General features: G+C 40.1%; 2 protein-coding genes and 1 long non-coding RNA gene across 5 annotated transcripts; 1 reads left to right on the forward strand and 2 right to left on the reverse strand.

The window, feature by feature from the left end:
- Positions 1 to 26,544: 26,544 nt before the first annotated feature.
- On the reverse strand, positions 26,545 to 36,044 carry LOC117817605. The gene is made up of 3 exons (XR_004632166.1): positions 35,994 to 36,044; positions 27,329 to 27,513; positions 26,545 to 26,946 (listed from the first exon to the last, which is right to left on the reverse strand). It is a non-coding gene; the product is annotated as an uncharacterized LOC117817605 (long non-coding RNA).
- On the forward strand, positions 28,311 to 30,900 carry lbx2 (ladybird homeobox 2). Its single transcript, XM_034690358.1, has 2 exons — positions 28,311 to 29,020; positions 29,793 to 30,900. Exons 1-2 carry the CDS (start codon positions 28,696 to 28,698, stop codon positions 30,257 to 30,259), a joined length of 792 nt encoding a protein of 263 aa, XP_034546249.1. The 5' UTR covers positions 28,311 to 28,695; the 3' UTR covers positions 30,260 to 30,900.
- Positions 36,045 to 38,561: 2,517 nt separating the features above from the next.
- Positions 38,562 to 48,115, reverse strand: pcgf1 (polycomb group ring finger 1). 3 transcript variants are annotated; one of them, XM_034690923.1, is made up of 9 exons: positions 47,989 to 48,115; positions 44,596 to 44,698; positions 44,330 to 44,482; positions 44,062 to 44,133; positions 42,908 to 43,013; positions 42,751 to 42,793; positions 40,372 to 40,458; positions 39,037 to 39,117; positions 38,562 to 38,744 (listed from the first exon to the last, which is right to left on the reverse strand). In XM_034690923.1, the coding sequence occupies exons 1-9, from the start codon at positions 48,073 to 48,075 to the stop codon at positions 38,694 to 38,696; spliced, it is 783 nt and encodes a 260-aa protein (XP_034546814.1). In that variant the 5' UTR covers positions 48,076 to 48,115; the 3' UTR covers positions 38,562 to 38,693. The 3 variants fall into 3 exon arrangements, with proteins under 3 accessions (XP_034546814.1, XP_034546815.1, XP_034546813.1); XM_034690924.1 differs by having other exon boundaries at positions 40,372 to 40,455; positions 44,596 to 44,701; XM_034690922.1 differs by having other exon boundaries at positions 44,596 to 44,701.
- Positions 48,116 to 72,089: the final 23,974 nt, after the last annotated feature.

Here is a 72,089-nt window from a genome sequence, read left to right on the forward strand (position 1 = left end):
ATACACTAAATTACCTGATCTGTTTTACTATTGTCTGAAGTCTCCGAAGCCTTGTTCCCATTAAATCCTGAAGCCAATTTCACAAAAGTAATTTTTTCAATCTGCAAAATATATTGAAATTTGGTGTGCTTTTATCAGCTAGTTTGTAGAAAATGACAGACTCATGCACGGCTGATGTAAATGTTCAAAAGAAGCAGAAGTTGCAGACTCAAGAGAAAAAACTTGCCTTGGTCATCGTTCCCAACAGTCCCAGAAAAATTATGTCCTTGGAACTGTTCCCTTTAGGCAAGTTTTTATTTTCCTACGTTAGCTAATGTTGTTTCATGCTGTCCAGAGATGGAGACAGATGAATGTAATGTGTTTAGGCATGCAGCAAAGGTCTGATGAATAAACTTGTAATCATTAATGTTAGTTAAACCCTGTCTGTCAGAACTTGTTCTGTGTAAAGATGCAGATATCTAAAATCTATTTGACAAAGAAGAAAAGAAACACCTTAAGCGGGTAAAGAAACCTTTTTTGCACAATACTGGAAAATTTGCTGTCTCCTCATACAGAGTGTCTGCCTACTCCAACATTTTCTTATGAGATACTTCAAAATGTGCATACAAACCTTTAACAGTGATGGAGTGAGCTCTTGACATCCAGCTGTAGCCCACTCAGTAACAAAGAAGTCAGGCTCTGTTTTGACTTAACATCCACACAGAGACTTTTAGGTCACTGAAAACTGGGGTCTTGGAAAACGCCTTCCAAGATGGATGTTTTTAAAAACTCTGTTTTGTCTATATTCATATGGACAGTACAAAACAAAAGTTTCAGAAATGTGTTGACATTACTTAAACTTGAGCATGGCAGTTTTTTATTCATAATGTGCATGTGCCAAGACGGTGGGCTGCTGGTTTGTTTACATCTTGTGTGATCACCAAGCAGCAACCTCTGGCCATGCGAATTGAAGAAAATGCGGAAGTGTTAAAAAATGCAGTTCCTTGAGTGTCCACTTGAGGCTGGCTCCAGAAGTACTAGAAACCACATACACACCAATTCAAAAAGATTATTTACACTAGAAATAAACATGTTTACAGCCTGATACAAAAAATTAGTTTATTCAGAATAGCTCATTTCTCAACCAGCACACACTGTACGGGGGTGAATGTTTTCATAACTCGGCAGTTTCAAAGATGTTAAGATTATAAGTTTTTCATAATGAGAGGCACAGCTGACTTGATTGACAGGCGGGAACACTGTAGCTGTTGGGAAGGAGGCTCAAAGCCCGCCTTTTTACCTCACACTAGCTCGACAGACGGTACATTGAGTTCAGCTTTTCCAATATGGTTCCCGCCAACGAAAGACTTCAGAAACAGATGGGTGACGTCACGGATACTACTTCCATTTATTATAGTCTGTAGGGATCACAAGGAAACCTCAATGTTTTTCAACATTGAAGAGTTACCAGATATCTGTGCATACCAAACAGCATTTTCTCCCTCTGTCATTGTGACCCATTTTAACCAATGAGATGCTGCAGTTAGGATCTTTGTGGTTTTTATGTCGTCAAACACATTTTTACTGCTCAAACATGAAAGTCTTGCACAGAAGGATTTGTGTTTTGAAGATCAAAAATGTTCCTGCAAAACAAAAATTGATTGTGTTACTCTAGAGGACTCATGGGTGAGACCTATTCATATCTGTCCCTTTCTCTGCCTATCTGCTGGGGTCTTGCAGCCAGCTTCAGAGAGGGGAAGTGATCCAGAGAGAGGGGGAAACAGCTGCTTAATAATTCAGGATGCTGAGATTAAAAAGAGAATTTGCCCGGCCGGTTATTAAAAGGCGGTGTAATTACTTCAGAACTCCATGTCACTGCTTCAATAAGAGACGACTAATTTGGTTACTGCCACCTCTCGTGTAAGTGGTGAAGATGAACAATGCCTCGCACACACAGAGGTTCAGCTGCAGAGAGTCTGCACTACAACACCAGATTCAATAAGAGGAAACCTCTGAGAATGATAACTGGGATCTGGCATGTTATCTGACACAGTGCTAGAGAAAATATTCCTCTTGTGGGTGTGTGAACACAGCACAGAGTGTTTGCGTGTGTGCATTTATCTATATATGCCTCTGTTGTTTAAAGGAAGCATAAATCACAGAGAGCCTCATGTTGACGTCTTTCTTAAGGAACTCTGGTGATCTCATTCTGGTGATAAATAAGTCTTTTATTTTCAGTTCAAAATAAGCTTAATCGTAAACTGTGTAAACACTGGATGTAGCCACTCTGACGCCTCTCATTGGTTTGATGATTGCTGCTTTGAAACACTGAGTTTGTCATTTTGGCCGTCACTGTGTTGGGTTTCAGGGGCCAGAAGTGACCATATTTAGAAAAGAGGGGACACTGCATCATGAGAAGCTATCAAAACCTTGTATTCATTTTCAGGTGCATTCATTTGTCGGCAAATTAAGCAGTTTGACAGTGTTTACTTTAGAGAACAACATACTAGTTGTGGTGCCAGATCACAACAGTTAAAAAGAGAGCTTTTTGAGCATTAACAACAAAAACACAGTATGAAAAAAATGACACAACAGATTTTCAAATCACAAACCACCCACCCGTGCACTCGAAAAAATATTATGACACACTGTACAGGCTGGGAAACAGTGTCACCAAAAGCAAAACCCTTAGTTAGCTTTGTAAAGGCATGTCCATAGAATATACATTTTAGATGATTAACAAGTTTAAGCTAAAAGTTGACCTAGCTAAAGCAGTTACATTGAGCACAGACTAGAATTTCACTTTCTCCAAAAGCTGATGCAGTTTGCTCAATAAACTACACGACAAGCCGTATGATTTGTCCAATCATATTGCTCCATACGTCAGACAGTCTTTATTTATATAGCACCAGTTCATAACAAATGTTATCTCAAGACACTTTACGAAAATAGCAACACTAGACAGTACTCTTACTTATATTAACTGTGACGTTAACATAACATTCAGCATTTAGCAATAGGGTGCAAAAGTAACAGAGACAAGAAAAAATGTCCCCAGAACCGGACTAATGTTTCATAACCATCTGGTATGGTTGTTCTTCAGCCTGGTGGGACAGTTCAGGGTGTTTTTACCCTTTTTCTGTCCATTGTTGATCTGTGGCAGAAGGAGGAGGAGGGAGGCAGAGGGAGGTTACAGGACACTGTGGACCCAAAATTCAAAAGGCACCAAAATAAATACATAAAGAAATAAGGAAGTAGAGAAATAAAGAGGTAAATAGATAAAGAGAAAGTAAATGAAAAGAAAGGAAAAAGAAAGAGTAAGGAAAATAAAATAACCTAAAGTAGTGAAATAAAAAGAGTGTGTGTGTTTATTAATGTATGTGTGTTTCTGGTGAGACTGTGCTGAACTTCTATATTCTGTATGCTGACGAAATTAGCATAGCTGACAACTAGCAGGCATCTGTTACTTAATGTACCCTCGTCCATAATTGATTCTATAAAACATTTAAACAGACGAGTTGCATAGAAACGTTTGTACATTCATAATGAAGAGATAAATTAACTGCAGATAAAAAGAAGAAAATTTAATGCAAATGGTTTTAAATTTCTATAAATCTGCTGTAAAGTTGGGCAACCTGATATGGGGCCTGATGGGGATGTGATTACTAATGAGCCAACCCCAAGTGGACACTTGAGTTCCTCAAGTAGTTCTGATGCTCCTGCTTGCTGTATCTCCAGAGTTTCTTGTAGGTCTCTACTTCATTCTAGTCCCAAAAAAAATCCTGATATAACATTTAAGAAACTATTCAAGAAAAAACAGAGGTCAAAAGAAATAAATGTAAACAAATTCTTTTTTTGAAGGATAATGCATCAAATGCAACCACACGAGGAAAAAGTATGATTAAAAGGATGCTAAGGGATTTTTAGAGTAAGGAACTTAATGATCATTCTTAACTCAACAATACGATTTTCTTTGAAATGCACTCATCAGAAGAGCATCACTCAGGTCTGTTCCTTTCCTTTAGCTTGACCCTGTCTAATCAACAGTCTATGTGTATGCATGCATCCATATTGGGACTGGACTGCTTCCTTCCACAGGCACTCCATCACAAAACAGAGGGAGTTGCTACCAGATGGTTAAACAAACACATCGCCCAACTGCCCATAACTCAAATCCACTTAGCACCCTCTTGTCAACGTGTCTCTCACTCGTTCCCTGGCTTTCTCATCTTCGGTGCACGCCGAGGAGAGGCGAGAGGAAGGGAGGGAGGAAAAAGAAAGATGCAGAAAAAATGAGAATCAGCAAGAAATTCCTGGGGGGTGTGTTTAATTTTAATCACCAAGACTATCCATCCTCAGTAGCTCTCATCTCTCCCTCCTTTCTCTCGCTCTGTTCCTCCCCTTTGTGCATTGAAATGAAGGGGAAAAGAGAGCACCTGGAGTGACAGCGCGTGTAAGAGGTCACAGAGACAAAGACCAAATGTGATGTTTGACTCAGGCTTTTCTGAGAGCTCTCAGGGAGGCGCCCAGGACTCAGGCCAGGGGTTAAGAGTTTGTAGGTCGCCGGGTCACGCAATTTTCCCTTTTCCCTTGGCCTCATCCCCGCGCTTAAAACCTCAACGGTGTACTTGAGAGGGTAATTTATTATCCTGAGTGCTGTCCAGCTCGGACAAGAAGTTGGGAGCACAGAATTAAGGCTCTTCTTTTTTTTTCAAGACATAAGAAAATAATATTTCATTCAGAGCCCAGATTGTTAAACCTACAGTGACTGCAGATTTATTGTAGTTGTTTTCTTTTATTAAACATTAAATTGTAAATGCATTAACTTCATGTATTCCTTATCATGCAGGGATTCATCTAGATTATTCTTCTTTCTTTGACATGTTTTGTTGGATATCATGCTGGCTTTCTCCCAGAATGCATTGCTTTTCCATACACTGTGTATTTTTAGAAGTTGTATAAGCCTTCAAGACTTTTTATATTTCCTATTCCTGTTTTCATACTTTTTTTGATCTGGAAGACGAGCTTGTTTTTCTTACAGATTTATCTTGTAGCTGCTATTCCAGCAACTTGCATGTCTGAACACTGAGCCATCAGCCATCCTTAACCGTATCTCCACCATGCCGATAGTGCAGCCCTGCAGCATTTCAGCGCAGGTGAAAAGGTGGAGAGATAAGCATTATCTCTGACACATTATTGTCAAAGACATGGATAACTGACATGCATGCCACCGATGTCCAAAAGTAGGCCTGCTGATGACAGCCAAACTGCATTTGGCCCCAGGAATGTGCAGAGGCCGTTTGCAGACATCTGAACATCAAACGGCGCTCAGCTCTGTCAATCTAATAGCTCTGGATAGCGGATTTATTGGCTCTCACAGGCCAAAAGAGAGACGCGGGGCGAAAGCAGAACCAGATTTTCTCTCCGTATCAGTTTCTCCTCTGTCAGTCATGTTCTTATAGGAGTGCTGGAGGAGAGGTGTGTTATGTTTTGCTTTAGATTAACAAGAGTAGATGGAGTTCATATGCATGCTCCTGAGCTTAACTACAGAGATGCCATAAAAAGAAATAAAGCAAGTTATATTTTTATCATTTGATATGAAGTGTTCAGGCCCAAAAAAAACCTGCTTCACAGTTTTGAAGATTTCAGATGTTTAATTTCATTGGAAAAAGTCTTCTTTAGCACCAAACAGCTCAAAGTATCAGAGCCTCTTTTTGCTCTAACATCATATTCCCAGTTCGTCTGGGATACAATCTTGAATGAATGTATATATACTGCATATTTTTGTGTGTGTTAAATTGTTGACTACTTATTACTAAGCGTCTCTGTTTTGGTTGTAATTTCCTAGCTTGTGTTGGCTTTCAATTTCCCCTTCATTTTAAAGAGTTGTTTTTGTTAATCCGTTGCTGCTGACTCTTTGTGTCGCACATCTTGCGTTTCCTCCATTAAGTGGATTCTTTGCAGTTTTATACATAAGCACATAAATAAAATAGAACAAGAAGAACTGTCTAATGTTACCCTCTCTGCATAAATCAAAAGCTTCCAACTGATTTGTGTTCAGCACAAGATTAGAAGTGTGTTTATGATGGGTGACATTTGCAATCTATTTGGAGCAGGGATTTATTGATCATCTTGGTGGGTCTTCGGAGCTCGTGTTGCACATAGCAGAAATCAGCTGCACTCCCACGTCATTAAACTTTATTCAGACTCGTGATACAAACACGAGGGCGAAGGGCAAGTGGAGCCACAAATTTTGCTGCTGATGAAAACGAATGACGGACGGCCGAATAGCTGGGAAGAAAAGCGGACACGAGTCAGGCCCGTCGTCGTCCGGCCTTGATAAAGTCGAGGTTCTCACGGAGAAGGATGGATCCAAGAGGAGCTCTATTTATCTCCGTTAGCCCTCCGTAAAAACTCCCTATCCCTGCTTAGATAGCCCTGCCAATGTGCCATGATGTCATCCCCCTGGCGTGCAGTGATTGATGCGTCCTGGCTGCCAGCTCTGCACTCGCACAAGGCGGGGGAGTGTGGAGAGGAGGTCGAGGCGGGGAAGGGGTGAATTTTCCACAGATAGAGACATCCAAATGTGAACAGAGCCCAGCGTGGGGTCAGATCAGAGCATGGGCCAATACACTTCATACCTGCAGCACTGTGAGTCTGCTGTCTTTAATGTCTCGTCTCCCTACGATCAGTCAGAGTTGATGTTTCAGAGGCGTTCACGAGAAGTGGGTAGTGGCGATGGTCCTGCTGACTTGGGTTTGATGGAGAGACAATGGGGGAGCGTTGAGGCCCGGCTCTGATTATGTACGTCTACTCCATCTTCCCTCTGAGTTCTGTTACATATCAAGACCGAGGGAAGGAAGGAGGGGGTCCGGAGAAGGAAGGGGTTATTGTGAGTGGAAGACTAAGTGTTTCACAGATAGTCGTGGAGACGTGCTGAGATGAACTCAGCAGGGAGCGCCCGTCCTCTTGTCAGCAGGCCAACTTAGTTCTTGTGCTTTAACGGCTCTATCATATGCTGTTTCCTACAGTTTACTTTTTCATATCCGAAGGATGATAAGGCAGAGATACAGAGTTTTATGAGCTTGAAACTGTTGTTTTCTCGTGTTTCCACTCACTCTAAGATACTGGGAAATCATATTTCTGAATTCTCTAATGCACTTTATTCACATTTTACTACAGCATGGAGAATTTTGGGGAGAGGATGTTTGCAGGAAGGGATGCAAATTAATACCAAACCACTGAGAGACATTTGGACTTTATGCACACAGAACCATTTTATAAGAATGACATTTTCTTTAAAACCGAACTGTAAATAAACTGTACACAAACTTCTGGGGCTGAAAAGAAAGGACAATGAAGAGGTGACAAAAGGTGCAGTTCCTTGAGTGGCCACTTGATGCTGGCTCCAAATATGAGTCAATCCCCATAGAGCCCAATGTTAAAATGCCAAACTTCATAGCCGGATTAAAGATGATTACAATCATTGTAGAAAAGTGGTTTTGGTGTCTTTAACTAATTTCTTCATAAGACAAATATTTTTTTCATTTTACTGACCTTTTAAAATTATATTGAGACATTAAGCTCTCTATACTGAGGAGTGCAGCAACTTTGAGTAAGAAGTTAGTGCTGCTAGCTGTCTAGGTGTTACTTTGCGGACTCATAGCTGGTGTTGAAATGGAAAAAATTATAACTTCTGATCTTTGCGGTGAATAATACTTACTTCCTGCATTTGGACTACTACTCACCATCATATTCTTGTCCTTTACCTGAAGGAGGGACAAATAATGTAGGTATTTCCCAGAGAGTAAGCTCACGCCTTGATGATCATTGGCCGTTGTGTGTGTTTACTGCGTGAGATATTCTTCCACCCAGGATGCTACTGTGCTGACTTTGGCGTAACCTCACTACCGAGTCAGTCACTTACTCTTAAGTAGTTGTTGGCTACTTGACATAAAGTAACAACTATCAACTCCCTTTAAGTTTCTGTAGTTGTAACTGCATTACTGAATTTGAAAAATAACACAGATACAATACTACTAGTTACAGCAAATAGTAGTGGAGTTACAGTAATGCATTAATTAGTAACACATTACAACACAGCTCGGCAGGTAAGTATAATAGGATGTTTAAGTCATTCTTATTGATTTGAACATTGTCATATTTTAGGAGTATGTTGACAGCTCATGCCTTAACTCCTCTGCAATGTGAGGTCACGTTTGGCTCCCAGAGGGGGAGATACTTATCTGATTAGCTCCAGATCAATATTCATAGGTTAACACCCACATTGACAAAAAGAGTCAATACCTCTTCACTGAACATGGATGAGTTAACTCAGCCTCATGCTTTTGACTCACTATTGACAGACTCACAGTTCATTAGAGTCAGGTTTTGTTCTCTTCATGGAAAGATTACTCAGGTTTTTTAAACTTAGGGGTGCTTCTAGTTTACTGACAGATTATTGATTTATTTGTTTAGTGTTACCTCTGAGGTAAATTCCCTTTTCTGCCATGCTGTACTTTTTACATGTAGAAATGAAGCTCAGCAGAAGTTCAAGCAGGAAAACTTATCTTAGTCAATCATCGCTCATATCCGTCTGTGTTTCTCTATCACTCTACCTAGTTTCCTGCTTTTCCCGCCACCTGATAATGAGCGCTCACTCTCCAAAGTGTTCACCAACCCAGTTTTGCATGAGCTCTATAAACCGATCAACTTGCTGCTACTGAACTTTATATCTGTTCTCCTCTCTGCTTCATTAGTTTGACGTTTCTGTGTAGATCGTGTAACCCTCCTCCTCTCCTTATAACCATTTTTTGGGTTTAGCACTTCAGAAGTCCACCCTTCATCACATCCTGCATCCTTCCTTAACCACCACCATCAACATCAGTGTCGAAGCTCCCTCGTATACTATTATTCTATCCTGCAATCTTCATCAACCCTTTGAAGATACGAAGATCTCTCGATCCCCAGATATAATGCACCTTTAACTTCCTTTTCTGGAACTTGTACAATTATTTAGTTAACTCATAAGACAGTAGTCTCTCCTGATTTAACTCATCTTATTAGCACAAGTGTGCATCCAACTTAAAGGTCTACATAAACATTCAAGAGGTTTCATCTCATGCAGTTTATCACCTCTCACTGAAAAGACACTTACATGTACATGTCCAGAAAGTTTCTATGAGCTACATTGATCCCAAAGCAATCACTGAAAGTAGTTTTAAAACTTAAAAATTGAAGTTGCAGTGCTATTTTATTACAAGTGAATTGTTATTCTTTATTGAAAAGTGACAATTCTCAATTTTTAAGATACAATCTGACATGTTCAGGCGATCCAGATTTCTTTAAGATAGTGTATACTGTACTAAAGCATCTTCTCATCAAACCAGGGATTTACATTTTCTTGTGTATCTTTACATTTCTGCAAATGTTTCACTAATACTTTCAAATGTGAGTTGATAAAAGCCGTCTTAATTTGTGCCAAAATAATGAAAAGAAACATTTTAGCTTGAAGAACCTTCAGCATCATGATGAGCTTGCATTTCGCTGATGGTAACCATGTGTTTATGCTGTTTGGATGCACAGTGTTTCTGTTTCTGCACCTCTGCAGGTCTTTAATATGTTGAAGTGTGTTTGTTTGTGTGCACGTCTTGAATTAGTCATGTACACCATTGAGTTCTTGTCGGTTTGTTGACATGCAGAGTGCTGCACATGCGTCTGAGGGAAGGTGTCGACTGCTACGCAATCAGTATCGGACTCCTGCTCCTTTTCACTGTGGTCCGGCAAGTGAGACTGAACATGCGGCTCAGGGAATTGAGGTGCATTGATCTGTCCTCGGCAGCGTCTCTCTGGACTGGTGAAATCATTAACCTCGCTGGCGCAGACACAGGAAGCAACAACAGAGTATCTTTGAGAGGTTAATTAAAAATAAAAGCGCAAGGGGGAAGGGCAGGGGGTGTACTCACCAGGGAAAAGTGCACTGACTTCCAAATGAGCTCACTCCAAAGGCTTAGTGGATGTGATTTCTGCATGAAACAAACAAGCCAGGTGAGATCTGGTTGAAGCTACTAATCTTTTCACAGATGGAGATGACACCATAAAATATAAGCCTATTAAAAACATATTTTGAAACCTTAAGCTGCACTTTAATTTTTCATTAAATAAACCTGAACTTCACTGCTTTGAGTGTCTAAACAAAAAAGTGTATACTTGATATAAACTGTGACTGAGCTGAAACCATGCAATCCACAACCACAATCCAAAATGTTTGTTGCAGAGAAGTGTTTTAAAAATGTAATTTAAATGAGAGACTTGCAAAGAAAATTGAAGAAGCATGCACTGCATAAGAAAATACGCTTCAAAGCAAGCAATCATTGATGCATTATTAAGATTGTTCCAAGGTTACCACAACGTTCATTCTGTATCCTCAGATATAAAGTACATTTATACAGTATTTTAACTGATATGAATGAAGGTCAAAGATGTAAATCAATAACGATTGATGTGCAAATATAAACTGTGTAAAACATGGATGTAATCTCAAAGATGTCACCCATTGTTTTATAGAAAGCCCAACGATGGTGGTCACTATATTGGAAATGCAAACTTTCAAACAACCAAGCAGCAGGCAGAGAGGTGGAGCTGAGGCAAGCTTTAAGCCTTCAGGCAAACAGCTGCAACACTCCCACCTGTCAGTCAACTCAGCCTTTACCCTTATAATGCAAATGTGTGCACAACTCCTGGCCTTTCTGTTATCTAAACACACGCATTATAAAAAATGTAACCCTATAAAGCATGTACAGATAAAGAAATGAAACCTTTTTTGTGTACCAGGCTGTAAACATGTTTAAATCTGCTGTCATGGCAGGCTCTTTAACATTGGACCTAATAGGGATTAATGTGCTTTTGGAGCCAGCCTCAAGTGGTCGATCGACGAGCTGCAGTTTTTGGCACCTCTGCATTAGCTTCATTTTTCTACACTGGAGGTTGTGGCTTGAATGAAACCTACAAATCAAAAGAGGACACAAACTCTGGCTGTTTACAACAAAAGGTTGTTACATGATGTAGTTGTTTCTAAGAGGCTAAAAGCTGCGTCTCCTTACCTGAGTGTAGGTTGACCTAAAGTTAGGTTGAGGCATCACAACGCCTCTTCAGAAACCACAGGGTTATGTCACAGAGACTACATCCATGCTTTATGCAGTCCATTATGAAACTGCAAGGAAATCAGGAAGCTAGGTAGGGACTTTTCACTGTTATCAGATGCTGTTCATTGTAGTAAGTAATGATAAATATGAAAATTTTAAACAGAAACACGTCAACCGTCAAGTACTTTAAGGTCCTGTGTGTCAAAAAGTGGTGCGATAATTTCCCAAAGCATTTTATTGGATGCAAATTTGGTGTACGCTACCAAGTGGAAGATAAGTCACCAAACTTTTAGGTTATATTTCAAAAAACATTCATTGAAACAGGATTACTCATATGAACGTGTAATATAATAGCCAGATTTTATCCAATGAAACGCCACTCAGCACAAAGACCCTCAGTGTCAACTCCCAGCAGGTGTGACAGCTTCTGAAGAAACAGCAGCTGATGTGAAATGTCAATAAGACGTCAGATCAACCCGTCGTGGGATGAAGTTTGTGAGTTGCCATCAATAAAACCGAAGCACAGAAATGTTGAACCACTTCAGCGTGACAGGACGGTGACACAAAGTGAACCTTACACTTCTGCAGACCTCGTCGACAGCGATGGCTCCATTTCTGCCTGAATTCATACATTCTTTATGAATGTGTTATTGAAAAGTCGTATTATGTTCATCAAAGCCGTATTAGGACCCGCATTTCTTTACCCAATCCTGCGCACAATACGAGAGACATTATTTAAGAAGGCACTTCATTTGATTACATTCACATACAGCAATGAGTTGTTTTATTAGCTGGCTGCTGTTGTTTACGGCTTAAACAGGTTAGGTGTTTGCAATCATGTGAAAATGTGATGTGGATCATCTTGATAGGCCTGTTCATGGTGTTATTGCGGTCTGCGGTTCCCGGGAACACTCGGGAAATGATGCTCTCCCTGTCAGCTCTGCAGAGCCCCTCTGCTTCTGGATCTATGGGTAATTACTGAGACTCTGCTGACTCAGGACACACATATATGAGCACAAAATAACCACACACACTAGAAGACTGCTGACATGAACACAGACTAACACGCAGACAGGGAAATGCCACATCTCACACACGTGGAGGAGACCTAACAAAGCCAAGGGGACAGATTGTGTTGTTCTGGCAGGGAGTGTAGATACGACTTATTGTTCTGCAAACATCTCTCATTCCTCTGGAGCCACAATTTATCCTGCTGGTTGAATTAAACCTCAGTAGACATGGAAAATATATTCTTCATATGGAGAGAAAGTCATCGGACAAAAGAAAGAATACAAGCAATAAAGCAATAAATCAAATCAAAATGTAAATACTTAATAGTCATGATCGTAAAAAGTCATCAGGCCAGCCAATTATCTGAGCCACGAATATTAAAAGAAGGATGAACAACCTTTAAGACTTTCTTAAAGCTATCCTCTTAAATTTGCATCAGTGTTCTTGGGAAGAGTTGGGTTGATGTTCCCCAGAGAGAGTTAAGCCAAAGTGATGCAATGTTTTCTTAGTCCTTAAGTACATGGTTCCAGAATAGGTGCAAACCCGGGGAGTAAACTTCATACTTCGTGCTACAGGTGCTGTCTAAAAGAACTTGGAGATTGTAAAGGTAAATTTGGAGTCAGAGTTGCAGTTGTTCCTCACAGTTTCAAATCTGTGGTATTGTGAATCTTGGAATTCATCAGTAATCATCTCACGATATCAAAGACTCTTGGAGGGATGGCTGACTTTTCAAGCTTTAGGTGAAGCCAAAATCGCAAACACTGTGAGTGTTTTTAAAAGTAAATTTAAGATTTACCTTTTAAATCTGGCTTTTAACCTGTAGTAATTTCTATTCAGCCCTGTCCTGCATTATTACCATTGTTTTAACTTCATTTTTATTCTTTATTTTACTCTGTCTTATTTTTTGTTGTTTTATTTTAATTTTATTTTATGTTATTTATCTGATTTAATTTGATTGACTGTATTGTAATTAATTTATTTAACTGATATTTATTAGATTTTATGGATTTTATTGTAATCTTATTGTTTTATTTTTCTGATATTCAGATTTTTTTGTAAACTTTCTGATATTCAGATTTTTTCTATTTTTCTGATATTTATCTGATTTTATTTTATTCATTTTAATGTAGTGATTTTATTTTTATTTGTAAGTATTTAATTTTACTTTCCTCTATCTTGTTTTAGCCTGGTATCATTTTACCTCTTGCTTTTGTTTCTATCTCTCTGGGTTTTTAGTGTGTTGTTTTTTGTGAAGCACTTTGGGCTGCATGCTTGGATGTATGAAAGGTGCTATATAAATACAAATAAGTTGAATTGAGTTATATGTTGCCATCGTTGGAAGTCTGACTAGCAGCTTGAGAAGTACCTGAGCAGATTTAAAAATGCACTTTTGCAGATTTTTGCAGATAGAGGTTCACTTAATGTGACTTCGAACACACATGCTCTACTAAGTATATTATGTATAATCTTAGTGGTGGACAAGGATTATATGCTGCATGCTGTTTGATTGTCATTATGTTACGTTGCATCCACTCCTCCATTCATTCATGCTCAGCTCAGTCCTAGACCCTGTGGAGGTGGTGGCTGACAGGAGAATTATGGCCAAGCTGTCGTCTCTGATGGACATTTTTCTTCTATATATATTCTTGTTGAAATTCTTCTACTGTACACCTTCTTGTTTGCTGCTGTAACTCCATGAATGTCCCCGTTCAGGGACGAATAAAGGAGTATCTTATCTTATCTTATGTTATCTTATTTTATCATATTACCCTGTCAACATTAGCTGTTCTTATCTCTTGGTCATATCATTAGAATAGAATGAAACTCATATTATTTAGTGTGTATAAAACCCATTTTTTTGTTCCCTGTCAGTGAACATAAGTACTACAGCTGACAGCCCAGATTAAATGATACCTTAGAAGTCATACCTGTCCTGAAAATAACCTATTGCATGTCAAACCAAACCAAACAAAAGCAGGACAGTTTCAAACCCCGCTAACAAAATGAGGAAAAATTTGGCAGAAGCAGATTGAGAGTCTTAAGATATGTTCAAATCTTCATAGAGGACGTACGTTAAATCAAGTGGCCCAAATTGTTGTAAATTCTTGCATTTGGGTAATTCAAAGTGTTTATGGTGAGTATCATTCTAAATGGATACAAAGATTTATCATCTTCCATGGCAACCACCCACAGGCCCTGATGATGCTTCAGTGAGAGAGAGATGAAATCATTCCCAGGTTTATTAGCCTCTGGAAATTGGCTTCAGTGGGAGGTGGAAAAACAAATCATTTGAATACATACCCGGGTGTCCTAATGCTCATTTCAGTGCTGTCACTTAGAGGGGGGAGTGAGGGGAGGGAGGGGAGAGGGAGTGCATTGTGCCGCTGACAGGATTGGCTTTGTGTGTGATGAATGGGGCTGTCACAGACGCTGACAGGTTTGTGTTCAATACATGTGGATGTACAATACGCTCTGCATCCCGTGACAAGCTGGGAGGCTTTTGGTCCTGATAATCTCCATATCGTTTCATCTGCGGCTGCTTATAGAGGATGTGGTCACTGAGGGGAGTGTCATGGCCGCTGAACACACACGCACGCACATATAAACACACACACACACACACACACACACACACAGACACACTTTCACTATTCCTCTGGAAGCAGAACTGGGACACAAAGATGACTGATGTGTTCACGTTTGTTTTGTTTTCTGAGTGTTTTTAAAGAAAGTGTGTGGAATAAAGATCAGAGTTTCTGAGGCAGGTTTGTACTTTACGCTCTGATGTATCTGAGCTGATCTGATAACAGGTGCACAGCCTCTAAGTAAGGCTTTACATTTCCAGAAAAGATGCAGATAATGCAGGATCCGGACACATAACAAGCCAACCTCTGAACAAAGAGGCAAAGAGACAAATGTGTTGATATGACAATCATGTTTTCTTACATTTTTAAAGCAAAAGGGACCAAATTAAAGAATCTGTAGTAAAACAAGAAAAGTTAAAAAATATATTGGGAAAATTAAATACAACTAGATTAATTAGACTCATAATTTCTCCATTGCATCAAAGGGCGGTTCTAAAATAATGATTCAGACCTTAGTTGAGTTCCTGGTTAAAGATGCTGTGAGGAGTTTTGAACAGATTTTGATGAAATCACATTTAACAGAATGATTATGTCATATAGCTTCATTAAACTGGAATACTCAGAAGACAAGGCTGAAATCACACTGCATTATGATGTAAAAATCCAAACCTTGTTTAACCTCATCTGGACACCTGGACATACTGAGCAAAGGCTGAGACAAGGTCTTAACTTGAGTGTTTTTTTTAAAATAACAAATAAGTTAAGTAGCAGACAATCACTGAAAAGCAGGATGAAATAAAGAGAATAATTCTACAGAGAATAAATTAAATCATTGTTTGAATCATATTCTGTTTAGTGTTTGATTATAAGCATTCAGAAGTCTGTCCCATAGCGGATGCATGGAGGCAACTATGGTTAGTTTAAACCTACAAGGTGAGCTGAGACATGATCTGTGTTTCCACCTTTTAACAAGATGATATTGGTGCAACTTCCTCCTCCGTCCCTCTGTCTCCTTCACTCAGATTCTTTGTATTATAAAACTGAATTTCTTTGACTCTTGTGCTTTGTTCAGCAGCTAGAATGGCCTCTCCTGCAGAAATATCTACATGTATTAAAATAACTAAATGTAGAGACCTTAGTGAAGCAGAAATCTGTGCACCTGTGGTGTTCAATAAATGACTTCCATAGACTTTGAAAAACATTAGAAAGACTTTTGAAACGTCTGAAGGCTGTGTCAGCAAACCCCAGAGATTCCATTCACTGACTAAAGATTTAGCTAAGACTAGGGACCTTGCAGCGTCACTAACTGCAAGACTACAACTAGATTCATGGCCTCAGTCAGGACAGTAGCTGGTTAGCTACAGCACAGGGGATTTTGAGCGCTGCACCATTTTTTCCACATTTTTCCTTTTACTCTCTTTCATGGTAAAAATGGGAGGACGCGTCAAAGAGGCTTTCTTGCTCCCTCCACAAATCCTCTAGTTCCTCCACTTTTCCCAAAGTCCAAGAGACCTGCATGTTTTTTCGCCACTCCGTCATGTTTGTTTTGCTAGTTTGCAGCTTCCTATTTTGTGCTTGCAAGAGTGCACCTCTTGGTTGTTGACAATGTTGACATCATCAAACAACATGATTTGCATAAGACAAGACTTAAGACCTATGATAAAAATAATCATGTGATTGTATTGTAATGCAAAGACTAGGAAAAGGCTTAAAACAGTCAGAATTAGTTTCAGGACAACTTTACACCAAATGACTGAGATCACATGACTTAAGCAAACTCTCATGTCTTTATTCAGACTTTATAATCACCTGATGTGTTGTTTGGTGTAAGGCCAGCATAGGCTAACCTTCCCTTTGGTTGAGGTTCAAATAAATGCTACACTGAAGTTTAAACTGAAACACACTGACACATTTTTGAAGTGGTTATTTCAGCTATGGCAGACTATGGTGAGATATAAGTAGCAGCAAAACCATTATAGTAAACAATTCCTGCACATATATAACCCTGGTAATGAAGCAACTACATGGAAAATATTGTACAAATATAATTTAAAATAGAAAAGAGGGAAGAGGAGGATTTATTAAAATGGCTCTGCTGCAGGAAATAAAATCATAGAGGAAGTAGGTATGAGGAGAGTGCATGCACATCTGTCTCTGTACAGTTTCCTTCATGATGGCAGACAGTGTGTCACATGGAGCAGGGAGGAGACAGAACTTCTGAGTTACTGAGGAACTGAATCTAAAAAAGGTCAGTTCATCATGAAGTAGAACATGTTTTCGAATCTTCAGATTTTTTAGAAAATCAAAGGTCGATTTTGATTTCTCCAGCCGTCAGTGTCGTGTTCGAGCTTTGCAGCAAACTACGGCGCAAAATGTGATTTTCCTCTGAAAATATTTTGGCTGCCAAAGTTTTGGAGTTAAACTTAGTCTTGATGCCTGTACACTCAGAAGAAAAAAAAAGGTTTGATGCAGGACTTTTTCTCTCTGTGGATTCATTGCTCATGGCCGTGACGGAGTGTGAGTCTATTCTTAATATTTATGAACGACCACTTCAGGGTAAGTTATGGACACAGGTTGGGCCAAGACCTTGCTTAGCTTTTTCACTCCCTCAGTATTTATGTTTCCCTGACATTTTTTTCCTCTTGCTATTTTTCTGTCTTCCCGTCCATTAGTAGATCTGGAGCTGTGGAATGAGGGAAGCCAGAAAGAAAGTATAAGGGGACAAGACGAAGAGTTTGGTTGGAATAAAGAACGTTTTTTAAATTATTAAATATCTTTGGTTACGTGTCAAACTCTCTGTTAGCTAGCTTACTTATTTATCAATTTATGAATCAAATATGAGAAAGGACTGTCATATACAGATTATTATTTTGCACCTGTAACTAAACTCTTAGCATCAATTTAACATCCAAACTTTAGGGCTTTTCCAAATCTACTCAGGTCATGAAAATCAAAGAGAAAAAACTCTTTGTCATCTGCCTAACAATGCTTTGACTCTTGGACTTCCCACACTTAACCATTAAAGTGTTTTTTTTTTTTAAATCAAACCTCTTCCCAGAAATGTCAATTTAAATCTTCCCTGAAAAACAGAGGGATCTAATAATGATTTAACAGCTGGCTGAAAGCACGCAGGTCTGTTCCAGTAAGTTTCTGCGCTACTCTTTAGTTTAATGGCTCTTATTTCACCTAACAGACACATTCATTATTCTATGTAGTGCATCAAAGCCGGGCCAAAAAGGCAGCATGTTTGCCATTAATTCTTCCATGTTTGTGTTTTCCTGCTGAGCCGGGAGGTGTCTGCATCAGGACGGTTCATATTTAACACAAGGTGTAATAAATAACAGAAAAGTAGGTTACATGTAGTCTGATAATAACTGAAGACTCTGGCAGTCATGTTGTCCTCTGTGAATATCTGCGTCCATGAAGTCCGCAGAACAGACGACAGGAAACAAATCATTCTTACACCTGTTGCTCTTTGCAGGAAGACTAATCGAACAAGATCATTTTAAGACGGGATCAATAAAGTATTGATTGTAGTACTGTGTCATGGCGTTATACAGTCAGTGAATGGATTCAAACTTCAGGAGTTCAACCGTCAGAATGAATGGTGACTTGCTTTGTGTTTTTTCCTGCAGTAACAGTGCTTCTGTAAAATTGTACAGAGATGTAAGAAGTAGTCAGCTCTGTTTTATTAACCTCTTTTTGGCTTTCACAAATAGTAGGCTATATAAATGCTTAAAAATACACAGCTTTACATGGATGTCTTCTTTCAGGGACTGGCAGATAAACTTAGGGTAAAGTCCTGATGAAAATATCAGTGGTGTGCGTTCACACATGCAGCAGGAACATTTCAAGAGGAGTTTTGTGCACATGTCAATGCAACTTATAATGTAACATTCACATTTCTAACACAGCAATGACCACATTTTCTGATTAAAAGTCTTATTAGATTACATTCATCTCTGATCACTTTGTAGACAATAATCTGTCACTAAAACCTCAGACTTCAGTAAGTAGCTGTAAATACTGTAATGCTTCTTTCAGAATGTTTTTTATAATCTGGTGTTTATTTATGTCTTCTCTTTGTATTTGGTTCAATCACATTTACTGCCGTCAGTTTTTGCTCTTATAACATTGGTGGAGTTTTAATCTTTGATATGTGAAGCACTCTGCAGCACTCAGGCTGGATGTTTGACTAAAGGTTCTGCACAAATAAGAATGAGCCTAGTGAGGTGTTGAAGTCTGTACCAACACTGGGTGATCTGTATTAAAGCTGCCATATTACCAATGGTTGATACCTGCACATTGTATCTTTAAATCTACCCTCCAGCCCTTTCCCACATGCAAATTTTCAGGAGCGCCTGCAACTGAAACTTTCAAAAGGTACCCTTTCACCAATGCCCCCCAAAGCTCAAGGTTTTACCTGATGGGTGGGAGGAGTCTCAGGAGGCGGGACATGACTTCAAACCAACGCTGCGTCATGTTTCAAAGATTTCCAAGATTGCAAACACAGCAACAGAGCACAATATAGCTACTTTGTGCTTCATATAATCTAACATATTCAAGAGTATAAAGCAGCCTCATTTCAGTACGAGAACCATGATAGCTTTGGTTGCACACCAGTCACATGATATGAACAGCATCACTCCTTCCTTCATTCTCACGCGGAATTTTCTTTTAACTTTTACCTGCTGTGTTCACACATCCGCTCATCCAGACTTGTTGCAGAAATTTTACTGGTGGGCTGGCAGGAAAACGTCTGTGTTAAGTCTGGGTGAAACCTTTGGCTGTTTCACACATGCATGTATTTTGGGAAGTTGTGTGCATGTGTAAATAACATTAAACATTTCCTGAAGCACTTCTTCTTGGTAGAGAGGAAGATTCATTGCAGAGCATTTGCACAAAACTTTTCACTTAAATAGCAGAAGTTGACTAAAAGTCAGAATAGTTGTAAAATTAATGGATGCAATAACATTTTAGGGTGTTTTTCCTGCAACAGCGGTCAGGGTGACACCTCCATCATGAACAGAAAAGACCTCAGCGTCTACTAATGACTCGTTTTGATGGATATTTTTATTTTCTGTGAGCATTTTTAAGTTTCTATTAACACACTTTGTTGTGGTTGGAAAACAGAACCTCTGCTCTGAATGACTTCAGAATATTAATGTGGTTTTAAGTGAAAGCACTCCTTGTGTTCTGCGTATGACCCAATTAAGCCTCATAAGTCTTTCTGTGTACGTGTTGTGCGTAGAGTTGCTTAACTTCCATAAACTCAGCCCACAAAAACACGATAACTTACATCCTGAGAAGTTCTGCCTCTCAGGGCTGGATACACACTTACTCTAAAGATTGTTTGACCTTCACGGTGCCCGGCTATTACTCTCCTGTGAGTCCCCCCATCACCTCTCCCACCCTCCTTTTTTTTCCACAGATGGATTTTTTGTTGCATTAATCCCACAGATCAGGTGGGTTTTGTCAACGTGTTAAACTTTAATACTTTGGGTCATTTATCTTTACGGCCGAGCCCGGAGTCTGTCAGCGACCAGACGAGCTATTTCCTCATTTGGTTTGGGAGCAAAGTGGCGCAGGAGAGAGCAAAGGGGGGTGATTGAGTGGAGTGGATTGGGGGAAGTGGGGGGTGAGTTTGCTGCTCACCATTTAATGAAATCCTGATGTGAGGAGGGAGAGGAAGACTTGGCTGAGGAGTACAGGGGTGATATTTGGGGTCACAATCTAGAGAGAAGCGTCACCTCTCTGGAGAGGTGTCTTCCCCTGGATATTTCTGCTGCTCTTGTTTGGAGTAGCTCGTAAAGAGTGCTTGCCCCTCATTACCTTTCACATGCTGCATCAGAGACCCCGGTGGACGAGGATAGAATTGCAGGTGATTAATTTGTGGAGGGCTCCCCTGGAACGTACCCTGCTCTCACAAGCATTTGTCTTCATTTGCCAAGATATGTACAGTGACATGAGGAGATGGGCCTTAGGAGTCCTGGAATCATGTTTTCCTTTTTCTTCTCATTTTAGGAAACAACAGATCAAGCTTCAGTAAAACATCCTGTAAGAAGAGTGTCACTGGTGTTGAAGTGGTGCTACAAAAACAAACAGTTTTCTCGGCTCATTTAGCAGCTAAAACCGTGGAACTAATGGACGAGTAATGAGAGTCATAATGCTGCTGCAAACATTTTGTTTTGTTGTCTGAACAGCGAGTGAAATGTCAGTGTTATATTTCACACGTATAATTGAAACACTGCAGAACAAGACTGTGAGTGGCTCAGACAGAGGAACAGGGGACTGTTGGATGTGAATGTGGACAGCGGCAGATTTAGATTTTACTTATATTAAATGTTTTGTTGCTCATTAACAAACATTACTCACCAGCTTTCAAACTAACATCATGTTGTGTTGCATACTTGATTCTGATTGGTCAAATCCCTTTGATAACAGTTATAATTTTGAATTACAAGAGCAACACCAGAGGCAACCAGATCACACAGGTCATATCAAATCAGACCACCTGGTGCTGGAACTCCTTTCGTTCCAGCACCTTTCACCTCTTCTGGAGGTGTTGGTTCTGTTAGCATGCTAATCCTTAGGCTAAACAGCATGGAGGATATTTAAATGCTAGATCCAGTCCTGCAATCCAAGCAATGGCAGCAGAGCCAGTGTGTAACTTTAAGCTGCTGATCACTACAATATTAAGAAGACTATAAGTGGTAGTGCTAATAGCAACAAACGGTAACGGCTAACGTCACCTTCAATGGAAATGTTAATGGATGGATGGATGGATGGAAGTTGTTTACAATTTTATTTGGTACAGTCAGGTAATGAGCGAGATAGCAAGCAGGTAATTATGTGAATTAGAATCCCTTCAGTGGGGTCCTACTCACCCTGTTGGGATTCTAATTTGCAAAAACACTTGCTCACTATGCATCATTGTTATTGTTATTGTTGTTATTATTGTATTTTTATTTTTAGGCCTTATTCTTATGGCTTTGTACAAAGAGAGCACAGTTTACCAAAGACAAATTCCTTGTGTGTTCAAGCATACCTAGCCAATAAAGCTGATTCTGATTCTGATTCTGATCATTCCTCACTTGTTTTATTTGAAAGAATACACCAACCTTTAGACAAACAAAAATCCAATATTTTGGAATTGCACGATAAGATATGGCACTTAATTTAAAGATGTTGGGGCATCAAAAATCAGTGTTCCTAACAGTAGCATCAGTTTTGAATCATACTGAAAATGTCCCTGATGTGAACTGAAAATGCTGATGTGTTAGGAGGAAGGTGCAGCTGCCTTATGAAGTTTTTATGAAGCTTTTATTGTGTTTTTTTAGTGAAGGTCTTATCACTGTCAGGTTGATGTAAATCATCCTGAGGTAGTATATATGCACAGATCAGAGTATACAAATGTGCACTGTTTTTATTTAATCCAGAGTAAAGATCAAAACTTCAAATCACTTCTGAAATGACTTTTATTTATAATAGTCTGAGTTTTGGTTATTTGTGATCACAGATAAACTCATTATCACCTCTAAAGAGAGAGTGTGTGTATAGGTGTGTGTAGTGCCGTTGTGAAAGAACCACACAGTATGTAAGGCCAGCCAGGGGTGTTGTTTTTCCACACAAGGCGTTGAAATAATTTAGACTAAAGACTGTGTTTGTTGTTAATGAATCATGACTATAAGACACATTTAAATCATTACTGTCTTGGCATTGACTTGTAGTTGTAATAAAAGTCAAGAGATCAGTTCATTCTTATGTGGATGTTTGCACAGAACAGGAAGACACAATTATTTACAAAAACTGACATCTCAGCTCAGGATCCTGGCTCAATCAAAAGGTTCACGTTACTACCAGGAATCAAAGACAATGTGCTTTTTGTTTTATGAAATGTTTTTGTACGTGATTATTTAACTAAACATGCTCGTATTTTAATCACCTGAGGGACGGCAAATGTTGATTTCCCATTTTCAACTCTTGTATGCATGTATAACTCAATTTCATAAGATTATTGGTAATCAATAAAAACTTAATGAGACACAAACAAAGCACAAACCACTCCAGAGAAATATCACACAAAGTAGTTCTGATCCTTCACCCAGAGCCTGTTTGTGAACTCCACTTCTTCCATAACTAGAATAAAGTTAGAGTCATTCTGGTTGCTTGTCTTGGATGAGCTTGTGTTTGGCTAACACACACACTGAACGCACACACACACTAATGCCCACATATACATGCACAGACAGGAGCATTATGAGTCTAATGTGTGGGATCAGATTCCATGGTATGCAGTCTCTGGGCTAATTACACAGTAATGGAGCTAATCAAGAGTCAAACAGGAGAAACATTCATGCTGTAATCCTGCTTAAAGCCTGCACCTATCCTTCACCAGGATCTTTAAAAGGTCCCGGTGGCCCATTAGAGAGCAACGAGGACGACCACAGGCCTCTCCCTGGAGAGAAAGAAAAAAAAGGAGGGGGGTGAAGCCACAGAGGTCTACTGTAGCTGTTCAGAGGTGTTTGAAACAGTTTGTCCTGGATCTCTGCAAACCTTCTTTTAACAATGGCGGATTGTTTAACTCAGAAGAAATGATGGGTTGAACAGTACAGTACAGTATGTGCACTGCAGAACATGCATGCATGATGGCATCAGCTGTGTGGAGGTATCATTGCATGAGTCTGTATGTATGAGGGTAGCAGTTGTACTAAGAGACGACGGACAATCCACCTACCACCTAACATTCTTTATGATCTTCAATTTCTTGCAGTTCTTCTTAAATCTTTCTTTTCAGTGTGTGCTGCATCCCAAGACTGTGCAGTAGAAGAATGCAAGGTATTTCTAAATACTTTTCGGGATCATTTTTTGCGTGATCCAGAGTTACATGTTCAAAAGCCATTACAATTTGAATTCCATGAGTTAACTAGACATGCTGTATGCTCACAGGTGTAATGGTTATCATTCAGGGCGGACCTCAACAGTCAGTAAATCAATAAACAGAATATTATCCAGCAAAAATGTCATATTTATTTAACTGTTTCAGATATTTTTTTCAAGCAGACGGCTAACTAGTCACAGGGTGAGAAGATATGTTTCATGTTTGTATCTTATAGCTGCCTGAACATGCTTTGATTCTGTGCTGTTGGTCTGACTAAGTGAGTGAATCATTAAAATAAAAAATAATACATTTAAATGAAAAACAATGGCGGCGTGAATTAGTGAAACTTAATGAAATTTTGGACACTAATGTACCAAAGCTTTAACATGTTGACATCAAATATATAATAATGTGTGTTATGATTAAGAACAGACTCTGATTACAGTTAATGTCACCATGAGCTCCTGCAACCACACCTTCTCTTAGCTGTCTGTGTGCTGGGTTCTCTGTCTGACACTGATCAAACACTGATGTGTAAGTGTTCTTTAAATTTCAATCATCATCTTTTGACCTATCACACGATGAAGTAGGAAATGCCACTGAAACAACAGCACACAGAGGATGTAGGAGAAATAGCACTACACCTCAGATGGAGGCTGATGGCCAATGGCAGTTGACGCCTTCACTGACGTCACCTTCTTGCACGGGGAAGCTGCTCTGGAGGTGAACACCTGAGCAGCTTGGAGAGAACATGCTATGCTGAGCGATGCCAGTCTCAACGCTGTGACACTGTTCACTGATGTCCCCGACTGTCTGAATGGACGCAGGGATTCAAACAGACACAGACACGATAGGTCGAGTGGGATAAACCGGATTAAAGGAATGTGGTGCCTTTATTATCGAGACTGTATAAATTAACAATACCGATTTTGTTGAATTTATTTTTTATATATTTTTTAATTTGCTTTATCCCAATTAGCTGTTGATGATTTTATTTTTTTAATGAAGGCATGTGCATTTCAATTATTTGTAAAATTATAATTATTTTTGTATGTATATCTGTAGTGCTCCTCAATATCACAGTTTTATACAAATAGCAAGTCTTCATCAGATTTTTTTTATTACTATTAAAAATTATCATAAATGGGAAACCAAGCGTGCCGTGAGGCCTCATCACTCCCTCGTGGCCCGGGCCCCTGCAGGGATCCTCGCGGTGTGCTGCTCTGTGGAAAGAGGCCGCTCGAAGATGGAAACAAACAGCCACAGCGCCCTGCAACCTTGCTCCTGTATCATGTTGGAGTGAGAGGCGTTTACAGCTGTTTTCTTTCATAATATACAGGACGGCACGCTGCGCGGTGAGAGCTGCTCTTTATGCGGCAGCAGCAGCAGAGGGGACAAAGACAGGGAATGAACGGCCTTTACACATTAACTACAAAATCATTAAACCTTTAAAAATGGAATTAATTTAAAGAGAAATAACAGATAGGTTTCTGAAAATTGAACCTTAAAATAATCTTAAAAAGGAGTGGGTTATAAATGCTTATTTAACAGCGGGCCTACAACTTCTTTAAATTTTATTTTTTCGCTGTCACGTGTTTTATTTATTTATATATATATTCTGCTTTACAGATATATTTTGGTGCACTGTGGTGGATATAAAGGCTATTTTATTGCTTTTTATCTGCTGTGTAATTTCCCTGAAAAAGCCTGTTTTATTGATGTTCTTGTAAAATATTCTGTTAAACTTTTCTATTAAATATTCTTGTGACATTTTCCTGCTATTTCATATCTTAGCGTTGAATAAATGTGCAGCTTCAACATGCAAAACTGCACTCTATCATATTTTATTGCCTCTACCATCTGCTAATCCAACATTGAATCAAACAGCGTATCGAAATGTAAAAAATGCATTAAAAGGAATCTTCTCTTAATTTTTTTCATTCCGTGCAAATCACACCAAAGTCTGCAGCGATGAGAGAGCCTAATGCCGGCAGAGCAGCCGGTAACGCGTTACAGCTCACTGTAACCAATTACATTTTCAGGATTATTATTGCAGTTGTTGCATTTGTCATCACCTTCTTCGAGGCTGCGATGGAGGCGGAATTTGATCCTCGAAGCAGTCCCTGATGCTCGCTCCGGAGCGCACTGGATTAATTTGGTGATTAATGAGAGAAAGGCTGACCTTCACCGAGGGGGAGTTTTCCCACTGCTTTGATTTTATCGAGATCATGGCTGATAAGAAGGCTGCTCGTTTAACCTCTGATTATTTATAGGAGAGCAGGGATTTTACAAAACGTGAGAAATGAAAAACGTGTGTGATGAATTGCTCCCCACAAAAAGAGAAAAATAATAACATTTCCTTTTCGTGACTTGCAGCATTACGCACTGTTTTCTTAGAATATAAGACCTCGGCTGTGATAGGACGTAAATGCGGAGCGAATCATCCAATTAAATCCCTCCAGATCTGATGATTGATGATGTCAGCTGCTCTGCTTCTAATTAACGTTTAAATTAAGCCAAAGAAGATGAAAAAAACTTTCTGACCGTCTCTGCGTCTCTTCAGGCCTGAGAGCTGATTGGAGCGCTGTTTGGGGAGGTCTCAGGGCTTTTCACGCTTCAACCAGATTTGATGTTAATAATCTGCAGGAGCCTGTGATGGTCTGCAGTGACCGGTGCACCTCTGTCATAATGGACATGGAATTAAAAGTATAAAAGGTGTACCTCCCTCTTAGGAAAAACAGGAGTCCAGTATGGATTAAACAGGCCTGCAGGTTGAGAGTGTGAAACGAAAATAAAAATAATATTCAAAATAAATCCCCCCCTCTAAGAGAAAAAATAAACACATCTGGTCAAAGGAAAAGAGAGACGATCCACCACTGAACTCAGGTCATTTCAGTATCTGCTATTTAGAAAAATCTAAATTATTTATTTTGCAAATGTTCCAATAAATATTATTTTGAAAATATTGAAACTGCCTTTACATTCTTAAACTGTAACTTCTCATTTTGGTCTTTAAATTGAGGGTAAATCCAAACCCTCGCGACAGTTACTGTACCCGGACCAGCCCAGTTTTTCACCTGCACTTTCATTAAAAACGGTGCGTGCCTCTGTTCAAATTCCCAAACTCAATTTGCCCTCATAAACTCCTGCTTGTTATGCAGAAATATATGTTCAAAGCAGCCACAAAGGCTGGACCTCCAAGGCAGCTAATAGAATTTCCTGCTGTTTTATAACTCTGTCCCTAAACCAATGTCACCATATGCTCCTGTTGGCACAAGACTCTCCGCAGTGGCTTCCTGGGCGGCATGGAGGCTCTCTCCAAATGGCTCCAAATTCTCTGATTAAGCTTAAAGAAAAAAAACAGTCATTCTGCAAGGCTTGTTTTATTCAGCTTATGGCTTGTGACAGCAGCTGGCAGGTTTTATTTCGGCTGCTACAACACATGCTAAATGATGGTATTTTCTGTTCAGTCTGAGGAAGCTTTAATTTGTTCATTGTCTGAAAATATAAATCATGCTTTTTAGTATTTTTATATCAGTTATTATTAACTGGCATTACACATCTTACTTTGAATTATGGATCTAAATATTTCGTTCTACTTGCATGTTAAAAATAATCTTTGATTTGTATTGAAACGAACAAACAGACTTAAGGTCCACAAAAGCTACATTTGTTAAACATTACCAGCCTTAAATGAAACAAGGTGTGTTTCCTCTGAGCAGACGTACCTGCCGATCTGTTTGGTGTCCATTTCGTCCCCGATTTGTCTCTAATCCGTCCCTCTCTGATCATCCTAAAAGCACCCTCAGTAAAAACTGTGATTCTCCGTCCTCAGACTGTGAGCCACAGCACGGCGTCACCTTTATTATCCGCTTGTTTCACGCTCCCGCATTGAGTTACACTGAAGCTTTACCTGCGAGGTCAGAGTGGAGCACGAATGAAAAAGTGAGAGAAGAATAAAAGAACAAAATCAAAGGGTAGAAAAAACGTGAATAGAAAGGAGATTTTAATATGGAATGTTTTGCTTTTCTGTCTTTGCTTTCTTATTGATTTCAAACCTGAAGCATGTGTGGCTTCGTCTTCAGAGACTGAGCCCTTTTTAATATAATGAGTAATTATAATTGTTATATAATGTAAATAAATAAAAGCCTTGCTACCTAATTCATTTAAAAAAAAATTACCTTTGGATTGGTAACAAGCCATTAGTCTGCAGTAACATACAAGAAATAAAATAAAAATAAAATAAAATCCATCAGCTGTATTGTTGCACATGCAGGGGGTGAACCTGCACAGACTTCTGTTTATTTTTATCAAATAATTTTAATAGAATACAAAATCACCTCCGTTAACGTGCTCACTGTGGCTATTTTAAGCCAAATTTCAGTGCAACGTTGTGCCTAATGCGCATATTACGCATAACGCTCAATGCGTAATTACGCACAAAACGACATAATTAATATTACGGCTAGGGCCCACTGTTGGCTAAATGTTCCTGTAAACTTTCTTTAAAGCAAAGATGCTGGTGGCTATATTTTAATGGCCATCAACTCTCCCTTTCTAACAGAACACACCAGCAGAGGGAAACAGATGCATAAACATTTCAGGGCATCTTTCTCCTCGGCAGCAGCAGCAGACTCCTCCTCCTCCCCACGTCCAATTAGTTATTATGGTCCGGCCCTTTAAGACGCAGCAGCGGGTCAGCAAGTAGTGTAGTGTTTCTCTAATTGAACTTCGCCCAATCAACAATAACTCGTTAGCAGTCGCTTTCTTCTTCTTGCTGCTTGGGACAGCTTTTTTCTCCTTGCAGGGATTCTCCCTCTCCAGTCTGTTACTGCTTAAAGATCTACATGGAGCTTGGCAGAGGAACTGCGACTCTCTGAGGGGAATACAGTCCGGCTGCCTTTACAACTACGCCCGGAGCATGGTTATTTTGGAGGAAAGCTCTGCGGAGAGCTAAGTTGCGGCATTCGGCTCTGAGAGTCAAAATATAGAGAGGGGGTCTTCGATCAGCAGAGTAAACACTTGTGGACGCGTGAAACTGCCTCTTGAATGAAATAACCAACTTTTGTGGAAGCAGCGATTCTTCGGGACTGCGATGACCTCCAGTAAAGACATGAAGGCAGGTTCTGTGTTACAGTCCAGCGGCGAGGAGAGGAGACGGGCTCCCTTAGACCAGCTCCCGCCGCCGGCCAACTCCAACAAGCCTCTGACGCCGTTCAGCATTGAGGATATCCTAAACAAACCGTCCGTAAAGAAGTCAGTGGCCAGTATCTGTCCGCCCAGAGTTCTGGAGAAAGTGACGGGCTCCAACTCGGCGAGGAACGGGATCACCACTCCCTCGTCGCCGCTGTGTGCGCTGGAGGAACTGGCCAGCAAAACGTTTAAGGGACTGGAAGTCAGCGTGATCCAGGCAGCAGAAGGTAAAACAAAAACTTTGTTTTCATGCCATAATCAAAACATTAGAAAGTTGGAACACGTTTTGAAGTGAGGTTGGGAGTAAACAATCCCAATAACAGTAAACTCAGTGCTGAGAGGAGTACTAGCTGGGTTTGTTTTGACTTTAAACGTGGAAACGTGAGGACAGCTGTAAAGGAATGTGTAAAATATAAGGCAAGGAATGCAAAAGTCCCACAATACCGCATTGCAATTTTGATTTAAACGAGATTAAGGACGTGCTAAAACTTGCTAATACAGACTACTTTTACGCGCTGTCAAAAAATCTATCGGCCATGATGGCCTACTCATGCAGGGCTATGCTGGGTTAATATGGAAGGGCTGACAGATGAACTTAAATGGCATATAATCAACTTTGTTTTAGTGTGAAAACAAAGATCTTAACTATTCTAATATTAAATTCATGTTAGGGATCAAATATGGTGACACTTTGCAACAGGGATGTATCATATTCTTGTTTTAGAGTATTTGTATGTTATATGAAAAGACTGATTGCACTTTAAAATGTTGCCTGGATTCATCCAGACATAATTTTGCATTTGATTAAGTATGTGTCGTGTATTTAAGTCATGTCAGATTTAAAAATTCAATTTTAGATAAAAAGTCTAAACGTAGCCTGTTAAAATAGATCAGGCCTGTTACGCAGTGCCATGTGTCTGTGCTGTGGTTTGGAGAGAAAGTAACCCTTGTGGTTGATTTCATGCGTCTTAGAATGTTTTCTTCTTCCACCTCTCCAAGGTCGTGAGCACGTGAACTCGTTCGGGCAGAGACAGACGTCAAAGAAGAGGAGAAAGTCGCGGACGGCCTTCACGAATCACCAGATTTACGAGCTGGAGAAGAGGTTTCTGTACCAAAAATATCTTTCCCCGGCCGACAGAGACCAGATTGCGCAGCAGCTGGGGCTCTCTAACGCGCAGGTCATCACCTGGTTCCAGAACCGCAGGGCTAAACTCAAGCGGGACCTGGAGGAGATGAAAGCAGACGTGGAGTCTCTAAAGAAAATCACCCCGCAGACCCTGCAGAAGCTCGTCACCATGGAGAACATTGAGGATCCTCAGCAGGTCGGGGGATCCGAGGCGAGATCGCCAAGTATCTCCCCGACCTCCCAAGGACACCGGGCCTTCCCACAGTCCCCCTCGTCCTCCAGAGACCAAACCACAGATGAGTTCTCGGAGGACGATGAGGAAATCGAGGTGGACGATTGACAGTCATTTGGCCTGTGGTTTTAATAAACAGCAACAAGGAGAAGATTATTCAGAAGGGGGCATTTTTCTTCCCAAACTTTTGCACGGATATTGACAGAGGCAAGGAGAATTCATCCATAAAAGACATCTCAAGAATTTCTTCTCCTCCTTTTCTCCATTTTAATTTATTACCCGGACTTGTAAAGCTTTCCAAGTCTGTCGTTTAAGTTTCACCACAGTATTTGAGGAATATCCGGTTTCCTTGCAGACAGACCTGACTCTGATGGTACTGTGAGACTGAAAACTGTGTAAACATTTGAATTTTTCACGCTCGTTTTTTGAAGGAGGGAGGGGGGCATGGAAAGTTGTGCAATTATTTGAGTTTGTCAGTTGTTCGCATTCTTCGGAGCAGCCAAATATTTAAATGAGCCCCCTTCTTCAGGGGGTCGAGGTGTCTGTCCCACTCTCCCTCCATGCAGTGTAAAATGATTTCTTTGTTTTGTTTTGAGAGAGAAGTGTCTCTGCGAGCATGCAGGCCTGTTCTCTGCGCAAAGAAAGCATCCTATCAAACTTTTACACGCCCTGACTTCTGTACATAAATACACCAAACATCCTATGCGATAATTTTATTGTAACATTCTATTTAATCAGCATCTATGTAAATAAAGGTTATATGATATTTCAAGAAGCTTTCGACGCGGATGAGTGTGTGATTGTGCAGAAAATACAAAAGAGTACAGTGACTTTAACCCTCCTGTTATGTTCGTTTCTCTGGAACAGTAATAATGTTCCTGGGTCAACTTGACCCGGTGCATATTCAATTATCCAAAAGTGTCAGAACCCCAAAAAATCCAAATCAGATTTTTTTTAATCTAATTTTTAACTCCATTACTGACTATCTAAATCAAGATTTGGTCCATTGGTGTTCTTTAATTCTCACAGATCATGCTTCAATGAGGATAACTCACTCATTTTTCATTAAAATTCATGTTAAAACTTTTTTAAATGTACATTAGAAAGACCTAAATATAAATACAATAGTTTTACATGACAAAGATTTTTGTTTATTTTATTTAAAAATGTTTAATCTTTTCATTTTTATGAAGTGATGTTGATAAATTAACACGACTCCTCCTCTGTCACATGCTGCCCAGATTTGTATGCTGCTTTTAGCTGGTATTGGAAGGCATATATTGCCTAACATAGACTTTAAAAAGGGTCAATTTGACCCACAGCATAACAGGAGGGTTAAACAAAAACATGAGAGGTAAGATATTGGAGTCCTTGGTGTCCTAAGAGCAATATTATTATTACATCAGAATAATTACGATTTAAAGGGAAAGATACTATTTTAAAATGATGAAAGAAGAAGACATGAACCATTCAACTCTCACAAAGTAAAGTAATGTAGCAGGCTGTAAAGTGACAGTGAGCACAGCAGGCACTCTATAAGTCTTCAGATGAAAGAGCTACTCTAATAAGAGCTTTATAAGAGTATAATACGTTTCTTTCTGAGAGATTAAGGAAATACATAAAATATCCATCCTTCTCTGCTTGGTTAAATGTTGCCCCCTTTGAATAATTGACCCCTGCTTTCAGCCCTGAAGTGCCACGACTTCAATTAGCAGCCGTGCGCCGCCTTTCTTCCCATTCTTTCCCCCAGCTTTGAATGCATCTTGTCACAAGAAGGTCCCGGTCTGGCCGCGGTGTTAAGAAAAGCTTGCACCCTCCCCTGCGCCATATGTTTTTTTTTTTCCTCCTTCCATGAATCGTCTTTAACACAACTAGTCGACATGATTGATTAGGTTAACCCGCCTTCGCCCACAGAAACAGCTTCGAGCAAGCCGTGCGTAATAATGGCACGCATCTGCCACTCTTAAACCCGGGTTTGTTTGGGAAGAGAAAAAGTCTCCCCATGAATAGCAAATGTGTTAGTGTGAGGAAACTAATGAATAAACCTCAATGGGAGGTTGTGGAAATGTGACGTGCTGCTGCTGCTGCTGGCTGACCATTTGCAACTGTTTTGAAACGGGAGTGTGTGAGCGTGTGTTAAGTGTGTGTGTTAAATGTTGAGGGAGAAGGGGTTCGTTATCTTAGTTAATAAGGCCAACATGTTTTTTTTTCAATCTACAACATGCAAGAATGTTGCATTATCGTCCACTATAAAATAGATTACACGAAGTTCTACTTTAATTTCATCATATTTTTGCGCACAGAAACGCGTAAAACATGTCCAATTAAATTAAAATGTAACTTTACTCTCCATTATCATATCCAACACAAATTATTTATTTATCTTTTTTACAACTAATATTTAAGCACGAGTGATTAAGTAATTTTTATTTTATTTTTAACTTCCAAACATTTCAAACGACATTTTTTTAGTTTGTTTTTATTTCCAAGTTCGCCTTCTAAATTATTAATGCCTCAAATCTTGACACACCTTAATGTAAAATAATCGATTGATTTTTCTTAAGCTTAAAAATGTTGATTTATATTCCATATCGATTCGATTGATGTTTTGATAAGTGTAATTTTGCAATTGTTTCTCGACTATTACTAATACGCGGTGAAACAGATTAAATTAAGACCTTTCAGAGGGACTTTCACTCGCAGAAATAAAAGAAAAAGTAAGAAGGAGAGGATTCAAGACGGAAACGAAAGGGCTTATTAGGACAGTGTCTCTTTCTCTTTTTTTATGGTGGCTATAGAAACCGAGCAGACTCGCGCGCACAATAGGAGTAATCGTGTGGAATCGTGGAGGTTGAAAAGTCAAGTAGGCCTTTTATTGAGGAGCTACTCTGCACTGGCAGCAGGGACAACACACAGGATGGAGCTTTAAATAAAAGTCAGAAGGGGGAAATTCAGCCTAACTCTTATTAAATACAAAATAATACGTAACAGAGAATCATATGGGAGTTATAAGTTAAAGAAAAACAATTAAGAGAAATGTGTAATCCTGTATCCAAACAACAAGCTTACATTTAAAATCCTCCTGAGAAGCTTGTGTGTGAGATTTAAATTTAAAACTAAGGCAAAACTTTAGGATTTACTGTGTAATGTTAAAATGCAGTCCCACTGTTATTTTTAATTTTCCATCATGAGTCATTGCATTAATATTAGATTAATTTTCAACACAACAGCTACAGTATATTTCTGTTTTGGATAGTTGTACTCAAATTTCCATTAGTTCTTTGATAGTCTAATTTTAGGTTCCCTAAAATCAGCTGTTTCCTTTATCACTGTACCACATAATGATGCTCATGTTCCCCTGTGTTCTCATCAGACACACTCAAAGCAGAGGTGAAAGCTGTTCCACTGTAATGCTCTGTTTTAGCCTAAAGGTCACATCTTCAGGGGGTTATTGTTTTTTCATCATTTGAGGGCCCTGCGGGGACTTACATGGGACTTCTAAAGGTGGCTGGGGAAACATGCATAATGCATGAGTGTGTGTGTGTGTGTGTGTGTGTGTGTGTGTGTGTGAGTGAGTGTGTGTTAGAATGCTGCTGGCTTGTGTGCAGGTTTTCAGGTGGTTTGTTATTATAACTCTTAATTTAAAAACATGACCACAGAGGCTCAATTTTGAACGTCGAATGATTTAAAATTAAATTCAGGATGGTATTGGGGTCACTGGAGACATGTTTTAAAAATACCTAATCTCAAAACAAAGCAGAAATTAATTCTAAGAGTACATTTTAAGCCCTAAAGTGTCCTTTAAGGTAACGTTCCCTTACATATGGACAATCTGCAAAGTCCACAGTACTCCACAGTTGCTTAATTCAAGGTTATTGACCTCTGCAATAAAATGTAGAGCAGCTCTGCCCTCGATGAACACATGCTCCTCTATCATATGAAACCCAAACTTCATTTCTAGCATTTGACCTTTAAGGCACGTTAACTCCACGCATTGATATAAGTCTTTCTATTCCAGTAAAATAAAAACACAGACCGGCATTAGACCTCAAAATAATCAAGTAATCTGAAAATCTATGATCTAAAAAATGTGAAAGGCTAATTTACTCCCTTTTATGTGTTAAAGCAATTTATCAAAACTGTATTAAAAGCTGCTAAATTGTTAAAATGTTAGGAGTGGGAACACAGAGAATGGAGACAGTTTAAGATTCAAGGCTTGTACACACCAGCCTTTCAGCCTGAGCAGGTTATCAGAGTCTGAGCTTTCACTCTGGAAAAGATCACACACATCAAAGCCTCAGGCCTCCTGCTCCTGATGCTGAAAAGAGCACCAAGTGCGCCACCTAGTGCTCATCTGGGAGGACTAAATCCACCATGAAACACAGTTCTAAACAGTGAGATAGTGTGTACAGTGTATTTGTGCAAAGATAGAGGTTTGAGGTTTGGGCCTTCGTCAAATCCTCCACAGCCTAGACTGCAGAAAACCACCGCAGCACGCTTTAATACAGTTTTCTCTGCAAGCCTCTAAAAAGAGCAATAAAATATCACCCCAGTCAGTGTGTCACATAAACATTTAGAAGACAGGGAGGAATGCCAGTTGGCTTAAGCTGCTTTTATATTTTGTGATGCTTAAAGGGGCATTCACTCGCTGGTTTAACACCAGGCTGAGTTTATTTAGTGTACAGCAGACTACAGCTACACCTGTGAAAACAGTGATAGAATATCTGCTGTGGCTGAGGGCGGGTTTCAGAAGTCTGACAATATTCAGTGAGAGCAGGCTTTCTATAGTTGGGCATCTCAACCAGGAAGTCAAACGGAAAACAGCTTTAGAAACTGAGTGTGTGACATCTGAAAGATATGGGAGTTATTTGGGGTGCCTGGCTCTATTCAGAGATGAGATTGATTGCATTATTTGTTTATAAAAACAGTTCCAGTCTATACTTTTTATAACTTTTGCCAATCAAAAAGGTAACACACCAGGATCTCTCTGGTCTGCAATTCCACTTTTACAAGTATGTTCTTCTTACCTTATAGAAAAGCACTGATAAGAGGCTAAATGTGCACAAAAAGGAAGCTCTGTAATTGCAAGGTGCATGTTACCTCCTAGGCATTTACTACCAAGTGTTCACAGACTGAGATCAAATTTGGATCACTACTTGACAAACAATCCCAACAAAGGGAGCCAGAATAGCTTTTTACAGAGCTGAAGGTGAAAATGTTTCGTCAGATATATCTGGTGTATTTGGATGTTAAATTAAAGTGGACTGGATGGTGCACTTCATCTTTGTGGGACAGAATAGCCTTTAACCCTTCGTCTTCTAAAAAACAGAACACTGATTTCAATGAGTACAAGCAGTTACCCAGCTTACTTTTCGATAGAGCATTATCGTTTCTATCACTAGTGCAGTTTTTAGACTCTACACTGTTAAAACAAAAGCTGTGAAAACTCAAAATTTCAAGGCAACTGTCTGCACTAGATTTTTGAGTTTTGAGGCTAACTAGAAATCTTACATTTGAGCCAACTGATTATTTTTGTTGAGATAACTTATCATTCATATGTAGTGTAACTTAAAGTTTAGAGTTCTACATACTAAGAAGTGAAAGTTGTGCCAACTTATTATTGTTTGTTCAGAAAATGTCCCTTTGTTTCTGCACGGTACTGCACCGTTTTCCCACTTGCAAGGTAGCTAGCTAATGTTCAAGATGGCTAACTATTGGTAATGACCATGCCTTATTAAACTAACTAAACAAGTTAAAGTTACATTAACTGGTAATCAACTCACAATCAATTGACCAACTGTAAAGCTAGAGTTTCAATACAATACTCAAACAAAATACTCACCTTTAGGTCGATAAAGTCCACACAGGACAGGAGAGATGGCGCAACATGTGGGGAATTGAAAGTGTGGAAGGCCCCTGGAGATTTGAGTTGGAGACCCCGTTCTTTGCCTGAAGCATACTCAAATAATTTAGCTGAGCCTCAAACTCATAATTTCAAGATTTACCAACCTAACTGATGAAATGAGACCAACTTAACACAACAAACTTAATACAGGGAGTTGAGATAACTACTTTGATGTAGTTTGCAACAAAATGGAACATTTTCTGTTTACTTAACTGAAAAATCATTTTCAGGCCAACAATTTTAAGTTTTCATTTTTACAGTGTACTAACTCGCTGGATTTTTGACACATTCACAATAACTTGAGAGGAACAGGACAACTTCCAGGCCCCCGAGTATCGCTTGGATTACTGTAAGGTGAATGATAAAAATGGACAGAGCATGACAAAGCTGTAAATCTGCCTCGAGCTGTGAAGAAGGCTGCCAAGAGATCTGTGAGGACGCAGAATGAGATTCATGTTACATGGTCGAGAAAAGAGAGTCTTAAAAATACTGCTGCAGTCACAGCTCCACTCTCTGAGGCTATAGTTGACCACATGGCATCAAAAAATGTAAGAAGGCACGATAACTGAATGAAAAGTGACCCTTCTGATTTTATGTTTGGTGCAATCAAACACTGCAGCACCATAAGAAACATTAAATCTACAGAAAGAAGTGAGGATGGGAGCATCCTGCTGAGGAAATACTTCTCTGCAACAGGCCCCAGAAGAGCAGAATCTGTGCGAAAAACAAGATGAAATTCCTTCAATGCATCCCGCTGCAGTCTGAGAGAAGAGTGCAACTGGGGAGATGATTTATTTTTCAGTAAGACAATAACCCCAAAGATAAGCCAAAGCTGACAGGTATGGCCTCAAAACAAGAGCAGCTGGCCAAGTCGGAGTCCAGAATTTGTCAGGATTTTTAAATTATCGTTCTCTCACAATCCCTGTGAACCTCCACAGAGCGAGCAGATTTCACAAAGAATGGGGAAACGTGAAGCATCCAGAGACGTAAAGCTTCTCACAGAGTCAAGACTTTAACTCCTGCTGCAAGTGCCTCCCCTACAGACAGCCTTTGAGTTTGAGATTTACTGACCATGTAGTGTGATCTCATGTCTGTGTTTGCAGGAAGTCAAAGTTGTGACAAAAAAATGACAGTAAAACAATGATAGAGAGCAACAAGAGTCAGATTAAACTAGTACACTTTATAATAACGTGTGCTCCAGGGGGAGAGGTTGGATGAAATCGAATAAAAGGCTGGATCTGAGATTGTGACATCCTGCTGTGCACAGCCTGAGTGCTGCAGGTTTGCACTTATCATATGTCTAACCGCACGATGAGTACCGTGACACCCACTGGCGATATTTCCAAACTGTGACATGCTTGAGTTCATACCATAGACCAGGGATTCCCAAACTTTTCAGGCCGCAACCCCCAAAATATAGCTGACTTGTGACCCCCACTGTCCCTCAAAGTGATTAAATGTGTCTTCATTTAGCTGGTCTGCAGAAAATTAGCCTACCTATATGAGCATGTGGCTGTGTTTCCTGTGCCTTTATAAATTAACCTACAGCTACGGATGCTATCCATAATTAAGTGTTCAGTAACCCTAAATATTGGAGTCATCTGACAGTAAAGGCAGAAGACTCATTATATTTTATATTTTCCACATTTTATTTGAGGTTGAACTAGTATTTTTGTTGATATTCTTTACTATAATGGGTAAAACTTACTATTTCTAGATAACTTAAAAAAAAAAAAAACATTCTGGAAGACATCACATGACCCCCCATTTGTGTCTCATGACCCCCACTGGGGTCCCAGCCCACATATTGGGAACCCCTAGACTGTACAAAAAATGGATGTAGTATCCGTCATGTCATCCATCTGTTTCTGAAGCGGTTTGAAGCCGATCGTCGGCGGGTGCCATATTGGAAATGCTGAACACAACCTGACTTCGTCCGAGCGAGTGCGAGGTAAAGAGGCGGGCCGTTAGACTTTTTGCTAACTGCTACAGGGTGCCCACCTGTCAATCAAGTCAGCCATGCCCTTATTTGGGCAAAACTCATAAGTTTAAAATCTTCAAAAATAACCAGTTATAAAAAAATGCACCCCAGTACAGTGTGCTTATAGCGAAAGTAGCTATTCAGACCTAATCCACTTTTTTAGAAGCAGGCTGTAAACATGTTTATTTCTACTGCAAAGATCATCTTTTTTGAATGGGTGTGTATGTGGTTTCCTTTGTTTCTGCAGCCAGCCTCAAGTGGACGATCAATGAACTGCAGTTTTTAGCACTTCCCCATAGGCCTCATGTTTTAAGACCTGCGGTTGCTGCTTGTTTCTTACATCTTTATCCTCAAAATGTACTATTATTGACTGCGTGCGCCAAGTTATTAACTTCATAATTAATATGACTTTGTAGATGACATCAAAAAATGTAATTATCCTTTAATTTGTTTTTGTAAAGTATAAAAAGTCGTTCAAGCTACAAAGTGAAGAGGTGTTCTGCACATTAATTCAATACAAACTGTGATTTTTCAAATTTCAAATTTATTTTCAAAAATACAAAACAAGGAAAATAAGTATATGTACACAAACACTATCAAAATAGAATATGTATAGTACAAAATATGTACAGCTGTCCCCCGAGTAAAAACAGACCCTATCTGCTTCTTTTGTCCTTGATGGTGTAGTGAAGAACTAACGGCTGGGCCTGAGGGAGGAAAGAGTTTATTATCATCTGACACTGGAAATGCTCGAAGGCATGCGCAGAGAAATATTAAAATGTATAAATTATAAAAGTCATATTTCAGAATATATCAAATCAAACATTTGCTCACACTAGAGTGAAATATTTCATTTGAAAGCATGCAAACTGAATGTCTCTACATTTACAGAACACTACTTCAGCGATTTAATAAATAAACTGCAGCAGACAGAAGTTGTAGTAGTGTGGAGGAATGTGTGACATTTGCTGGCACTAGCTAACAGTGGCTGTACTGTACCTTGCCAAACCAGTGTGAGAGCCATAATCGTTTCATGGTCATGTGATCGGGAAGTGACTCGTTATTGAACAACATCTGGACCTATAGGGAGACCACACAAACAGACATGAGGGGGAGTCTGAAAGGAACATCTGTGATTATATCTGGATAATAAACATGTGCGCTGATAATAAGTACGGTATGCTAAGTGTGGATAATTCACAGTTATGATAACACTTGTGTTATTTTGTAAAAGACTGAGACCAAGCTGGCTCGACAGAGACTACAAACTGAGAGTGAGCTAAAGGAACGACATCAAGTTAACTTCTGATCACTTTTATGGCCTCGGAGGACAAGAGCTAATTAAATCCATGAAAAGGCATCACATTTATTGATTTGCTGTTTGGATTTATTGGGGTTGTAATAAATTATTTGTAGCCTCCTCTTTGCAAGCAATAACTCACAACAATACTTTCTCTGAGCTTAGAGCCAAGCGGCGCTAACAAAAGATGGAGTGGCATCAATTTTGTTGTGTTAATGTTTTCAATAAAAACCCAGCATCTCTCTTATTACACTGCAAATTAGGATAGAGTATATTGGAGCATGTGCTGATATGAGTTTATCAAAGATCAGATCTCATATTAAAATGTATTTTCTACACTTTGATACAGTCTCAAATTCTTAAAGAGGCGGCTTCACTCAAACAACACACAAGTTAAAGAAACTGCAAAAATGACTGCGAATGTGACGAGTCTCTTAGCTGGATGTTGCAGCTGGCACTGTTTATCAGTCTTTCAATGTCTGAAAACATTTTGAAACAACAGAAAATAAAACTTGCACCATATTCATAGAAGTACCAGAGTGTGCAGGTATACTGTACAGAAGTGTGTTGTAGAATTGCTTGCTTTGCATATATATTCTAGTTAGTTCATGTTCGGTCACTTCGTCTTATGTCCATGCACAGATAGTTGCAACAGGAGAACACTGTTACAGTCCACAAATGGCGAGGAGGCTTGAAGTCATGATATAATGTGCAGAGGCTGCACTGAGCGGTGGATCTGAAGAGCCATGTGTTTCGGCTCAATCTCACAAATGTGCCGTTTGTTAGATGACTGTACTTATTGTGGATGAAGGGTGCATTATTTGCAGTTTTGAATGCATCATTTGTTTAGATATATATTTATATTTTACACTAATTCAAATTTTTGTTTTTACAGCTTTCTCTAAAAGTAGAGGTAGCTTTTCTCTCTGAAGAGAGAAGATAAGGCAGTTTAATCTCCATTCCCAAAAATATATCAAATAGAGTTAAATTTTAAATGTCTCCGTGAAGCGGATCAATCATAACTACAGACATACCTGGTGTTTTTCCACGTTTAACCGATGACAGAGAACTTTCCGTAGGTGTCTGACCTCCGCTCGGACCGAACACCGGACAAACTTCTGCTGTAGAGGAGAGGACATAAAAATATACTGTAACACTTCAGATAAGCAAACAACACACAACACAACAAATTCATAAGAGACAAACTAGTCTAGGGATCCAACTCTTCAGACCAGTCAGAGATCATTGATTCTCTTGATTTCTTGTTTGCAGGTTAAACTGCCTGATGTACCAGTATTTCACATTAGAATAGAATAGAATGTCTTTATTGTCATTGCGTGACTTGCATACAATGAAATTAGGAATTAGGTTACTGTACCAAGAAAGCAATTTTAAAAACATCTCTTGAGTTCTGCTCGAAACAAAAAATTCTGGCCTTTTATATATATAAATTACCCAAAGTTCAAAGCGATAGTGGACAGGGTGCTTCTGTTACAGTTTGATTCACAGAGAAGAATCCAGCTTAGAGCTCCATGTGTTCTGGTCCTCACTGACTTATTACACACTTCTTACAGAATTGAACTTCCTTTTCTCCCTGAATAAAGCGAGACAGTAAGTCTTAAAAGTGAACACAGAAATGTACGCTGCTGCACTTTTCCCCTCTGTAAAAACTGTGGATTATGAAGAACATGCATGAGACGGAGAACAGCACGCAGCAAAGGTTATGGGTCTAATTCAGACCCCCGAACACTGCGCAGATGGGGCATGCTTGGCAAACTGATCGCACATAGCCTCTCGTTTAACAGGATCACACAGAGGTTAGCGAGACAGAGACGCTTATCAGGAGTGGTCCGGATCTGAACCGATAAAACCGCATGTCCCCATTACGTCAGGTAACTTTAGACACAACAATAAACAACATTTTAGTTTTATAAAAAGGGCAGAAGAGGACGTGTGTGCAAGCTTATGATGATGCCCTTTCGCGTACAGCTGTCATCTGAGCACTGAGCTCTAAATTTAAAAGTCTAGTTTGACTTTTTACATATTTTTAATGCTTTTTTCATAATTTAAAATCAAATTAAAAAGCCCAGACAACAAAGACTCTTGTAGGTTTGTATCCAACACATTAAACAGTGGGAACATGTTATAAAATTGTCTTACTAGCATTTAAACTTCTACTTTTAATACACGGTAAAGTGTCAGATGATCAGCCTCTCACAAATCTTTAAAACTCTTTTTCAAAATTGAATTCTAAAACTTCACTGAAGCCCAGAAATGGACAAGACGCTCACAGTACAACACACATCTGTTTAACAACACTGCCCTCTGCTGGCCGACTGCAGCCTCTGCAGCATGTAGAGCAATATTGGTGTTGCAGTGTGAATTGAAGGTACAGTGAAACTTTGTGTATTGACGCTGCTTTCTGACTGATCTTTGTTCAAGTCTCCACTTAGTCAAGGTTTGGTGCTCTTGTTACTCACACATGCAACCTGACAAATGAGCCTGTCAGGAGGATTCAGCCACAGAGGGAAACCCCCATAATAGCTGACACGGTGGGCAGTTTTTGCAGTTTGGTGGGTCTGAAATTAGCCTGCAAGCAAATTTCTAAACCCCCATATTTAACGTGCAGGGATGTAAATGACGAACCAGCTCGTGGAAACACCATGAGATTAAATGTACAGAGAAAGAGAAGTGCTGATCAAAATGAGTCCCTTATTTGCACTCAAATCAAACTCGACTGTGTGCCATGTATTCAACGACTCCAGACTTGGTTTAGATTTATTTTTAGTCTCATTTGGTGACAGTTTGTCTCATAACCTTTTAACCGTCTGTTTTAAAAAAAGAGGCCATAAACGTGATGTATTTATTGGACATAGTGACACTGCTTTGACATGTTTTGGTTGATACATTATGTCAGTCTTTTCCCAAAGAGTCAGCACTAATCATCAAACACTGAGTCATCATCTTGGCAACCCAGCCTCAACGCTTTGCCTCAAAGTTGAAGAAACACCACAGCTCACTTCAGAAATAATTATGAAATCCACAACGTTTGAGAAATGACAAGTTTGGTTGGGGAAGTTAAAAATGATTTTATGTCTTAGTGGTGAACCTCTCCTACTTAGCCCTGTCTCTGTGTTACTGTGAGGCAGCCAGAGTAACCAGCCCTGGGTGCTGCTTTTCTGCTGGTGCTGCAGATGTCGGTGTGCCATGTTTTTGCTTTGCAGTCTGGTCAGAAACTGAGTTGTCAAGGCTTCAAAAATGTGCTCCTGGAGACATGTTTCTCATGGTTGTGCAGACCCGTGAGCTGAGTGGCTAAGACGGCATTAGTAAACAACTCTAACTGCATTAAGACCTTAGACCTTGAGATGCAGTACTTAACATATTAAGATAGAACATCAGTATTTAGAACTTACCTGGAGCGCTACCTTCGTCTTGTCTTTTCCAGCGAGTGATGAACTGTAAATACAAACAGATGTTACTCAGGTTTAACTTCTCACTCAATGACCAGCTTTCCCCTCCTTCAATGACAGGAAACATACAGACAGAATACTGTCCACTGTGATGGCTCACCTTAGTCTTTCTAAACAGAGTGAAACCTGCTCATCGTATCTGTAGAAATGGGCCTTTGAATGGTCGAAGCTTGTGTACGGTAAACCTGTCGCATCAGGGACAGCGTCTGTGGTAAAGGAAAAGAAGTACACAATCAGTTTTAGACACACAGGTCAGACAGCAACTACAAACTGAGGTCTGAACACAGACACTGAGTAAGTCTGGTTAGCTGCTCTTATAATCAGCTACTCTCCATGACTCTTAAATCAATCAATGCAAACATTTGAGTATCTGCATGGTTTAACAGTGAAATAGGTTCTATAATGTTCTCCATATGTTCCTGTGCACATCTGTTTCATGCATAAGACAACATCAAAATGTACACTTTTGTGTCATTAGCAAATACACACATATATATCATTTATAAATGTGAGTTTACAATTTCACACTGTTAGGACTGAAGAAGGGATTTAATTAACAGCTACATCACAACACATTTATTCTTCTCTACTACAGGTGTCTTTCTGGTGATTTAGTGAGAAAAGGGTGTGATCCATTCTCCCTTTCCCTTATTATTTGGAACGACTGAAAGCCAAAAACTGTGAAATGTATTCAACTGAAGTCTATCAAAATAAAAGTATGCATCTGTTTGCAACTTTGTGTAAGAGCAGCATGTAACCAAACAGATTACAAAGTGTACACAACATAATAATGTAGCTTCAAAAATGTCCAAACAAAATTTCAAATATAGGAGTCAAACATAGAGACCTGCTCTGACATCAATGAGTCATTAGAAGTCAACAGAGAGCTTCACATGGAACACTATGCTTCACCTGTGTCAACGATTCACTAGTGCACCAACCAACTCCCTTTCATATGGGATTTTCTCCATAACTCTTTTACAGGATGGATTACACAAAGCATTCAGATTACTGTCATGTCAAGATGATCACCTTTTTTTGGGTGCAGATTTAGCATAATGATTCAATTGCACGCCCTACCAATAAAAGGTGTAAAACCCCCCAAAATATAACTTAAAAAAAAGAAAAATGAACACTTTTTTATGGAATTTAAAAATATGTCACTTTGTGCACTAACAGCATATTAAGTATCCTCTCTGAATGGATAGATTTGAACCACAGATGGACTGAGAGGATGATCAAATGATGACTTACCATCTCCAGAGGGCTGGATGACTCTCTCTAAACCCCGAGATTGATAAAACTCCTTAATTCTTTTATCTTCACCTGTATACACACAATCATCATGGAAATTAGATTATATACATTTGAATATTCTAAGAACAGGTATTCAAAACAGTCTCTTTTCATTTCAGTAACTTTGAAAGATCTTACATCACCATAGCTTAAAAGAATAAACAGTCATGTTGAGAGCTTATATCACATATCACAGCTATCATAATAAAAAGTTCTCTTAACGTACTTTCTTGAAGTCCAGGCACCAGTTTGTAGACGATATCCTGCATCACTCGATCGAGCTTCAGGTTGAGTAATGGCTGTGTTTCGTGTATTTTGATGTTGCACATTGGGCAATATTTGCTTGTTTGTAGATACTTCACTATACAGCTTTTACAGACTGTGGAGAGGAGAGAGAAAAACATGCATCAGGATCTTCATCTTGGGACAGAAAACACTTCCATTTAATAAAAATGAGGCACATTTTGAGTGTTAAATTCTGGTTCCACTTACACGTGTGCAAACATTCTGTGATGGTCGTGGCGTCTATGAAGTACCCCGCACACAGGTAGCAGACGATGTGTTCATTCAGGTCCTTGATCTTCAACTTCACCTCCTCCTTTGAAAAATGCAAGAAAAGCTATTATATCTCTTAAATTTTGGGTGTTACCCCACTGAGAAAGGTTTTATGACACATTCCTCTATAAAGATACACACATCTTTAATTATTAAACAGTGTGGGCAGGATAAATGCAGTTATGGTATGGGTACAGAGTACAAATGTTTAGGTTTAGAAAACTTGAATGTCCTAAAAGAGGCAATTTGTGGTACAGCACAGCTTAAAAACATTAAAAGTGCATCAGACACACACAACAAGAATGATCCAAATAACCAACAGTAGCTGAAACAACCATAATACAATACAAATAAATAAAATAACCCTGGGTGTAGACAACCTTTTTTTTTTTTATCGCTAATGCAGCTTATTTAATTGAGTTATTGCCATGGGGATGAATGAGTTGTTTTGCATGGTTGATTCTTATCTTGGGGTATCTATAGGGGGCAGCTGAAACTCCACTGAAAGTGGGTGTGAGGTAGGGATGCACTGATCCGATCCTGGTATCGGATATCGGCCAGATCGGACTCAAAAAGCTAGATCGGATATCGGTGACAAAGGGCCGATGTATAGTGCCGATCCATATGACAGATTCATCTCAGTTCTATGCTTTTCTGTGTTTACAACAGCCATGTGCATCTCCTACGTCATCAGCACCGGCTGGTTTGTGCATTGTTTGCCCGGCGGAGCATGATGGAGGATAACTACAGAGGCTCTGCAGTTTAGGTGCATGTCACACTTCTTTTGCTAACAACTCAGCCAGAAACTTGCAACATGTGCAGCGGTAATGTTTCAACGGATGGCAGTCGTGCTGAAAAATATAATGGAAGCCCAAAGGAGGAAGTTCACGTCAGCTGTAGCCGACTGCAAAGAAGCAAGGAACCTTCTATTAATGGATTCAAAGTGTGAAAAACCTGACAGGTTATTGGATTTAATTGTTCCGGATCCTTGAAATTAAGGGGTTCCACCCTCTGGTTTAGCACCAGGTACAGTTCACCATCATGTAAATAATGTTTCTGACACCTCTGACAACCCCAGCTTCCCTGAACATGTCAGCTCGTTTGCATTATTTTGTGTCATGATTCTAATTTTCATGTGTTTCCCGCACACAAATGATACCGGGGCGGGGTGCCAAAGTTATATTTCCGATCGCAGGGATTGGATCGGATCAGCTGTTATCGGTTGATACCAAAGTCCAGGTATTGACATCGGTATCAGGACCTAAAAAGTAGGATAGGTGCATCCCTAGTGTGAGGTATCCATGCAGACTTTGACTGCCTTCACAGCCAGCCTGCTCATGTACACCTGCTGCAGGTCCGCTTGCTGCTCCCACACTATCTTCCCATAGATCTTAACAATTTGTTCTTTTGTGTAATTTTATCATGACCATACCAGCATACAATACAATAAAAAAGTATGCTTTCAATAAAATATGTATAAAATGAAATTTAAACTGTGTTTTCATCATATGAAAATACACACGTTGTTGGCCCTTTTTAAAAATAGTATCAACACAGGGTCCCAGGAGAGTTTGTGATCTAAAATGAGTCAGTGACCGGGTACAAGTACATGCAACCCTTTCCTTGAAAGTGACAGAGCTGGCTTCCCTCTCTTTGAAACACAAAACAGTGATGAAGATGGTGCACCACTAAAGGAACATGTCATGTGTTCATCCTTCCCCTAAGGCGCAACTCCATTCAATCTGCAGAGTCCCTCTCTACTTTTAAAAGACAGCTAAAGACCCAGCTCTTTAGGAAGCACTATGCACTTAGCTAGACTGTTCTCCACTGTTGTCCCCAGTGGCAAATCATGTCTTCCAGCTACCGTTGACTCGCACTGTCCTGCTCTACTCTGGGAATCTGTGTTCAGCTCTTGAGTGACCCAGTACTTGGTACTTTGGTCATTATTGTGGTGATGTTAATTGTTGATGATGATAATGGAAGGCCTTAAATGGTTTGGTTGCTTCATTGTGGATGTTCCTTCACCCTCCTGTTATGTTCATTTCTCTGGAACAGCAATAATGTTCCTGGGTCAATTTGACCCAGGGCAAATGTAATGATCCAGAACCCCAAAAAATCCCAATACACATTTTTTTTTCTTCTAATTTTTAATGCCATTACTAACCATTTAAATCAAGATTTGGTCCATTGGTGTTCTTTAGTTCTCAAAGATCATGGTTTAATGAGGATAACTCACTCGTTTTTCATTAAAATAAATGTTAAAACTTTTTGTAATGTACATTGGAATGCCCTAAATATAAATACAATAGTTTTACATGACATAGATTTTTGTTTGTTTTATTTTAAATGTTTTATTTTTTATTTCTATGAAGTAATGTTGATAAATGAACACGACTCTTCTTCTGTCACATGCTGTCCAGATTTTTATGCTGCAATTAGCTGGTTTGGAAGGCATATATCGCCTATAATAGATTTTAAAAAGGGTCAATTTGACCCACAACATAACAGGAGGGTTAAACAAAAATTTAAAAAATCCTTATTTACTTTAGTGCATTGCCTTTACTATGCTTGGCAGTACCTGCACCCAAATTGACTTGAAGCACTTTGTTACTCGTACTGATCTTGTTTCCTCTTGTCTAGATCTTTGCTTGTGTTGTTCTTGTTCTCGTGTGTACGTCGCTTTGGATAAAAGCGTCTGCTAAATGACATTGTAACATTGTAACAATTGGCCAGACTCGCGGGTTCCGGGTCTCTCGTGCCAGTTTATTTAAGTTTCACGTGGTTTTGTTTCCAGTTTGGTTCGTGACTTTGTGAAGGAGTCTCAGGTCAAAGTCTGAGGAGTGAACTTTATTGAGCAGACTCCTCTTACTGCGGTAACAACATGGTGCGTCTCCGCTGAACAGAAATGGGCGGCAGTTCGAAACGCACCGTTTTACGCACGGTGCCTCCTGCTCCCTCACGAGACGAACCCCCCCCCCCTTTACTGAGCCAGTTCACTCAAATATCACTTAAACTACAACACGTGTCTCAGACAAGCTGATAAATGCAGCTTAACATGTGACCAAGAGTGGTCAAATGGCAGTATTTTGACACGTTTTCGACACGCTGCTGCTTTAGGAAGAACAACACAGGTCCCCTTCCCGTCCGCGCATGCGCACACGCTGCCCTCCTCGCAGCGCTCCAGCATTGCTCTCCCTCTCTCTCAATAAGCGACACGGAGACGACAACCATCTCCCTGCAATGCGCGCGTGTTACTCCTCTCTGCTGCAGTCTAAGTCCCCGTCCGCTCCCACCCTCGTGCCGGGGAAGTCCAAGAACGTGCCCGCTCACCTCGTTCCGCAGTGGGTCCAGTTTGTACACGGACTGTAGCTGATTTCGTAGCCGCATCGCTATGGCCATCGGACCTTGTTCCGCCATCTTTGGGAATTATGCTTACTTCCGGGTAAACCGGAAGTTATATCTGTGAAAGTTAAAGGAGGCGGGTAACTACGAAATATAAAATTAAATAAGAAAATAGATTTAAAAAAGATGTTAGGAAGTATCCCAAGCCGTTTCACTATAACACAAATAAATTTAAAAAATCAAAACATTTTTTTTAATTTGTTTATTTCTTCAAGATTCAAGATTCAAGAAAGCTTTATTGCCAAGTGAGATATAAACATAAACACAAATCCAAAAGTTCTAAATAAAAATAAAAATACTATCTGTACAAAGAAAGGTAAATAAGTACTTTTAAAGACATGAAATAAGTTAACTTAGTAAGCCAGAGTGCACATTTAGTAGATGACTATAATAATAAAATATGTAATGGGATAAATTACAATATTGCACATGGTTATGAGGTATTGCACCGGAAATCAAAGTATTGCACATGTATGTGATCAGTCACAGGAGTCTTTAGTGTTTTACAGTTTGATTGCTCATGAGGGACACAGCCTGGGGGAAGAAGCTGCTCTGGTGCCGGGATGTTCTTGCGCTCAGAGCTCTGAAGTGCCGGCCGGAGGGCAGCAGGTCAAAGAGGTGGTGACCTGGGTGAGAGGGGTCTGTGAGGATTTTGCCTGCCCTTTTCCTCATCCTGGAGGAGTACAGTTTCTTGGAGGGAGGGCAGGGGGGGCACCGATGATCCTCTCTGCAGTCCTGACTGTCCGTTACAGTCTCCTCATGTCTGATTTGGTAGCAGAACCAAAAAGACAGTGAGGGATGAGCACAGGACAGACTCAAGGACTGCAGTGTTGAAATGTTTGAGCAGCTCCTGTGGCAGGTTGAACTTCTTTAGCTGGAGGAGGAAGTACAGTTTCTATTGGGCCTTCGATTATATGCCAACATATAACCAGGGAACTTTGGAACCAGACCACTTTGAGGGTCACATGACAAATTAGATCTTAAGTTTTACAGGGGACACTCTGTTGTTGTTGAGACCTTTGACTTGTTAAAAGCACTTTTTAATTCCTTCTTCAGGCATAAATCAGTTCATGCGTTAAAGAAGCAGAGCAGCTTCAAGAGTGTGTCCACACTTTTGTTTTTCTTTTCTCTTGACAATAGAGGGCGCTGCAGGAACACTCTTCATCCAAATGCTTGCCACCTTTGGCACCCCACTTACATTAATATACCATCATGTTAAGCAATAACACACATTCATGCGCTTAATAATATTATGAAAAAAGTATAACAACCTGTGTCTCATTGACTGGTCCTTTAACTTCACACTATATGCACACATGTAGCCCTACACTTTTAATCTAGTATCCACTTTGGCATTCTTCTTCTGTGTTCATTGTTTTATTCATTTTAGGATAATCATGCATGCATCCTAACCCACCTATGAAAAAAATAATGTAGTCTGAAAAGGTGCGCTACTGCATTGGTTTGACCCATGTCTTTGATAAGATGCACTCCTGAGATTTGAACCATGCCAGTAAAAGTGGGTAAAACAGTGCAAAGACAGTACCACACCTTAAGGTGTTTCAGGCTTAAAGCAGAAGTGTGAGAAAAACACTGTTTTTAACCGCAGTCCTCAGCAGCAGACAGACCACGGTGGATCTTGTAACCTGAACCCTCTGACATCCTGACACCTGCAGTGCTCGGGCATCAGTGAGGGCGGGCTGCTCCTGCCGCCGCACGCAATCCCATGAGCTCTGGTAATTATGTTGGACACCTTGATGTGAATCTCCTTCAAGCTTATCAGCAGTTAAGTATTAAAATATACTCTGAAAACTATTCATACTGGTATAATCTTGCACAAAACTACACAACATGACTTATCAAGCTTACAGCGTGTAAGAAAAATGCAAGTATACTTATTTATGAGAGATTCTATTCATTTTGCTGTTATGAAATGCAAAGTTACACAGCCCTGCACAAGCAAAAGAGATGAAAACAATGGAAATAATTCAACAAATGAGGCAAACAGAGAAAAGCAAAGAAGTAAAAATAAATCAAGATAAGGCAAAAGCATGCCAGAACACTTAATTAGACTTTCCTAAAATGTTTTAAGTGTGCTGCTTAAACATAAAGCACAACAAGGACTTACAAAAGCAGCATGCATTTGTTTCATTTATCCAAAACAGCTAAACTGCCTTTAATTGGCTTGATGTATCTAATCTTTGCAGCAGTAAGTCTTTCACTTGGAGGAGCTCTTATGACTGAAGTGTCTGAACCCCCCACACTGTTTGGGTTTGAATGAGTACTTCTCTCCCCTCCACGAACAACAACCATCGAGGGGCTCTTGAGAAAAAGAACTGAACCAGTGGCTCAGTGGCCACCAGTAAAGAAGCTGTGGTTTCTCCTGGATAGCTCCCAGACCAACGTTTAAATATGTGTGTGAATATGAAGTATGGTGTTGAAATGAAAGAAATAGTGTGTGGGCTCTGCAAATATTTCCCTTGATAATCATGTGGCTTTTGTATTTGGGAGCATAATATTTAAATCAACAGTTTGTATTGTGTTGTGCCGTATTTAAGGTATTTATTCAGGTTTTAGTGGCGGTGAGATGTCTTATGCTTTGAGGTTTCTACTCAGACATAGGGTAGAACCAGTTTATTTTTCCAGAAATTACTTACAGTTATTTAATCATGGGAAGAATAAAAAGTAATAGTTTTGTGGAAAAAATAATCTTCAAGTGGAGAAGAAAAGAAAATGTATTCTTGGTTGTGGCTGAGCTGCATCTGAATTAGCGTCTGCCCTGTTTCAACAGGTCGTCGAATGTGGTGTTGCATGTGGAGGTCCCACTGATCCCTCCCAGAGGGCTTCCAACCTGTGGACCACCCAAAAGCTGCCGTCCTAAACAAAGACTCGCCCTTCATTCATCCTTTTGTAATTTCCCAGTGTAACGGAATGGCTGGCAAGTTTGTCTTATTCCTACCACGTCAGTGAGTTTGGAGCGGCTGAAACTGCTACGTGCAAACCGTTTATGGAGTCTGTTAAATCCAGAATGAATGCTTCATATATGGGTGTCTATCAGTGATAATTAAGACTCATTATCCACATCATTTTCTGGATTTTGATGAATATTACTCAAAAAATGAATCCTTCAGTGAGAGAAAACGTGACACCTCACACAGAGATTAATTTTCTTCTGATTAGAAGACAAGCTCTTGCCAAGAGGTCCACATCTGATTCAGTTAATGTAAATTGAAAAAAAAAAAGCTACAAGTAATATCTTTTCACTCTTGGCAGCTTTTCTGAGTTTGAAGAGCCGTTGTGATCAGTCTCGCTTCACCGAGCCTTCATAGTCAGGCCTTGTGTCCCCTGCTGTCTGCTGTTTCCTCTTGCCATGTAACGTCTTATCTGCTGGGTCTGCGAGGTCACTGCTTATCTGATTGACAGGGCTTTGACTCCACGCAATATCCAAATAACCTAAGGGCCTGGAGGCGCAGGAGGATCACAGCATGGCAAAATCCACCGGTCGGGAGGGTGAGAGAAAGAGAGTGAGGGAGAGGCAAAAGAGCCGACAAGAAGGGAGAGGATCAAGACGAATCAAAGCCTTTTATTTGTTGTCATTACTTCATGTCAAAATCACAGACAATAGAACCCCTATTTTCTTGGAGTGTCTGCAAGTCTGCCGGTTATTTCTCCTGTCCTTCATTTTTATTGGAAATAATTAGTTTGTCTGATGGATCAAACACCTGCCAGCACTACAAAGACACTGCTATTATTAAGAATTTGGGGATTATCTTTTATTAAGTAAAAATGACAGATATCAAAAAGTGAGAACAGATGACAAACTTCTTCTACGTGTGTTTCCTTTGGATTGGATGTTTTCTCTCACTCGGTGTAATTAGATGATGCATGAGGAAACTCCTTTAAACCACGCGGGTCTAAATCAACTGAAAACTCACTGAGCTGATAGAGACCCCATTTACCTTTGTACTGGACGTTCTGTGCCAAAACCAAACACACAACCACCCTGCTACTAGAATCTACGTTCAGCCATGCCAAAAGGAGGCCCCTGTCCCTCTGCTCTCTCTCTCTATCTCTCCCCCCTCTCTCTCTCTCTCTCTCTCTACCACTCTCTCTCTCTCTCTCAGAGCAATCAGAGCATGCAGGGGTGGACTGCAGCTTTTGTCTCTCTTGCTCCAGCAATTGGCCGCCAAGTGGCAAGCTAATGACGAGACCCCTCTTGGAATGACTCCAGAGCGGTACAGCTTGCTGTGGATGATGGGCGAGGGCATAATGAATGATGTAGGGCAAGCCCTTAGGCCTCCCCCTGGCACAAAACCCAAACCTCCAATATCACAATCCGAAGCACTTCAAATGTTAGATTAAAAAAAAAGCACATGCATGGGAATTTCAGTGAGAAGATGATGTCAGGATCTGTAAGAGAGTCACACAATCACACTGACCTACACAGAAAGATAATGTTGGTATTTGTTGGAGTCAAATACGGTGTGAAGGGGAAAATTCACAAGACACAAATCTGAAGATGTAACAGTGCATGTAAATCCAACACACACTGCTGTATGATAACGTGCATTTGGACTTTTCCCCACTATTAGGGGGCAGCCATGACTCAGGATGGAGTGGGTCGCTGCAGGTTCAACCCCAGCCCCCTCAGCCCGCATGTTTAAGTATCCTTAGGTAAGAAACTGAACCTCAAATTGAGCACAACCGGTGAACAGAATTGGTTAATAGTGATCAGTACTTTACATCCTCTGCTATGAATGTGTGTGTGTGAGAATGTGCGAGTGCAACATGTAATGTAAAAATAGCTTTGCATGTTACATATACAGTCCATTTACCATTTAATCACTCCATGTTTAAGATCTGTCAAACAAACTGAATTTATTTCGTTCTTTTTATTCATGAATCAGATTATTTGACAGTAAAAATGTCCACACGCTACATACTGAAATGAGAATCAGCAGAACAGCAGATTGAATGCTGCAGCAGGAAACAAGATGGATACACACTCACACACACATCCAGATGCCATTCCTTGTTTTTCATATCTTGTGTTCTTGTATTCCTTGTGTATCTATTTTCACTAGTGTTTCTCAGTTTAGTCTCTAGTGTCTCCTGTTTGCAGTACGTACTACATACTGCATACTGCATACTGTGTTTGAATTTAGTATGTAGTATGACTGTTCTGTTTGATCTGTTTTGCAGTATGTTGGGTCAGGCATTGTTGGATTTTCGGTTTGCTTCTTTAGCATCCAGTTATGATTTAAAAAGTGAAGAAGTGGTTTATATGTAATTTAATAATTTTAACAGCACCTAAAAACTGAGTGCCCCCTTAAAAAACAGAAGAAAAAATAAAAAGTGTAACTAGCGCTGTGAATTGTTTGAACAGTACGCAAGAGAGACTGGTCCGATGCATACTGAGACATTTTCCCGAATCAGTACGACATCTGGGTAGTTTTGGCATACTGCAGATTTTGCTCATATTCAAATACTACATACTGAATTTTGGCCAAATCAGTACGTACTGCTAGTATAGCAGGTGGTTTTGAAAACAGCCCCTGTGTCTGGTTTAGTTTTACTTCCTGCCCTCGTGTGTGCCCCTCCTGCTTGATTACTCCAATTAGTTTCACCTGCATCTCTTATCACACCTGTGTTGATTCCTCTGTGTGGATTAGTTTCCCTTTGTTCTCCTCTCTTTGTCAGTTCATTGAGTCTTGTTGGCGTCTTCCAGTGTTCCATGCTCTCTCTAGCTTTTCCAGAGAATTTAAAATATTAGTACATTTTTGTTCCTCTCCTGTTTTTTTCTTTAAGTTTGCATTTTGGGTCCCCTTTTTTTGGGACACAAAGCAACACAAAACATCAACAGCAGGAAATGCACCAGCTTCATTAAACCACACTGAATTTGAGCGGTCTTTGTGTAACAACTGATAAGTTTTTTCTTTCTGTTGGTTTGTGTGTGTTTATCCTCCTTTATGAAATTTGAAGATATAATAGACAGTTACCAGGTCGTCTTGACTCTTAAGCTCTGGAGTGAATATGTAAATAATGGGAACAGTTCATGCACACAGAGATCTGGCACTTGCTTTGACCATAATGCTTTTCCGTGTTGTTGTAATAAAGCCTTTTGTATATGATATGCATTCAACTCTTACAAGGAAACTGTAACTTCTACATTTCCCTGCCTGTCAGAGTCAGGATGCCTTGAAGACTGTGCCCCTCAGTTTAGATAAGCTAGAGGCCAAATAATGACTGACATGGCTGGAAGATGCTGAGATAAGACGAGTTTGCCAACAAGAACAAGTTGGTCTGCCAGTGTCGGAGGAAAAGAAAGCTCCGTATTAAATCTTATTAATGTGGCACAATAGCGCTTTGTCTGTCATCGACTTGAATTTTCATTAGTCACGTGTGTGTGCGCGTGTGCAGCTTTGAAGAGAGCGTATCTGTGTGCTCAGACCTGTGGTGTGTGCGTGTGTGTGGGTGTCAAGTGCACACAGATGCATACACAAAATGCAGTGATCCGTGAAAACTTTCGAGCGTCTCGGTTATCTTTGGATTATTCAAAGACTTTTCTCTCCAAGTTGCACGAAACATGGACCTTATATTACAAAATAATGGAAGAGCAATGCAGTCATAGTGACATAACAGAAAACAGTAAAGAATGCTGCAGGGCTGTGTAACTGTTCAGTAAACCAGAGGCCAAACTGTGAAATCTTCAGTGGTAAAGGTAGCACTTAAAAGTAGCACACTCCCCTCTGAGCTCTGCTGAGGACACTTAAAGGGGGATTATTGGTGTTTTTTAACCTACTGAAAATTGCTTCAGCCTGCAGCAGTGAAACAAGCTTTAATGTCACAAACTTAATCTCTGCAGCAAATGCTTACAATTGAATTACATTCACCAAAAGTTGTTGTTTTGTGACTTTACAGGCTCAGAGTAAGTGTCTGAAAACTCTAATAACTGGATCCTTGAAGAGTCAGAACTTTTTCTGTAAAAGTAAGATGCTTTTACCTCAACAATAAAATACATTAAATTACTGTCTTCAGAGCTACCAGACACTATGAACCTGCCTCAAACATTTTTTTCTGTGTGTGTTTAACTTTAAAGCTTTAAATGGACAAAACACAAGTGCAGGTACCCCAGTTTATTCACTTGTTGGCGTGAGTATCATGCAGCCAGTATCAGTAAATCAGTAGCATTATGTTCTGAATTTCTACAGGCAATAAAAGATACCAGAAGAAAAGGCTGATTTTTTACAAAATACATCTATTGAAAATCTACTTCAGAGTGTTGCAAAAACAAAGAACCTCTCCATCAACGTGCTCCATCAGGATACATTGAATACAGTTCCTGTGTCATCACTCAGCTCAGCTACAGCTCATGTCATCGTTTTGCCCTTTTGGAACCAGGCCAACATTGATGTAATCTTCAATTAACTCAGATTTCCATTGTTTATCCAACTCTGTACAGACTTACGAGTTTGAATTAATATGACACTAAAACAGAAAACTGAGCGTCCTGTGTGGCCCTTGAAAGGACACGAGCATCATGGGTAATGCATTTTATTAATCGCTAAGAGAAAATGGAATATAAGAGAACAGGAAAGGGTACGATGAAAAAGTCCCAGTACACCAAAGGGTGATGTTTGGTAGTGGTGGTACTGTGCACTGGTTGTATGTGATCAGTTTAGACCCAACATAATAACTCTTCATCAAAAACTCTGATGGTACTTTTTCAGATTCTTTTGGGTGGTTTTGTACTGTAGTCTCAGTGATATTGTAAAGCAGGCCAAAGGACACATACATCCTACTCCCAGTCTCCCTATCCAATGGTGTAGGTAAAGAAATACCATGCACACTGGTCACACTGTGGGCTAACATTGGTTAACCTATGAGTCTGTGTGTTGACCTGGAGCAGTGAGGAGGTTACACATTTGGGCAGATGAGCATATTTGTGATACTGAAAGCAATAATCTGAGCCAATCAGCCCATGTCATGGCTGCTGGCTGGAGGAGTAAACGGGAGCATTTCCAAAACAATTCATACTCATTAGTCATCTTCACCCTCAATGTATGTCAAAATCGTGCCAGGTTTTAGAATGACCTGGATTCCCCTTTAAGTGCCCCCGAGTAAGGCAGAGGGCCCTGTTTCAGTATCACATCTCTGAGATGAGTAATTCCCTCCATCCTGGTGGTAGGAGGCGTCCTGTCTCTCTCTCTCAAACACACACACCCACACACACACACGACCACAGGCATGCACATGAACAGTCATGCTACGATAAGGTGATTTGTTGCATGTATTCATTATCTAACAATCATAACAAGAAGGAAATCTCATTATTTATGGATAAGGGTATTTGCACAGAGACCTTTTGTGGGTTTTGTTCAGAGACAAAGTGAATAAACTGTTCGATTGTGATTATTCTTCTCTCTGTAAAATGATTGTTTCCTTTTAATCTATTCATTCAAGTTTCCCTGCTCGTCCTTCCCACACTCATATCTCTTTGAAATGTAAGACCAACAAAAAGGATGGGCACACTTGCTCCTCTTGTCATCCACTGTATCTGCTTTGTGCCGGGGAGGTGCACGCTCACTTATCACGCAGCCATCTTATCTTCATGGGCATTTAAGAGAATAAGGGTGAAGGGAAAACAAACTCAGCTGAAAGGAAGCCTCGTCTAAGGATGCAGGCTAGACGAGTGCTGCTGTTACAGGCCGTCCAGGCAGATCTAGACTCAGTTATTGTCTAAATTTAATAAATCTGACAAACAGAATTCATGCCTGTTTTAAGTAACATGAATATCCCCTCACTGTTAGAATATAGAGTCGGGAATTTTCTTCAACACTGAATCATGTCTTATTCACTTTTCAAGAGCATGTGTTGAACATTTTTTTGATTGGAAACATCCCAAAATTAAAGGTATCTGGTTGAATTTGAAACCACAAGAGGCACTATGGGGTAATGTTTGCTTGAATAGATGATATGTTGTTGGTGCCTCATGTTGTACAAGCATATGCATAATGCACACAAACATATGTGTGCATGTAGGTGACATTTTCCCCAAGTATAAACTTTATTTGGTGGTGGAAAATATCTCTGCATTGGCAAAAGTCAGTAAAAAAGTGTCTGGAATCAAGGGTAAAATCTACTTGAACTGTGATGAAGGTCAGTAATGTGTTGTACAAACCCCAGGTTGGGAGATGGACATGGACGTAGATCTTCTAACCTTTAATTACAAACTTCTAACTCAGCAAACTTCTCAACAAGTTTCAAAAGCTTTGGTTCTAATGGACAGATTAAAGTCCGGACACAGTTTTACTAACTTACACTCCAAAAATACTCAAAATTGAGTACATTTTATCTAACATGGCCAAACTAGAGATCACAGAGTCTGCAGGCAAATTATGTCAAATTCGTTAGCCGAGCACCACCAGCCTTCAGTCCTTCTTGCAGGTTACCGTCCACTTGTCTGTGTTGGTTTGACTTTGCTCTGGTCTGGTGGGTATATGCCAGTTAAACCAGACACAGCCTACATAAAACTTTATCTTAATTTTCTAGATCCAGACACCAAACTGCATATAGATGCTACCCATCCGCTGTGCTGGTTCACATCCAGGTAGAGCATTATGGCAGTACTGCAGTAGCCATTAAGTGGAGCTACAGCCCCCACTAGTGGCAGGTGGCTGTACTACAGCTTCGGCACAACATATAGCCAGCATTGTGGTCTTACATTATTAAAAATATTAATTAACAGTTAAACCGGCTAGTAATTTTGGTGCTGAATAGCAAGAGTGGCAATATTTGATTGCATAATCAACTAAACAAGCACATCCCTAGCTGAGATTTATAATTACTGCTAGCAACAGGGTTCCACTGTCATGAGACAGAGCTGAGCACAAAGCTGTCCTTACATATCGGTATCAGTCATCTTCAACCAACTGCAACTCCATCCTGCTTAAAACAGTCTCCCTGTAACGCCAGCTTGCAACATCCAGATAAATGCACATCAAAGCATTACAGTGCTCCATGATGCCTCTGAGAATGTCGTGAGCTTATGTGTGTGTTTGTGTTTGCATGTGTGTGTGTGTGTGTGTTTGTGTGTATTTGTGAGAGATAATGGTGATCCTTTGATGCCTGAGAGTGATTTGGTTCAAGCTTTCTGGCGCATTATTTCCCTTTTGGCCTCCTGTAAAGAACTTTGATGAGGACCCAGAAGAGAGGACCCTTATTGCCTGCACTTACTGTGTCAATAATGAAATTGTTTTGGAGATTTCACCCCCGTCTCATCTTCTTCTGTTCCAGCCATACATGCAGGCAGTCTTTCATCTATCTTCCCCATCTTCTTCCGTAGCATGCAACTGCTGAGACGGCAAAGTTGGGCCACAGTCTCTCAGAGGAAGCAGAACTATCTGTCCGAGTCGTCTCGATGAGGCTCATTGCTCACTCTCACTGATACACAGGACGAGTTAATGACTGTCGTGTTTATACAACACACTTCTGATGATTTCAATATACCTACAAAAAATTATTTAGCAAGTTTGAAAACTTTTAGAAACATGGATTACTGCTGTGCACATACACTTTAGTTTTCATCTAAGATTTCTACCAACAAGTATACGCCACATCTATATCTCCCATGCCTCGGTCGAGGCAGATGGCTGTTTAACATGAGTCTGGTTCTGCTTGAGGTTTTTGCCTGTTGAAAGGAAGTTTTTCCTCTCCGCTGTAAGACTGAGTCTCATCCGGTCTTGGTGTTGGGTCTCTGTTCATAATTTGACATAGAGCAGTCTAGACCTCCTATGTTTGTAAAAGCGTCTTGAGATCATTTTTGTTATGATTTTGGGCTATACAAATAAAGATTGATTGATATAAGAAATCCCACTGTGACAGTTTTCTAAGTTTTACATGCAGTTAGAGAGTTACAATGCAACTTTCTAATCAATAACTGATAGATACTTAATCAAGACAAAGAATGTTTCAAGTAGCTAGTAGCTGTGAGGACTAATTTCAATACCAACACTAAAACACTGCTAGCATGCTGATGGTTTGCAGGTAAAGGGTCAAGTTTGTTTGTGCCAAAACCATTATGGTGTGAGCATGCTAACCTGTTCTAACCAAGCGGCAACCTCCGGTCTTAAAACATGAAGCCCATGCGGAAGTGCTAAAAACTGCAGTTCCTCTGTCGTCCACTTGAGGCTGGCTGCAGAATCACAGGAAACCACATACACATCCATTCAAAAAAGACAATCGTTGCAGCAATGATAAACATGTTTACAGCCTGGTTCAAAAGACGGTTAATTTCTCTTTCTGCACACACTGTACGGGGTTGAATTTTTTTTATAACTCTGTATTTTCAAAGATAATAAACTTACAAGTTTTGCCCGAATAAGGACATGGCTAACTTGATTGACAGGCGGGCACCCTGTAGCTGTTAGCAAAAAGGCCAAAGGCCCTCCTCTTTACCTCACACTAGCTCGGACGAAGCCTGGTTGAGTTCAGCATTTCCAATATGACACCCACCGATGATTGGCTTCAAAACAGTGCTCAGGAACACATAGGTTACTTCATGGATACTACTACGTCCATTTTTTATACAGTCTATGGTGCTAACCACACCAATAATAGAAAGGGGCTGAGGTTGACCAACAGTATTGTTGTTTGTGGACAGACTGGAAATTTGGCATTAAGGGAAGAAAGAAAGTCAAGGTTCTTGTACTTGTTGGCACCAAGACAAAGAATCCAGAAAGTCATCTGAATTCATCCTCTGGGTACCACGAAAATATCTAAAATAAAATGTATGACTACCCAGGCTATACTCACTGGGTTTTTTTCTCAGTGAAAATAAATGTCTGAAAATATTTTATCAAACAAACTTGTAACATCTTTTAGTCTGCCTCAAACCAACTGCAACAGCATGTTTAAAAAATGTATGATGATAACTTTTCAAAGCTTGTGAAAGGGACAAATTGAAGACAACTGTTTTTCTAACACACTCAATATACAGTTTTATTTTAATACTCAAGATGTATGGTATATATTTCTATGATTGCATGCTTCATATGCCGTGGATGCTTCTGTTTTACATCAAATGTCACTTTCATTCTTAGCCACCATCACACACACAGACCAAGGCCCAGTCACTTGTTCCTCCAAAATGTAAGAAATCGCTGAAGGCCATTCATCATTTTTTCGACCCTGCTTAAGAAAGCGGCTGCTTCGAGTAATTACAGGGAATCAAAGACTAAGTGGTGTAAGATCAAAGCAAGGAATTTTTCTGTAATCCTTGCGTGTTGCAAATCTTTTGTGATCTGGTCGCTGCGTTCCTCCTCAGTTTGACATCTATTTACTGTATCAAACGGAACGGGGACATCACTTAAGGGTCTGTTAGTGCCATTGTTTACTTTTGCCAAGCCCTGAGTGCCGGGGTCGCTGTGTGAAATATAGATCGCCCCTCTCCCCATGTTTGCTCTCCACAGTCTAAGGTGTGCTCTCTTGCTTGCCCTTGGCTTTGGGTAGAGGGTCGTCTGGCTGCTTCCTGCTCCGTGATGTACACTGAGAGATTAGGGGGTTGAAGGTTTGGCAGCTCTCAGGTTTCGTGTGTTTGTTGAGTGCTGAGAAGAGGACACTGACAAGTTACTCACGATCAAACGGCTGCTGTAGCTGCACAACCAACTGCACTGTTTCCACTGGTGCAAAACTGCAAATGGTGCATCTTATGGTTGGGATGTTGGTTAATAAATGTAAGAATTGTTTTAAGAATAATTCACAATAACATCCAAGTTTCTCAGTTTCCAATTTTATCATGTGGCAGCCTAACCTGGTAGTTTGACTGTTCTTCAGAGCATGGGGAGATGTTGATCTTTGTCACATGATTCCCTTCTCCTCACAGTCTCTAAGTGCATAAAACACATAAAAAAATCTTGAAAATAACACATTTGGCTCTGTTCGCTGTACAATCACAACATCCTATCCTCTGATCATTGCTGCATGTCATCTGTGTCTCATTGCATGATCAAAAAAAACTCTTTTATAAACTCTAAAAGTAAAAAATAGATCAAAGTTCCCAGATTTGAGCCCAGCCTCTGATCTGGAGTCAGTCTGAGTGTACCTTTTGTCTGCTCGTTTTAGCCTCGGCCACAGCTGGTAATGGTGGAAGTTTGGCGTGGATAACCAGTTCAGTGCACACATTTCCCTACTAATGGATAATTTGTGAGAGAGAGCCTTTAATTTTCTGATAGGTGGGTGGATCAAAGATATGATATGATTAAAGGAGAACCAAAGCATGTGAAGTAAGTGGACAAGAGATTCTTTTTAAAGCTTCCATTACTTTTGTTGTTGTATTACTCATCCTCTGTAAGGACGACTTAGCATCAAACTGGCAATTTCACTCAAAGTTCATTGCTCGCTGTACAGTCATTTAATGATTATTTATTTTTATGCTTTATCTTCTTGAAAATAAAAACCCTTAAAACTAATGTATGAACATCATAATTACAGATGTTAGAGTTATCTGCATTGAAGGAATCCCTCAAAGCCTTAAAATGTCTAATGCAGTGAGATGAGCTGAACTGCTTGGCTATGTCATGTAATGGCTTACAAACTGTTGCTAATTTTAGATGTCATCAGTCCCTATCGCTAGTTCTGACAAGCTGAAAGTGAAACTAGTCTTGCAGAATAGTTACACACAAAAACACCTGACTTCTCTGCTACCTCTTTTTAAAAACACAACTCTGCAAGCTAGCAGGACTGGTGCCTTAGATATATGATATATGAAACTATGCCTGTCCAACCTGTGGAGTTAAGACTTTTAGAAGTTGAATTTTAGACCGATGCCACCTTACTTTGTTAGCTTGTGACCCATAGTAATATCTTATTATGATAAAATAACCTTGTGGATAAAGCTTGGTTTATACTTCTCTGTTGACTCTACGCAGCAATGGTCGAGGGGTACGTGAGCACCACATATGTACTTGTGTGTTGATGTGTCCATGTTGTGCAGCATTACTCTGCCAAAACGCTTGAGGAGAGTGCGCTCTCTGATAGTCTGATCGCCTGTTTCCAGTCACATTGCTTTTTCCGTTTACTTTTTCACAGCGATTCTGAACGTGTTATGTTAATTTAAAGCATATCATACAGTCAATAATACAGGAATGAATACAGGGGAGAATAGAGAGGACACGCCCAAGGAGATTAAATACACCGCTGATGTGCGGCGATCCTGGAAGTGCTGTAAATGCAGGAAATACAATGCCACCGAGTGTACCAATCACAGGGCTTGCGGGCCATGTTGATTCAATGCATAGGCTAGGCTGTCGATTCAACAAAGAAGTATAAAAGCAGGCTTTAGTGTGCACATGATCTGTGAACGGTTCAACCAGATTTTATTTTTCTTTCGCACATTTATTCATTTTATTTTTAGATCTCTAGAGACGTGACAATGTTTCATACTTGACAGAGAAAATCAGAAGTAAAGGAAAGGCAACCTAGCTTTATCCATCCATCCATTTTCTTCCGCTTATCCGGGGTCGGGTCGCGGGGGTAGCAGTCCAAGCAAATTGATCCAGACATCCCTCTCCCCGGCGACACTTTCCAGCTCCTCCTGGGGAATCCCGAGGCGTTCCCAGACCAGGCGGGAGATATAATCCCTCCACCGCGTTCTGGGTCTACCCCGGGGCCTTCTCCCAGTTGGACGTGCCCGGAACACCTCTAAAGGGAGGCGTCCGGGAGGCATCCTCATCAGATGCCCGAACCACCTGAGCTGACTCCTTTCGACGCGGAGGAGCAGCGGCTCTACTCCGAGCTCCCTCCGGATGTCTGAGCTCCTGACCCTATCTCTAAGGCCGAGCCCGGACACCCTTCGCAGAAAACTAATTTCAGCCGCTTGTATCCGCGATCTTATCCTTTCGGTCATGACCCACAGCTCATGACCATAGGTGAGGGTTAAAACATAGACCGACTGGTAAATCGAAAGCTTTACCTTCCGGCTCAGCTCCCTCTTCACCACAATGGTCCGATACAACGTCCGCATCACTGTGGATCTCACGCTCCATTGTACCCCCACTCGCGAACAAGACCCCGAGGTACTTAAACTCCCCCACTTGGAGCAAAGTCTCACTCCCCACCGAGAGAGAGCAATCCACCGTTTTCCGGCAGAGAACCATGGCCTCAGACTTGGAGGTGCTAACTCTCATCCCGGCCGCTTCGCACTCAGCTGCAAACCGCCCCAATGCCCGCTGGAGGTCCCCGCTCGAGGAAGCCAAAAGAACCACATCGTCTGCAAAAAGCAGAGATGAGATTCCAAGCTCCCCGAACTGGAGACCCTCCTCCACCCGGCTGCGCCTTGAGATCCTGTCCATAAACCTAGCTTTATGCCAAGAAAAATAACAAGGAATCATTTTACCTCCATGTTCCTTTAATTACCTCAGACTATCTCAGAAGTTGCAAACCTCTGTGTTATAGGTTAACAGTAAACCCAGTGAGTAATCACACACAAATACAATAAACAGTTACCCACTTTTTTCCTACACGGTTAGGGTCTTGCCATGGTGGGACCCCCTACAGTGTGACACCATATCATGTGAATTTAAAGTTGATGATTCATGTGTCCTGTTGCTCGTCTGCTGAATCTGCTCTCTTGCATGGCTCGGTGCATCTTGTGATCAAACAAAGTGCTAATTTCAGAGCATTCACGCTATACCATGCAGTCACTTGACTGGAACAGAGAATTTCCTCAGGTACATTTTGATGACATCACAGGTATAAGTCAAACTTCTCTGGTTTCAGGTCTTGTGATCAAGCATCGTTTATCCCTGATTTCTAGCTCGGGGAAGGAGTTGGTCATAATCCAACTTACCGCTCGCTGCAGACAAAAGGAATGATACTTAACTCATCCTTTATCAATTAAACATGATTCAAGCAGCATTCCTGTTTAATCAAAGATTCCTAATCAGCACTCCCGCTTTGAGAACTTTGATAAGACAGAGGAGCCAGTTTGCTGAAAATCCAGTAAATCTCCTTGAATTGGCGTTGAATCATTTGTAGGTGGTCTAATCAGCTCAGCTCCTCACCCAGTCTCATCCTCACTGGCCTTTTTCCCCTAGGCTGACATCACTTTAGCCTGTGATGAACACGCGCACACACACACACACTCACACACAGACACACACACACACACACAGACACACACACACACACACACACACACACACACACAAACACTCATTCCACATATGTGGTTCTGTTGACCCAAGAAGACAAATCAGAAAAGCCCCAGGGCTCGGCCTGCCCGACCAAAGGGATGAGGTCATCCGACAGAACCTCATTTTCCCTCAAATTGCACCTCTGATCAGCGCAGTGTTTCCTGCAACAATTACACTGACCCTCATTAGCAAATAGTGTGGAGGGAAAAAAAAGGACACTAGGTTTGTGAAGAGCAGGATGTTTAGTTCAGAGTCAGTTGCAGCGTTTTTCTGTCGCTAGTTGCATTTAGTGTCATGTCTTGAGGGCCTCTTCTCAGAATCCTCCTCTGATTAGCAGGTTGTTGGTTCTGCTTCGTGTGGTGGAAGTCTGATGATGACAACACTTACAGGCATGCTGGGGGTCATGATACCATGTCTATTACAAGAAGCCAGAGTAAGTTTTGGAAAATGGGCGCACTGATTATGATTATATTTGGATTTGTTGTGAATGTGTTGGTTATTCAGCTATTTAGAGGTCTTTGCCTGCAAGAGTCAAATTCACTGCAGCATATTTCTTCATGGTTCCTTTATAATTGAAGGACTTGATTAAATTTAAATGTCAACACAGTGTACAAAGTGATTTATAAAACACAGGCAGACTTTTTTTAAAGGACAATTTGCACTTGGTGTCTTAGAGGTCAGATACAACACAAACACTGTGCTTTTTAGCAGCATGGCTTTTCCATTAGGATGCTGTTTAATGCACCACCTTGTCCAAGTTTTGAAAAGTTGGTTTTTAGGGTGCATTTTGGCCTTTGTTAGGCAGGACAGGCAAAAAGAGACATGCAGCAGAAGGTCAAGGCTGGGGGTTGGACCAGGCTTTAAACACCAAGTGAAACAGGCCCCCCACTCTGTCTTTATCTTAATATCTACTGTAATATCTTCTTGCTTGATGCCATCAAATCTACATAATGTACACTTTAAGTTTCCTCCTTTAAAATGTTGTAACTATCACTGGATGGATTCTTCCATATGGTTCTTTTTTAAATTTATATTGTGCAAGTTATTACAAGTTATCTCAAAAAGCTTCAATCCTAACTCTTTGTAATACTACTTAGAGAGACCGGACATGAATCCAGCACGATCAAAGTATCTGCAACATTTGAAAGAAAGGACAAAACTTCATCTTAAAAGGCAGAATTCTGGAGAAGGTCCACCCTCATGCTGGTCAGTTATCTGCTGGAAGGACTGAGAAAGTGGGACACAACTACTGAGCTACAATACAACTGAGAACTACAATAATGATAATACAAGTCAGACTGACTTTAACAACCATAGAAGTTGGAGTCAATCAGATCCAGGGCAGCAGGCAGTTTGTAACCTTGTACAACAAATGCAGGCACAACATCCTAATGGTTTGGTCCCAGCCACTCCACTGACTGTTGGCATGCTGACAGATGCTCTTAATATCTTAAAATCAGGCAGAGTAGTTTTCAAATAACATGCATTTGGAGTAGTTTTTCAGTGCACTTTTCATAACAACTAGCCTAAAACACAGTTATTAACATAGAGGTACAACGGGTGTAGTGAACAGGTGGATAAAAAGAGGTAGTTTCTCATTATGTAGATATTGAAGCAGATATTTTTCAGTTGCAGTGACACCAAGGGGGAAGTTAGGCAGAAGATGGAGTTGCTTTACAACATTACATAAACCTACAAATCTGCACTAATACTGCATTGGAACAGATGGCTCCATGGTAGGTTTACAGCCTATATGTTACAGTATAATTTGTCAAGCTGACTTATTAACAGAGTGCACACGTACATGTGCAAACCATAAGTGTAGATATATGTTTACAAACTGTGTGTGGGCCCCACAGCATATATCAGAATATGTTAGATTTTAAAAAGTATGTTTTCATGTCATCCTGTTCCCTTATACCTGCTGACTGTATATGTGTCCGTATAAACTCTGCTGGTACACTGGGAATGATTTTTGTAAACCAGCTGCTGCTTAAATATTACAGAAATATCTGTCATGGAGAAACGTAACTTTAACCACAGAGCGTATTCATCAGTCACCATAAAATAATCATGATCACTACATTTTTATGACACTCAAACTAAATTAATGAGTAAGTGTTAAAGTGCCCACTTTTTGTTTGCAGGAATATATGATTTTAGCTGAGTGCAGAGTGATTTGTTGGGATGGACACTTTGGCGATGTAAGAACTTGATTCATCCCCAAAACACGGGGGCCCTCCAAGTTCGAGCTGGAAAGTGTCATAATTCATTCATGCAGCTCCAGGCCAAACAGCTCCCACTTGAGTCAGTATGATCTACGAGTGTCCATGAGCCCCAGACACATGTAAATGTACACCCAGCTAATTGGTGCTGCAACAGTCAGGGGTTTTAAATCATATTATATCACCTGTTGTTTCGAACACGAGGGGGGAGAGAAAAGAAACACCTACTGAGATTATTTTATGATTTGTTTCCATCTGTCTCTTTCATATCTCATTGACTGGGTGCCAAGTTTCTTCTTAGTTTTCCTGGTATTACTAGTTTTTATACATTTGGAGATAAACTGTCATGCCATTTTTCTCTTAAAATGTTGGGTATTTACAAGGTTCCTGTCATGCAGATAAAAAAAAAGATCATATTTTGCCTGATAAAAAAAAAAAAGAACATGACTACAAGCAATGTGCAGCTCCAGCTCAAAGTATTTTTCTGCACATTAAAACTGTGTTGCAGTGGAGTGCATTGCAACACAATTATAATTGCAAAGCAGTGCATGGTAATGTTAAATGTTCCTTCAATGACCTGATTTTCTAAGAGAATTCCAAGTTAGTCATTTACACAAGTGGACAAGAAGGTGTGAGCACAAAGTCTGGAAACAAACTGCATGAAAATAAAAAACTCCTTTTCACATTACGTCATCTTTTAGTCAGAAGCACATGAAATATGAATACAAAATATTACATAACTTTGTTCAGGGGATAGAAGTTTGGTCCAAGGACTTTATAATCGCTCACACAGGATTATTCGAATTTGTTGAAACTTCAAAATAAACTTCCAGGAACAGCAACATGGTGTCAGTCAAGTTCAGCATGGTTGGAGAAAATTGGAATTGGAATTCCTTTTAAAAGAGATAGTTTTTTAGGTGGGGTTGTATGAGTCACCTGACAGTGGTAAGGGTATTACCAACTAGGGATGTCAGTCAACTCGACCTCTTTGTTGTGAGACCACAGTAAAGCCAGCACAGAAGCTAGGCTATCAACCCCTGCAGACGGGGTCAACTTTACAACATGACTTATCTTATGAAAGTCTGACCCAAAGTCTACCAATGTTTGTGTAAGTGCACTCTGTGAATATATATATTTTTTTAGCGCTTTACTTTGCCATCTTTGTTTTAGTACCATTATCTGAAAGCACAGCCGGTGGGTGTTGACGGACGAGGGCACACGGAGCTAAACTGCCGTGGAGCGGAGACCAAGTGGATTCAGATGTGGTGGAAGTTCTGTGTTAGAACGACGTTATTGTTGTGGTCTGACTTTCTTAAAATTAGCAAGTTACGTGGTAGAGCTGACCCCATCTGCAGTGGTTGATGGCATAGCTTCTGTGCCGGTTCTCAGATTTGTGCTGACAGGCATCCCAGTGTGTGGCTAATACGCTTACTATTGACAAGTTCCTCTTACAACCCCACTCCAAAAAAGCTGAACCACTTTAATACGGCCACCGATCCAGTTACCACAGCTGACTGTATTTCCCAATTGGGAAGCAGTTGAGGGATCACCACCATGTTGGATTTCTACCATTTCCTACCAAAGGAAAGTGACTTTTCCAGGATTTAAGCCTGAAGGGGGAAAGTGTCTCACTGTCTACCCATTCAACTTATGCTTTGTCTTTCTTACGCCTTCAGCTGGTTTCTTTTATTCTTCAGTACAACACATGTATTTCCCCTTCTTCTATTAATCTAGAATCCCCCATTTCTGAAAACCACTGTCATCATAAAACAGTTTAAGATTCAAAATATTCTGTGGTTTTCATTACTGCCTCATGTTTTGATCCAACACAGTCATTGTATCAAGACTTTCCTCTGACAGAATCCGACCCAGAAAGGTAAGAGCCTGTCAAACACAATATGCTTTCATTTATCTTTACTGTGTGAACCCGACACCATACCTCATCTTTCACATCAAAAATGGGTGGGGATAGATTCAATATTTTACCTTAGCTAAAGAAAATATTAACATATTTGTGAAGTGATCCTGTGCTGCCTTCTACGCTCATCTGGGACAAAAAGAAACAATCAGTTAGTTTAGACGACGCTGGATCTGATGTCTGTTCGGTGCTCTTTGATGTTCAGAGTTTGTGTTAACGTGAAGAGACAACTAATACATCCCATACCTGAATTCTACCTGCATGACAAAGCATGCTCAAGAGGCTGTCCAAGAGGCTGAAGATTTTGATACCACAGCTGAGATGGTGCATTTAGGGGTTTTAGACTGTATGAGCTCTTCTGTTCAGCTCAGCTTTTTATACGTTATGTCTGTTAAATTCCTTATCTCAATTATTCCTCCAATGAGTGTTTGTTAGACTCCAAATGTGAGAATAAGTTGAACCAGACCAAACTTTACCCTGCCAAGTCCTCAAGGAAAGATCAGTGACATATCAAACTGAGGCATTATCACCAGGATACTGTCCCGCAAATCCCCCGTAAGTAAAAGAGCATTATGATAAAGTTTCAAATGAGATCTCATATGCTTTATTGATGGGTATACTCTCAAATGCATGACGTACTGATGTTAAAACAGTAAAGTAAATGTTACAGATGAATTAAATCAAATGAAGACAGAAAAAGCAGAGAAACAAAAGTGAAAGTGAACTGATGGATGATGCTGCTTGGCTGTTATACTAGTGATAAATTAACTGTTTAATGTCTGTTATGATCAAATCACGAGGATGAGGAATTAGTCAAGATGGATGCAAACACAACGGGTTAATTAAAGCACTGGGCAATAATCTATTTATTGACAAAAGTATGTCCACTTCTGCTATGGTAAGCAGAGATATTCCCCTTTTCAGCTTACTCCTATTAGGCCTTCTTCCATTTCGTATGTCACATAGCAAGAGGTTTTGTTTAATAAAGAGAACCTTGAGCAAGAAGTCACCATGCCCGGTTTGTTAATCTGGAGCAACTAACAAACACAACAGTTTACTGGTTGTTGAATGTTGAAAACATGGACAATTTCAAAGATCTGTACCTTTCTTACATACTCTGCTTTACTTAGGTTAAAATGAGATGCTATCTCCAGACTTATGGTGATATCCAAAGGCAGACAGCAATGTTGGCTTCCTTCCACACATGTATGCTTTTTGACTTCCAGGTCAAAGCCCATGGATCTGACTGTGGTGTGAACATGCAAGAGAAAATCAATCCCGACAGTGTTATCTGGGTATATTAGTCTGACTTCAAGACATTGAACTCAGTGTGATTTCATCTAGGCTAACATGTCTACATGTATTTTTAAAAGTCCAGTTTTAGTCAGACTAACGCAATAAATTGATTTTTTACATGTAAACGTGGTGATTGTTTATTGCTTCTGCAGCAAAGCTTTAGGCGAGTAAACTTGTTTCTTTTATTTGATGTTGGAGTGGTGTCTTTAATGGTGTTAATGTCTGATGTTCTTGCATTGATTATTCAGTGTAACTGAGACACAGGTGAATGATGCTGTACATATTCTTGTTGTTGTTAGCTGTTAGAGATCCTGTTACATTACAGTAAATCCAAAAAGTCCCAGTTTAACATGCCGTCAGAACTTCAAGCAGAAACAAAAGTATGAAAGATAATTATGATCTTAAAGCTATTTCACGGTACTTACAATGGATTAAAAGATTAAAAACATTCTTATTTTCTTATTACCTGTGATGTTAGTTACTCTGTTTTTGTAAGCACTTCTCAAAGTGAAACATACCTGGCTGCAATCAAACACAAGCTGGCAAATGCTTGACAAATCTCTGCAAGTTTTTTCTTCCAGCAGTTTTGACAGTACAAATGGTGCCTGAGATGAACAATACAAACGTCAAAAAGAAGCTGTCAGGGTGAAATGCATGAGCCATGTTTCAGTCAACCTTGCTATCCAACATGTAACCTTAGTCCTACATGGCAGCCTGACACCACTTTTGTGTTCCCTTAAACTGTTTTTATCGTTTTCGTTACAACTGACACATCAGTCGACTGGTACGCTGATCAGGTGCCTCGCACATGCTCCTGCTTGCTCTGACACACGTTGGAGCCAACTTGCCAGCAAAGACAGCGTAGCTGTCACTGCAGACACCTGAATAAAAAATGTTGCAAATAGTTTGCAAGCAGATATGTGCCGGCTCGTTGGCAGAGTCGCGGGGCTTTTGTGGTTCAACAAGAGGCAACTGAAGCCAGAAAGTGAGGAGACGGAGGGAGAGCTTCAGGCTGACATGCAGAGGTAGACAGAGAAATACATGCAACACACACACGCACGCAAACACAATATGGATGCAAACCCATGACTATTCCTGTCTCATCCTAATAAATCTTAACAGCAGAGGAGATTTTTGTAAGAAAAGAAGGAAAGATTTTATGTTTCTCAATGTTTCCATGTAAGTCATTTCTGCTCAGAGAATTTTTTTGTTTGACTTTTCAACTAACCAATAAGTTTCTAAAAATGAATTCCTGATAACAATTTATGACATGTTATTTATTGGAAAAGTAAAGAGTCACAATCAAAGGTCCCCAGAGGAAAATTTTACTGCTCAAGGCTTTCTCTTCTAAGTCTCAGGAGACAAAATTGAGATTCTCACTTCAGCCTCATTCAAGTTTCAAATAGTTCTCATTCGTTTCTCTTTAGTGTCTCCTAAAATTCACTAGGAGACATAGTTGAGACCATGACGAGTCTTATCTGAGACTTAAATGAGAGATCTCATTAATGGCTAATTTTCTTCTCTTTTTTTAAACATATTTTTGGCCTTTTTGCCTTTATTTGACAGGACAGCTGATGAGAGACAGGATATGTGGGGAGTAGTGAGCGGGGGAAGACATGCAGGAAATGGTCAACCGGCCGGGAATCGAACTGGCGACCCCTGCGACGAGGACTGTAGCCTCTGTATGTGGGGCGCTTAGATCGCTAGGCCACCAGCGCCCAAAAGAATCTCCCCCTCCTTTAATTGTAATAATCTGGCTAAATCTGGTCAACCCTTTTGCGGCCCATATATTAAATAAATGGTCTGTCATACCTGGGATGAAATCTCTATCTTTTTTAATTTCTCTCAAATCCACTAAATCTTTGTGAAGTTGTTTTGTTCCAAACAGACTTGTAAAGGAATGACCATAATGTAAAGTCAAAGAAGAGATCATTTCACATCTAAATAGCTGATCTTTCAAGTGGTTCAAATGTTTTAATGAGAATTGTAAGTTTGTGGACAATTACATTGAAATCTTAATTTTGCAGGGCACTATAAATGTTCATGAAAAGATGAGCTCAGGCTCTTTCTTTGCTCCATCTGAGCTCAACTTGAGACTCAAAAACTGAGTCTGACAAAAACAAAGGGATGAGGTTAGATTGAGACAATTGAGACAGCTCCCTGATTTCCCCACCTGAGTCACAACTCTTGAGAAATACCTGAGAATCATTTCAGATTCTGACCAGATCTCCTTTTGAACTGAAAGGGAGACTAAGCTGAGACATTTTGCAACTTTTTTTCTGAAGGCAAGAATAAGAAACAGGAGACATAAGCTATTGTCTCATTTTGCTTTCAAACAGATCTCATTGTTGTCTAGGAGACATGAAAGAAACACTTTTGAGATCTCCTCTCTAAATG

This window comes from Notolabrus celidotus, chromosome 8 (assembly GCF_009762535.1).
Source record: "Notolabrus celidotus isolate fNotCel1 chromosome 8, fNotCel1.pri, whole genome shotgun sequence".
Lineage (NCBI taxonomy): Eukaryota > Metazoa > Chordata > Actinopteri > Labriformes > Labridae > Notolabrus > Notolabrus celidotus.

Excerpts from the sequence above, each read along its gene's own strand:
- lbx2 (XM_034690358.1), top strand. The coding sequence starts at position 28,696 with ATGACCTCCAGTAAAGACATGAAGGCAGGTTCTGTGTTACAGTCCAGC. Across the intron at positions 29,021-29,792 it reads CGTGATCCAGGCAGCAGAAG|GTCGTGAGCACGTGAACTCG; the intron begins GTAAAACAAAAA and ends CACCTCTCCAAG.
- pcgf1 (XM_034690922.1), bottom strand. The coding sequence starts at position 48,075 with ATGGCGGAACAAGGTCCGATGGCCATAGCGATGCGGCTACGAAATCAG. Across the intron at positions 40,459-42,750 it reads AGACGAAGGTAGCGCTCCAG|CAGAAGTTTGTCCGGTGTTC; the intron begins GTAAGTTCTAAA and ends TCTCCTCTACAG. Across the intron at positions 38,745-39,036 it reads TCTCACACTGGTTTGGCAAG|GCCCAGCCGTTAGTTCTTCA; the intron begins GTACAGTACAGC and ends TTCCTCCCTCAG.